The 60948-nt window shown below is 43.7% G+C and overlaps 1 protein-coding gene across 3 annotated transcripts; it reads left to right on the forward strand.

Annotated features, from left to right (window-relative positions):
* The first annotated feature begins 8255 nt into the window (after positions 1–8255).
* On the forward strand, positions 8256–47475 carry WDR35 (WD repeat domain 35). 3 transcript variants are annotated; one of them, XM_028722299.2, is made up of 28 exons: positions 8257–8601; positions 10523–10640; positions 11575–11646; positions 13276–13368; positions 14646–14774; positions 15703–15833; positions 16773–16938; positions 17097–17242; positions 17743–17868; positions 19340–19525; positions 20890–20922; positions 22077–22137; positions 25809–25953; positions 26750–26819; positions 27067–27120; positions 29184–29293; positions 31717–31927; positions 34748–34828; positions 34950–35086; positions 36135–36338; positions 37762–37908; positions 38154–38286; positions 39927–40037; positions 40946–41110; positions 42117–42257; positions 43026–43182; positions 44690–44930; positions 45719–47475. In XM_028722299.2, exons 1-28 carry the CDS (start codon positions 8578–8580, stop codon positions 45870–45872), a joined length of 3546 nt encoding a protein of 1181 aa, XP_028578132.2. In that variant the 5' UTR covers positions 8257–8577; the 3' UTR covers positions 45873–47475. The 3 variants fall into 3 exon arrangements, with proteins under 3 accessions (XP_077782548.1, XP_028578132.2, XP_028578129.2); XM_077926422.1 differs by lacking the exon at positions 27067–27120 and having other exon boundaries at positions 8256–8601; XM_028722296.2 differs by lacking the exon at positions 20890–20922 and having other exon boundaries at positions 8260–8601.
* The last annotated feature ends 13473 nt before the right edge of the window (positions 47476–60948 follow it).

Genomic DNA, 60948 nt, shown 5'->3' on the forward strand with positions numbered 1-60948 from the left:
TTGAAAAGGTGAAAGGAGGCTGTCTGTGCTGAACATTCACAATATATAGCTCCCCACAATCAAACAAACAAACAAACAAACAAACCGGCAATGCCAAAATATATTGTCAACTCCTGAGATAGGACCCATCTATGGCATGGGTAGGCAAACTAAGGCCTGGGGGCCGGATCCGGCCCAATCGCCTTCTAAATCCGGCCCGCGGACGGTCTGGGAATCAGTGTGTTTTTACATGAGTAGAATGTGTGCTTTTATTTAAAATGCATCTCTGGGTTATTTGTGGGGCATAGGAATTTGTTCATTTCCTGCCCCAAAAAATATATAGTCCGGCTGTTGGGATTTCAGTTCCCACCAAGTGCGAGGAAGCAGCAACAATGTTTACATCATGTTAAGGTCTGAGGGACAGTGGACCCAGCCCCCTGCTGAAAAAGTTTGGTGACCCCTGATCTATGGTGTATTTAAACTGGCTGTATCACAAGGCTGGCAACAAGAGCCTTACAGTTATGGCACCAGTTTGCACAACTCAAAAATGTCAAGAGACTAACTTTTGCAACAACAAAAATGATATCTGTCAAGCATTTGCTGATTATTATTCTGCAGATCATCCCAATCTGGATGTCATCAAGGTGTATTTAGATAAGACAGAGATTCCCCCCATTCAGCCCAGGGCATAATGACCATCTAAATTGGACTATAACAGCAGACAAGAATCTGAGATGGAACGCTTAAAGAATGGGAAATCCCAAGGTGTCAATGGTTTGAGTGGTGGATTTTATAAAAGCTTTTAATCTTTATTAATGCCACACTTGGAAATGTTCTTTAATGGTATACTTTGGGGTGGGAGGGGGTTGATCCTGGAGTGATGGACATTGCTTTTGAGTAAAATCCTCCCTTCTAAAGAAAAAGAAAAAGAAAAAGAAAAAGCTTCCAAATGCATAAAGTGCAAAAAACACACACCACAAGATCAATATTGTGACACCATTTACTACTCCCGTCACGTTGATCTGGGGCATCCTTGGCTAAAAAAGAACCAATACATTTTGTTCACTTGAACGAGATGGTTATATCTGTAAATTATCTGCCACTTCTCAGGACTTTTACAGCACACTTCTGCAAGGGAAAAGGAATACCAAGCTGTCAAGCATGTTCCTGTAGCAACCAAAGCTCAATAATGTCTATTGTCAGTAAATTGAAAATTAACAGATAAAGGACTAAATAATTCAGTGTTTTCCCCAGGGAAAGAAATAAATTAAAAGATACCACGTCTAATCAGGTGTGAATAACCTAGTTGTTGTTTCAATGGCATTTGACACTAGTCAAAATAAGTATAATTTTACCGGTAATTATAATACATGATGTTATGCATTGCATAGTTAATAGCTAGCAAAAGGCACATCAAGTATGAATTTCTCATAAATTAAATACCTAAGTAGGAGCTGCAAACCACCATGCCATGAGATCATTGTACACAGACTTAATTACACAGTTCTGTGCTCTTTCTCTCAGTCATTTCACACACAGATGGAAGGTTGAGGAATCTGCTACATTTCATTTCCAGATCACAACTCAATATGTATAACAAATCTCCGAGGGCTTTTGAGCATTGAGCTCAGCAGTCAGCAGTTGTGTATTTTTACTGGTGCATTACCTTGTACACACCAACTTTCCATCATAGTCAAATGGAATAAATTGATTTCCTACTTAAAAATGTTTTTTCTTCAGTCTTCATTACTGGGAAACACTGGCTATGTCCCAGAAAACAGATCCCGGCCTCCTATGCCAGGATATGCACAAGCTCTGTGTGCCCACATGCAGACCCTTTGCTACGGTTTTGTTCCTCGCTTTGCAAAACAAACCAAGAAAACACAGTTAATCATAACTTGCCATTATGCCCAAGCTAGGAGCTTTGGTTTCGTGGTAGGCACAAGGAAGATCCAGCCCAGCAAAGGTCCCAGTTTGGACTGCGAGTCCATTTACCCCCAAATCACGCCCACCTGCCCGACACCAGGTGTCACATGCCGTGTCAAGAGAGGGGCAAATGGAGATAAAACTGCCAATACACAACTGGGAGCATTAAAGGGAGCTGCTAATTGTGCACTGGCAATCAGCTGACTGGCAAATGGGCTGCACTGCAGAACACTCTATGGGAAACCCCGTGATGCAGGTGATCTCAACAGAAAGTGGAGCTTGAAGTTACTGCCTATCAACTGATAGGTTCTATCTTCAAGACCACTGGGATCAGCTGTGCTACTGAGAACCTAGCACTGCATCAAAAACTCAGCACAGACACGCCCCCCTGCCCCCCAAAAAGGGAACTTGAAGTAACAGAGAGAGCCAGTGTGGTGTAGTGGTTAAGAGCGGTAGACTTGTAATCTGGTGAACCGGGTTTGCATCTCCACTCCTCCACACGCAGTTGCTGGGTGATCTGGGGCTAGTCACACTTCTCTGAAGTCTCTCAGCCTCACTCACCTCACAGAGTGTTTGTTGTGGGGGAGGAAGGGAAATGAGATTGTGAGCCACTCTGAGAATCCTTTGGGTAGTGATAAAGCTATCAAATCCAAATTCCTCCTCCTCCAATAAGCAATAACTTCAAGCCCCTCTTGACTGGGCTTAGATTTTCCTTTGTAGCACAGTTTGGGCTCTACAGAGGGAAAACGGCACACCTGCCATTATAGTGTTGCTGCTTGTGTGAGTGTTGGGAAGACTGCTCCCTCCTTTGCCAACTCCATCCGGCCTAGGGGGCAGGACCTGCACTCACTGCCAGGGCCTCCATCAAGACCTCCGGGACACGGCTGCTGCTGCTGCTTGTGTGAGTGTTGGGAGGACCGCTCCCTTTTCTGCCAACTCCATCTGGCCTGGGGGCGGGGCCTGCACTCACTGCCACAGCATAAGAGGCCTGAGAGAGGCCCCCGGGACACGGCTGCTGTTGCTGCTTGTGTGAGTGTTGGGAAGACTGCTCCCTCCTTTGCCAACTCCATCCGGCCTAGGGGGCAGGACCTGCACTCACTGCCAGGGCCTCCATCAAGAACTCTGGGACACGGCTGCTGTTGCTGCTTGCGTGAGTGTTGGGAGGACCGCGCCCTTTTCTGCCAACTCCATCTGGCCTAGGGGCGGGGCCTGCACTCACCGCCACAGCATAAGAGGCCTGAACAGCTACCGGCAGCAATGGACAAAATGGTTTTAAATGTTTTAATTGTTTTTAATTTGCAGCACTTTAAATGGTGGTTGTTGTTTTTTATAATATTATATTATTTTATTATTTTATTTTTGCTTGGGGAGGGATAAGCATTTAGTCAGCGCTATTGTTTCTTGCTTTGTTTTGTTCTGTTTTGTTTTATTATTATCATTATTATTTTGTTAAATTATTATATAGTTTGTATTTTGCTTTTTAAGGGGTGGGGTCAGGGCTGCCTGGGAGTGGGTCCCAGCAAACAAATGGCTGGGGCATGTTCCACAGGGGGGGATGAACTGGGACAACCGATCTCAGTGATCATGGGTAGGAGGAGGAGTTACGCTAAGACCAGACCATGTCATTACAGAGGAGGCAGGTTTAGTCGTTGTCTGAGGACTATCCCTGCCTCCAGGTCTGGTCCTGACCGGAAGGATACTGGAATCAGCAAGGGAAACCCACATGACCTGAAAGTGTTGCTGTGCAATGCCAGGTCAATGATGTATAAAACCACTGCCATCCACGACCTGATTGTGGATGGAGGATTTGACCTGGCATGTGTGACAGAGACCTGGTTGGATGAAGCAGATGGGCCTGTCCTTGCCGCTGCTTGCCCACCAGGTTTCTCTTACGCACAGCAACCCAGGTCATGTGGGCGGGGAGGGGGGGTTGCAGTGATTTTTAGGAAGTCATTAGTCTGCACCAGGCGTCCTATTGGGAAGACCCAGTTCTCTGAGTGCATGTTCTGGAAGTTGGGCAATAGGGGCAGTACAGGATTCCTACTGGTGTACTGACCTCCCCGCTGCACCAAGGATTCCCTGCCCGAGCTGCTTCAGGTCGTGGCGGATATGCTCCTGGAGACACCTAGCTTGGTTGTCCTGGGGGATTTTAACATCCATGCCGACACGACCTTACAAGGGGCCGCTCGGGACTTCGTGGAAAGCATGGCCTCCATGGGGCTGTCCCTGAATAAGTTTGGCCCAACTCATAGCCATGGACATGCCTTAGACTTGGTGTTCACCTCTATGGATGCTGGTGACCTGACACTAAGTAAAAGTGAAACAAAAGAAGTGCCATGGTCAGATCACTTCCTGGTGCAACTGGACTTCTCCGCAACCCTTCCCCTCTGCAGGGAGGTGGGACCAATTCAGATGGTCCGCCCCCGCCACTTAATGGATCCAATTGGCTTCCAGAGAGTGGTAGGGGATGCTTTATCCCAAGTTGATGGCCTTTCAGCTGATTCCCTGGTGGCACGCTGGAATGCGGAGTTAACCAGGGCTATTGACTGTCTGGCTCCGAAGCGCCCTCTCCGATTGCATGGAGCCCGGACAGCCCCGTGGTTTTCCCCGGAGCTGAGGGTGATGAAACAATCGTTGAGACGGCTAGAGCGCCGGTGGCGGAAAACTCATTCTGAATCAGACCGGACACGGGCTAGAGCTCAACGTCGAGCCTACCAAGTGGCAATGGCGACGGCGAAGAGGGCCTTCTTCGCTGCCTCCATAGCATCTGCAGAAAACAGCAGCAGGAGACTTTTTCAGGTGGTTCGCAATCTATCGGAACCACCTGTACCACCGGGGCCTGGTAGGGACCCCAAGATCTCCTGCAATGCTTTTGCAAAGTTTTTTGCAGATAAAATCGCTCAGATTCAGAAGGAGGTAGACTCCACCGTGGGAGCAGGGCCAGGGCGGGAGAGTGCTAGAGTTCTGTCTGGTCCTGTTACATGGGATCAATTCCAGTCTGTTACCTCCGAGGATGTGGACAGGCTGCTTGGAAAAGTGAAACTGACCACCTGTCTCCTTGATCCTTGCCCATCCTGGCTGATAAAAGCGAGCCGGGAAGGGCTGGGCGATGGGCTCTGCGGGGTGGTGAATGCTTCCCTCTGTGAGGGAGCCTTCCCAGACCCGCTGAAAGAGGCGGTCATTAAACCGCTTCTTAAAAAAACATCTTTAGACCCGGCCAATTTGGCCAACTATCGCCCAGTCTCAAATCTACCATTCTTGGGCAAGGTGATTGAGCGGGTGGTTGCTGAACAACTCCAAGCACACCTGGAGGAAACGGACCATTTGGATCCCTTCCAATCGGGATTCAGGTCTCACCATGGGACTGAAACTGCCTTGGTCGCGCTGGTTGATGATCTCCGGCGGGCTAGGGACAAAGGTGAGAGCTGTTTCCTAGTTCTGCTGGATCTCTCAGCGGCCTTTGACACCATCGACCATAACATCCTTCTGGACCGTCTAGAGGGGCTGGGAGCTGGGGGCACTGTCATACAGTGGTTCCGCTCCTTCCTCCTGGGTCGTGTCCAGAAAGTGGTGGGGGGGGATGAGTGCTCAGACCCCTGGGCTCTCACTTGTGGGGTGCCTCAGGGTTCTGTCCTCTCCCCCATGCTTTTTAATATCTATATGAAGCCGCTGGGAGAGATCATCAGGGGGTTTGGACTGGGTGTTCATCAGTACGCAGATGACACCCAGCTCTACCTCTCCTTTAAATCAGAACCAGTGAGGGCGGTGAAGGTCCTGTGTGAGTGCCTGGAGGCGGTTGGAGGATGGATGGCGGCTAACAGACTGAGGTTGAATCCTGACAAGACAGAAGTACTGTTTTTGGGGGACAGGGAGCGGGTTGGTGTGGGGGATTCCCTGGTCTTGAATGGGGTAACTGTGCCCCTAAAGGACCAGGTGCGTAGCCTGGGAGTCATTTTGGACTCACAGCTGTCCATGGAGGCGCAGGTTAACTCTGTGTCCAGGGCAGCTGTCTACCAGCTCCACCTGGTACGCAGGCTAAGACCCTACCTGCCCGCGAACTGTCTCGCCAGAGTGGTGCATGCTCTAGTTATCTCACGCTTGGACTACTGCAACGCGCTCTACGTGGGGCTACCTTTGAAGGTGACCCGGAAACTGCAATTAATCCAGAATGCGGCAGCTAGACTGGTGACTGGGAGTGGCCGCCGGGACCATATAACACCGGTTCTGAGAGACCTGCATTGGCTCCCAGTACGTTTCCGAGCACGATTCAAAGTGTTGGTGCTGACCTTTAAAGCCCTAAACGGCCTCGGTCCTGTATACCTGAAGGAGCGTCTCCACCCCCATCATTCAGCCCGGACACTGAGATCCAGCGCCGAGGGCCTTCTGGCGGTTCCCTCATTGCGAGAAGTGAGGCTACAGGGAACCAGACAGAGGGCCTTCTCGGTAGTGGCGCCCACCCTGTGGAACGCCCTCCCATTAGATGTCAAAGAGATAAATAATTACCTGATATTCAGAAGACATCTTAAGGCAGCCCTGTTCAGGGAAGTTTTTAATATGTAATGCTGTACTGTTTTTAACACTGATTGGGAGCCGCCCAGAGTGGCTGGGGAAACTCAGCCAGATGGGCGGGGTATAAATAATAAATTATTATTATTATTATTATTAATAGTAGCATCAGGTAACTGACGTGGCAGATAATTTACAGATATAACAATCTCTTTCAAGTGAACAAAATATATTGGTTCTTTTTTAGCCAAGGATGCCCCAGATCAACGTGACGGGAGTAGTAAATGGTGTCACAATATTGATCATGTGGTTTTTTTTGCACTTTATGCATTTGGAAGCATTTTATGCATTTTGCATGCAAGGTTGGTGGTTTGGGATGTTACAGATGAGGAACTGATAAACGCGAGAAACAGAAGCAATACAATTTATTAGATGCTGTATAAATAAAATGGGACTTAGAGACTCTGAAAGTAAGTTTGGACAATTAGAAACATCTCCAAAGTTAAAAGGATACAAATTTAATAGGATAACAAAACAGAATACAATGTTAACAGGATATTTCATCTCTTGCTATGACCAAAAAAGTAGCATGATTAGATTTCTTGAAGCTGCAGTCAGTTATCTAATTCCTCTCAAGCCTACATGATAGAAATATGTAATAGACAGGCTTGTCCATTAATCTATTTAAATGAAGCTATCTGAAGTTATTATAGGGCATTATCTGTTAATTATAATTTGGTTTAATGGAAACGTTAGCCAGTAATTTTCCAAAAGGTTAGGTGGAGATATTAAGAACTGCAATTTAGAGGTAATGCTTTCTATAAAGTCAGCAAGCTGTTTTTCCTTTAATTAGAACAGAAATAAATTCTGGCTGACAACGTCCATCTTTTCTACAATGGAAGTGTAGCAGGAGTGGACTCATTTATTTACATAGCTAGGCCACTTCTAAATATCCAACCAGGACCAATGGTAATGCCAAACTAATAAGTAAAAATTCTCTTGCTATGACATCTGAATAGGTAAACTGTGGTTAGTATTAACCTGCATGTCGGAAGAAATTCAATGTACCGTACTGTAAATACGAAAAGGACTGGCTATGCCTGTTGAGAAATGCTGCAGTGTTATTCAGCACAGGCTCTTCTTTTGTGAACAAATAGAAGCCCAGAAAAAAATTAGTAAGACAGCTTGCTTCGCTGCTTTCATAAAAGCAAACATATCTCTGTGTTATAACTGGAAGTAGAGCTATTATAACTTTGGTAGAGCTATTAATAGACTCCGATTTCTGCATTTCATATTTGATTGTAGCAAGCAATCAGCGACGGAATAATTTAATATAAATAGGCTAAGAAAGCAAATTAACTATACCTTTCCATGGCATGTGCGCAAATGGAAAAGGGGTCAAACCATCGCAAGAAGTGTTGAAATTTTGGGAGGTTGGATAGTTACAATGGAATGGTCCCGGTGGTGGGGTGGACATTTTTATTAAAATGTGCACCCCACCACCGGGACCATTCCATTGTAACTATCCAACCGCTCAAAATTATTATTATATATATATATATATATATATATATATATAATTATAAAACATGTAATAAAATATGTAATAATATATATATGTAATAATATGTGTGTGTGTGTGAGTATATATACACACACACACACACACACACACACACACACACACACACCATAGCTTTAACTATATGGACTATATATATGTATATATGTATATATGTATGTATATATTAAAAAAAGTAGAGTTAACTCAGTCAGATGGGCGGCATATAAACAATGCATCATTGTTACTGTTATTATTATTATTAGGGAAACCAGGGAGCAAAAAAGTCGCGCGTTATGGAGGAGCAATGACTTTTTTTTGGTTGTTGTTTTGCAGCAGCGCGTACGAAGCCGCGGAACTGGCGAAGACGAAGCGTGGACAAGGCTTGAAATGCCGCGGGAGACTTGGCTTTCCTTTCCTTTTTGTCGCTGCTGTTCTTAAACTTTATTTCCTTCCATTTTTCTTCTGACCCGGAAGCTTTTCTTCCGAGGCGGCGACAACGACGACGGCGGGTTGCTAAGGCGAGCCGGAGGCGCTAGGCCTCTGTTGCCATGGAGACGGCGGTGGCGCGCGCGTGAATCGATAGGGGGGAAACTCTCGGCAGGATGTTTGTCTACCTGAGCAAGAAGGTAAAGGCTTTCGTGTGATTTTTTTTTTGGGGGGGGGGGGGTTAAAGCGGGGCTGCCTTGAAATCACACAAACACCTCCCGGATCTCCGGGGGGGGGCGCATGGCGCTTGCTCCAAAAGTTCACTTTCCTCCTAAAAAAGTGCTCCACCCCCCCGAGAGCGACCCTCCCCTTTGCCACCATCGCTGCTTTCCCTCGCCTGCGCGTGTTGTTGTTTTCGGATTGCAGCCAGAAGAGATGCTCGTTTGCTGCTGGTGGAGGACACGTGTCGGAGCGCCTCACACGTGACGTCCGCCGCGCGTTTTCGTCGCCCGAGGGTTTAGACACGAGTTCCGTGCAGGTCGCGGGCGACGCTCCCCAAACTTGTTTTCGGACTGCAGTCCCCATCCTAGACATGATGGGAGTTGTAGCCCGAAAACAGCTGGAGGACCCAGGTTTGGGAAACCCTGGTTGGGAACGTCTGAATGTGCACACCAGGAGCAGTGGTTCCTAACCCTTTTTGGACCATGCCCCACTTAAGCATCTTTAAAATCCTGATGCCTCCACTCTGTGACATGTAATTTTTATTATTCAAACAGTGAACTCCTACATTAACTGTTAATAACACATTCTCGAATTGCCCCCTCCCCAAATCAAATTGCCCCCCTGTGGGGCATGTGCCCCATATTGGGAACCACGGACCAGGAGGAAAGCGGGACACGACCGCAATAAGATCACTTATTTTTTTACAGTTAAGTTGTTTGTTCTTTTTATGAAAGGTGTTCAGTGCCATTGATCTACATGGTGAATATTGTTACCTCGCTGTCATACCCTCCAACATTTCTCGGATGAAAATAAAGACATCCTATTCAATAATAATAATAATATTTATACTCCACCCATCTGAGTGGCTTGCCCCAGCCACTCCAGGTGGTTCCCAACAAATAAAAATAAAAATAAAAAAACCTTCCCAATACCAGGCTGCTTTCTGATGTCTTCTAAAATAGAGTTACAGTACTTATCTCTTTGGGGGATGCATGAACGTATGCATAACTCTATACCCTCCAATATTTCTCCCATGAAAATAGGGATCACTTATGAAAAAGTGGGACATTCCAGGATCACATTAGGAACTGGGACAGCTTCTATAAATTCAGGGCTGTCCCTGGAAAATAAGGACACTTGGAGGGTCTGCTGTGTCAAACAACAACAACAACAAATCCCCACCTCATTTAATTCCTCCAGATTGTGCCAGCTATTCCCTCTGGTCCATTAACTAATACAGCAAACCTTTCTGATACTGGAGCAACTTTTGAAGCTTTCAATAGTTATTTTTTTACCGCTTTTGGTGTTCTTTTCTCCTCTGTTTGACCCCTATGTTGCCCCAGAAACCTTTTCATTTTAGTCTTATAGCTTGAAAAGAACTTATTTCAGTTTATAAAGCTCTTTGAGGCAGGGGGCCTGTCTTTTGCTTATACAGCCATACCTTGGAAATCGAATGGAATCCGTTCCAGAAGTCTGTTTGACTTCCAAAACATTCAGAAACCAAAGCGCGGCTTCCCATTGGCTGCGTTGGATGTTCAGCTTCCGAAAATCATTCAAAAACTGGAACACTCACTTCCAAGTTTTGATCATTCAGAAGCCGATTTATTCGGGAGCCAAGGTATTTGAGATCCAAGGTACGACTGTATTACCTTGTACACTAGAGAAGCGACGTGCGTCACACCATACATTTAAAGCACCCCACCCTCCAAGAATAGGAATTGTTGTTTGTTAAGGTTGCTGGAAATTGTGGCACTTCAAAAAGGTAACTACTGTCCCAGGATTCTTCCCAGGGGTGGGATGTATGCGCTTTGAAATTATGGTGCGCAACCGGTTCATATTTTGAGGTCAACAGTTTTGAACCTGGTTTCAATTTCCATTCCGAAACCATCCTCCTTTCAGATCACAATTCCTGGCAATGTTCGGCTAAGATCTATTTCTTGGAGCAAGGACCAGGGCTATATAGCATGTGGGGGAGAAGATGGTCTGCTGAAAGTTTTAAAATTGGAGACAAAAATAGGTAAGTGACACTTCTGTTGTCAGATATTTGAAAACAGTTACTAGCATTGCCTCTATGGAGGTGAGAGCTGGACCATAAAGAAGGCTGATCGCCGAAGAATTGATGCTTTTGAATTATGGTGCTGGAGGAGACTCTTGAGAGTCCCATGGACTGCAAGAAGATCAAAACTCTCCATTCTTAAGGAAATCAGCCCTGAGTGCTCACTGGAAGGACAGATCCTGAAGCTGAGGCTCCAATACTTTGGCCACCTCATGAGAAGAGATGACTCCCTGGAAAAGACCCTGATGTTGGGGAAGATGGAGGGGACAAGGAGAAGGGGATGACAGAGGATGAGATGGTTGGACAGTGTTCTCAAAGCTACCAGCATGAGTTTGACCAAACTGCGGGAGGCAGTGGAAGACAGGAGTGCCTGGCGTGCTCTGGTCCATGGGGTCACAAAGAGTCGGACACGACTAAATGACTAAACAACAACTAGCATTGCATCAGTACAATCTGGTTCCCTTTCTGTGATGGCATATGATGGTTTCTCTTTTGCTCTGTAGCTGGTCTGTCAACTTGCTCCCTCTATGGCCACATGACTGGTGCCAATGTAGTCACACTATCCTGAGTTATTGAGCCTCCATGCTCTAAGGGGACTATGGATAGGTTTGGTGAAGTGGAATTGTACGTATTGATGGGGTGGAGGGTGGGGAGAAGGGAAATGAGAGGGAGACGGCTGGGCAAACCAGGCAAGCCATGGAGGAGCTCTAAGGAATTAGACTTTAGTCCACCTTTCCCCACATTTTGCAGAGTTCTGCATCCCTGTTTCTGATGCTTGGGGACCCCTGAGTATATGTGGATATGTTGTTAAGAACTGTAGAGGCTTTCTGCTACAGGGAGAACAATTTAGGATTCCAGCCTTTGTTTTAAAATGATATTTAAACTTCTTTTTTAGATGAATCCAAAGCAAAGGGGCTTGCAGCACCTAGCAATCTCTCAATGAATCAGACACTGGAAGGTCACACTGGTGAGAGTCATTATGATCCTGTATTTAATATTCATTCATTATAGACTAGTTTAAAATTGCCTGCTGAATAAGATGTTCAGAAACTGATGCACTTTCCATTGATATTTTTTCTCTATTAATTCATTTATGCAAGAAAACAAACATTAGAGTTCATTGTTTGGCATCTGCTATTGCATGTGCAATTATTGCAAATGAAGTAAAAAATATGTGTGTGGTACATCTTTGACATCATGTTTTCAGTTTATTTTCTCCTTGCACCATCTAACAGCATATTAATGTTTCAGATGGGGTACATTGTTAGATAAGCAAAGGCAAATATCAGCCACAGTTCTTCAAAATTTAAAAGATGTAATTATCTACAGTGGTGCCTCGCAAGACGAAATTAATTCGTTCCGCAAGTTTTTTCTTCTTGCGAGTTTTTCGTCTTGCGAAGCACGGTTTCCCATAGGAATGCATTGAAAATCAATTAATGCATTCCTAGGGAAACTGCTTGCCAGGCTGGCGGTGCGGAGAAGGGCTTTTCTCCCCACCGCAAGCCTTCAGGACAGGTACGGGAACAGAGGGGAAGGCGCGCAGCGCTTTCCCTCTGTTCTCGGGGCTTGCGTGGGAGGAGGGTTTTTCCTCCCCACCGCCAACATTCAGAACAGCATTCTGAATGTTGGCGGTGGGAAGGAAAACCCTCCTCCCACCCCAAGTCTTCAGGAAAGCCATCCGAAGCCGGGCGGCGGGAGGAGGCGTTCCCGCCCCGCCGCCCGGCTTCGGAGCTTCGTTCCGAAGCCGGGCGGCGGGAGGAGGTCCGAGGACAGTGGGGAAGACGCGCTGCGCTTCCCCGCTGTCCCGGAGATTTCCCTATGGGCTTTCGTCTTGCGAAGCAAGCCCATAGGGAAATTCGTTTTGCGAAGCGCCTCCAAAACGGAAAACCCTTTCGTCTAGCGGGTTTTCCATCTTGCGAGGCGTTCGTCTTGCGGGGTACCACTGTACATTGATTTATTTTTATTAAAATATTACGTTAAATATATCATTAGGTTTGTATCCCTCCAATACACCCCTTTCCACCTGCAATTTCACATTTGTTAGGTGTATGTATAAATTGCTTATCATTTCAGCATGCTGAAGTGGTATAGAAGATTAATATGTTAAAATACAATTATGCAAAGAGAAAAATAAGTAAAAAGCATCATGTAAAGGTCTTGAATCTAACAAAGACTCTTGTGAGTGGACAAGGGAGAAGGTGAATTCCAGATTTCCCATACATCCCCCAAAATATGCTCAAAGACATGACATATCTCCTTGGACCAATATAGGCAGAGGTGCTTGGAGCTCTAGTGGGGAGGGGAAATTGGTAAATATTTTCTCTCTTCCATTTCTAGTAACCCCTATCGTATCAAAGGCCCTTACATTTAAAAAAAGCATTTTCAGTGAATGGAATAACTCCATTGGATCCAAGCTATACTTTATTTTTTCATTATGCCTTATATTGCTTTGTTATTTATGAGATCACAAATACTGTTATATTATTATGACTGATGTTTCTGGATAATGAATTTTTTTTGAATTAATAAGATTTTAATTGTATGTTATTAACAATTTTGTTGTGATCCAATAATATAATCATCCATAATTTTTTAGGTGCTGTGCAAGTAGTGACTTGGAATGAACAGTATCAGAAATTAACCAGCAGTGATGAGCATGGACTTATTATTGTGTGGATGCTGTATAAAGGTAGAGGATTTGTTGGAGATTGGCAATAATATCACTGTGGTATCTCAAGTCTTTATTGTGCCTTTGTGAAATCTCACATAATAGATGCCTTTGAGATTTGTACAATGCTTCTCCAGGTTTTTAATTGCTGGTTACAAAGCCGCGAGTAGCATTATTTAATGATTTTAAAAATTGTTCTAGATGCTTACCTTAATCAATTTATTCTTTTTAAAAAATAAATAAATATTGAGTTGTAAGTTTTTCCATAACAGCTCAAAGAAGGAAAGCAGGTCAATTCACAATACCATTTTGCAATGTCAGGCACATATGGAGAAAACTCTGTGTGTGGAGCCCATAACTCTAAAAACGGGTCCCAGATCTCAGAATAGTTGTGGCCTTTGCCCCTCCACAGAGAAAGTAGCTCTTCCGTAGGCTGCAAGAATGGAAGTTCCTCCAGCCTATGAGCTACTGGAGGGAGCTGTCCAGTCTTTCCAGTGCTGTAAAGCCAGGCACTTAGGCACCAATAAAGTGCACAGGGCTACTGGATTAATTCTTAAGTTTACTTCTTGCCTTTTTGCCCCTCTTCTCACCAACAGCATATCTGCCTTTGAGCCTACATGTATTCTGTTCTGACAGGTTGCCATGTGTAGTAGAGCTGTTTGCTGGCATTATGTATAACCACAGCAGCTGATTTGTTTAGATTTTATTGTTTCATGGATTTCTTAAATTCATTGGAAGCTTGTGATTTTTGATAAGTCAGTTTGAAATTTAGAGTTCTAAAGCCATCTTTTCTCTAGAAAATTCTTAGCTCTTTCCCCTCCAATTAAAAATAATCCACCAATCATTTATTATCTCCTTCCCTATAAATGGGGGGGGGGGGCTGGGGGGGATAATATAATAATAATAATAATAATAATAATAATAATAATAATAATGGTAATTTTATTATTTGTATGCCACCCATCTGCCCCAGCCACTCCGGGCGGCTCACAACAGAATATTAAAAACATGATAAAACACCAAACATTAAAAACTTCCCAATAAAGGGTTGCCTTCAGATGTCTTCTAAGAGTCAAATAAGCCATCAATCAAGAGATGACCACAGATTTAAGTCATCATTATTTTTTACTCATTAGTAAATTATTTTAAAATATTTCTTACTGTGATTTAACATGCTACCCAGATAATGTACAATGTTTTTGGCAGATAATTCCAACTGGTTTACTTCTAATAGAAATAGTTCAGATGAAGTACAGCAGTGTTGAAGGTGTGGCTAAACATTTATTCTTTGGCTTTAGGTTCTTGGTATGAGGAGATGATCAACAACAGAAATAAATCTGTTGTTCGAAGTATGAGATGGAATGCTGATGGACAAAAAATTTGCATTATATATGAAGACGGTGCTGTAATTGTTGGTTCTGTGGATGGTAAAGTATCTCCTGTACTAAATAAAAGACTCTTATAGCATTGTTTGCAGTGAAAATGATTCACAAACATTGCGGATGAATTTGCATTTGACTAAATTTGCTTTAATAGAATTGTGACTCTTAAAAATAATATTTTTGTTTGCCAAAATCTTATTGTCCTCTTTTTCAATTTGCAACTGCTGTGTTGATGATATCTGACCACAGAGATATGGGGGTGACAGCCAATGATATCTGCCCCCTTGTACATTGGTACTTTAGGTCTCTCTCCTCTTTCCTTCCCCCATGTGCCCCCCAAATCTGGAATTTGAAGCAGATTTTCAACAGACACAGGGGGAAGGAGGAGAAGCCCCACTGCAAGAGTGGATTCCTGTTTGTGCTACTTTAGAACTCACCCATGAGGTTTTTGTGCTCTGTATTTCTGCATTTTTACATATGAAAATGAAAGCTAATAAAAATTGACTTAAATTCCCTGAGATAAAAACATATTCTTTGTTTGGGGAATACTATATAAGCAGCAATTGAAATTAGGATATGCCTCTATGTCAGCTTATCCAGTAATTTTAATACATGAGTAATATTTTTAATATGTCAAGTAGATTTATTGGAACGATGGTATGCAATTAGACTTGTGTATATAGCCTGCTAATGGTTGAACACATATACTATCAAAAACATAGTAAAACCATAGTGTTTACAATGGTTTAAATTCTCATTTTGATTCCATGAATGGAACAGAACTGTGTTCATGGATTCTTTATATAACAATAGAAAAGAGAGAAGAATACATTTCTCTTTTATTTTGCTGTGTATGTGTGCATGAGTTAACATTCATCATTTGAACTTTTGCAGCAGCGATCCTTTAGTATTTTAAGTGGCATAATTTTTATTTTTAGTTGTAGGCTGTGTTGAACGTATTTTCTCTTAAAAGGGAATCGCATTTGGGGAAAGGATTTGAAAGTACAGCTCCATCATGTTGCATGGTCTCCAGATGGCAGGACTCTACTCTTTGGAATGGCAAATGGTGAAATACACATTTATGACAAGAATGGGACTTTTATGGTAAGTTCAGAAGTGTAAGAAGTATAATCGATTGGGTGCCTTCACTGTCTGGTTGATATTGCAGTTGGGAAGATTTTTTCTGCCTGATCTACACTGGTGCTGCATAAAGTCACTAGTGCTTATCCTTCTGTAATGACGTGCTTAAAAACTGTTCTGCGATCACCACAGGAATTGAAAACAGGAGCATGTAATGGTGTTTAATAGAGCACAAATACAGAGGCAGCTGGTTACAGCAACCAATGAAGGTGATTTAACTGAAGCCAGTGCCATTAACTTGGACAGAATGCCAACACTTTGACTTAATTGATATGTGGATTGCAGCCAGAGTTAGCTGCCTATTCATTCTTTCATTCGTTTATGTACTTCACTTTTGAAAAAAAATGTATTGGTTTGCATTGGTTTATATTTAAGCTAAGATTGGTTCCATTCAGCAAACTTAAAGGTAAAGGGACCATTAGGTCCAGTCGTGACCGACTCTGGGGTTACGGCGCTCATCTCGCTTTATTGGCTGAGGGAGCCGGCGTACAGCTTCCGGGTCATGTGGCCAGCATGACTAAGCCGCTTCTGGCAAACCAGAACAGCGCACGGAAACGCCGTTTACCTTCCCGCCAGAACGGTACCTATTTATCTACTTGCACTTTGACGTGCTTTCGAACTGCTAGGTTGGCAGGAGCAGGGACCGAGCAATGGGAGCTCACCCTGTCGCAGGGATTCAAACCGCCGACCTTCTGATCGGCAAGTCCTAGGCTCTGTGGTTTAACCCACAGCGCCACCTGCATCCCTTCTTCAGCAAACTTACTTGGGAGTAAAACTAATTCAATGCAGTGGGTCTTTCTTTCAAATAAACTTGCACAGCGTCAACCTGCACATCTGTTTAAGGCACTGGTGATAGTTTTGTCAAGTTCATTTTTACTTACATATGTTAAATGGTCACTTTAGATGAAAATGAAGATGAACTGTTTGGTGAATGTAACTGGAGCATTCAGTATTGCTGGAATCCACTGGTACCCTGGAACAGAGGGCTACGTTGAGCCAGATTGCCCTTGCCTTGCTATTTGTTTTGACAATGGACGATGCCAAATAATGAGACATGAGAATGATCAAAGTAAGCACAACTTCCTATTACTCATTGAAAGAAGCACTGTGAATTTAAGGCTTGGAGGTCTTGCTGGAGGGTGATGTAATTCAGATCCTTTTTTTCAGACAAGCTGTTTGTAAGAGCTCGCGTCTGTAACATTTCTTTTCCAAACTTATAACCACCAGATCCTGTCTTAATCGACGCTGCTCTGAATGTTGTGACTCTCCAGTGGAACCACTGTGGAAATGTCCTGGCTATTGCAGGCTTCCAGAAAATAGCTGGACAAGATAAAGATATAAACGTGGTACAGTTCTACTCTCCATTTGGTGAGGTAAAAGCATTTCTTTCATTTTCCTATTTGATCCAGTGTACTCTGGTTGGCTAAAATTAAATATTAGCCCTCTCCATAAATGTTGCTTGTTCCTGTTTTTTAAGAATTTAATTTCAGGAGATACAGTATCAGAAATTACCTCTCTCTTTACGCAATCAATTTTTTATTGAAAGTTTTCAACATAATATACAATAAAAGCCAAACTAAGCTAAGAGAGAGAGAGATAGAAGCCAAAAAAAGAAGAGGAAAAAAGAAAACAAAAAGGAAAGGGGGAGGGGAGGAATGCCAAGCTCTTTATCACAGTTATACCCATATTCCACACAAATTACCTCTCTCAAGTCATCCTATTAGATTGGCAAGAAGGCCCAAGCCTTCTTGAGTTCATGTACACCTTTCTTCCAGTCATACCTGCAAAATATATTGTGCAGTATATTCAGTTATGCTCCCATTGGAAGTCCTACACATAACATGTAACCAATGATTGGATGGTGTTGTTGCAGCATTTGCGTACCCTGAAGGTTCCAGGCAAACAAGTTTCAGCTCTGTCTTGGGAAGGAGGAGGCTTAAAAATATCGCTAGCCGTTGACCAATGTATTTATTTTGCAAATATCCGGCCAGACTATAAGGTAAGTAGCTGCAGAATGCCACTTTCACTGGAAGGCTTACAGCCCCATTTGCAATCACTGCAGAAAGAGAAGCCTGAAATTATGATATTAAAATGAATCATCTCTTTGGGATATCACAACACCTCAGAGACGCCTCTCCCTTCTTCTGAGAAGGTCTGAGGCCCTTCTTCATGTGCCTCTTCCATGAGAAGTCCAGAGTGTGGCAACATGAGGATGGGTCTTTTCTGAAGTGGCTCCACAATTATGGAATGATCTCCCCAGAGAGGCTCGCCTGGCACCCTCATTACATATCTTTAGTTGCCAGGCAAGAACATTCCTCTTTTCCCAGGCCTTTGGCTAATTAAGCAACCTATGGCTTTTTAAACTGAAGTGGTGTAGCCTTATTGGAGTTCACCGATTGGGTCTGCGTTGCTCCGGGACAGGAGGAAGGAAGTCAAATGACACTGAGGTTGGTTCAAAGAAAGAGTTTATTCTGCTCTCCGGACAGCAGAAGGCACTTGCGTGGTGAGTCCACAGCAAGTCCAAAGAAATTAGAAGTTTTATGCAGTATATATATCCTCCAGGCACCCTCTCCCTCCTTCCCCAGGAATCCAACTACGTCAGCCTATGTACGCAGGTTGACATCACATATGTTCTTGCTTTGGTAAAAGGGAATTCCTTCCTGTACTTCTGACCATAAAAGGATCTTCCTCTTCCTACACTTATCTTGGAGGAAGAGGTCATCATCTCTGAGAACACGCTTCTGGCGTTGTTCCCGGACTTAGGTCTGTGCGTCTTTTGTGGTCAGGACATAAGATAAGGCACTGATGTGTCTTCTCTGTTCTACTGGTGCAGTCAGGGTCATCCCTGCTGTCACAAACTGATAAAGGAGAGGGCTCTGAGCACAGCCGGGTTTTTATTTATACATTGACTCAGAGCTCAAGTTAATGGATTTTAGCTAAGGAAAAATAGGGATTTTGGTGCAGTTTCAAACTGCCTGCACAGTCAGTTTTGGGTTTGGGAACCCCATTCCTTCAGTGGGTGGGGTGTAATTGGTTGGGTTTTTTTTGTTATTGTGGTATGTATTTTTGTGGTTTTGTATTGTAAACCGCCAAGTGAACTTTGAATGAAGGGCAGTATAGAAATTGGTATAGAAAAATAATTATACTTATAATAGCATCTCTTCACCATGTCCATTAGAGTTAGTTATATTCTCTTGAGGAGAATAGTAATGATGAGTGGTAGGTCTGTACATTATATTTTCTATATGTTACTCTCTACCAGGGTTTCCCAAACCTGGGTCTCCAGCTGTTTTTGGACTACAACTCCCATAATCCCTAGCTAGCAGGACCAGTGGTGAGGGATGATGGGAACTGTAGTCCCCCAAAAACCTGGAGACCCAGGTTTGGGAAACCCTGCTCTACACAATGAATAATGTTTCTATATGTTACTCTCTACTATGAATAACAAATAAAGTTTTCTTTGTTGACAGTGGGGTTACTGCACTAATACAGTGGTTTATGCATATACCCGACCTGATCGTCCAGAGTACTGTGTGGTCTTCTGGGACATAAAAAACAATGAAAAGTATTTGAAATATGTCAAGAGTCTGATTTCCATTACAACCTGTGGAGACTTCTGCATTTTGGCAACCAAAGCCGATGAAAATCAACTTCAGGTATCCCTAGTTACCATATAACTCTTGCTGAATCACTTTGAATTAGAAAATGGAACAGTTAATTTGTTTGCAGTGCCCTGATAGAAGGTCCACTCGTTACCATTTCAGTTCCCTTCAAAGACAAAGGAGCTTAACATTACCCTTGTGGCAAGAAAATGTTAGAAGCTGTAGTTGAAAGCTCTTCTGCAAGTTGTAAATCTTCAAAGCACTGATTAATTGTTGTTGTTATTATTTCTAAAGTATCAACAACATCAGGAAATTCTGCCTAGAACATAAAATAAACAACAGTAAAACCTTGCCAGCAGGCTTATATTCAAAACAGGTGGGGAATGTTTTTGGCTCCCAATTCGTTGGCCAACCCAACCAGTCACAGTCCCTTGTACAGAGTTCTCAAGAACGAGGACCACAACGCAAGGCGTGTTGCCAGCCCTATGCTTTGCAAGCTTTCCTGCGCCGATCCTTTCAACTTCTGATGTTGGTGCAGGGAAGCTTACAGATCTCTTTCTTGTGCTTCTCCTTTCAGCCTGCAGTGTTAGACATTGAAATGGGGAGCATAGGAGGGCTTGCTAAGCCCTCCCCACTATGAGCCTTTCAACCTGCAGCATCAGAGGTTGGAACAAAGAGCACAGGAAAGGGCTTTGCAAGCCTTCCTTTCTCCTAGGTGGTTCCAAAGCTGTGCTGGGGGGCAGAAGCAATTTCCATTATATGAAATTTGCCTCCCCACTCCTTGAGCGAGCCATGATCCTGCAACCTCTCTGCTGATGGGCAGTTGGGAGTGTGCCTTGCTCCAGCAAAGGAACAATCAGGAGTTTGGGTGATGTTGTGCTGAATACTGTGCTTCTGGGGCACCTGCTTTTTAGCTTTCCATTGAGTCTGCTTGCTTATGTAAACCGACGCTCTCTAACGTTACTAAACCCAAGGAACAGTCCTCCTTCAATGTTGAGAACATGGCTTTGTATTTTGAAATGTGATGCAGTTAGGAAGGACCAGTGCTTTTTTCTAAAAATGTTTAGGATTACTCTCTTTTTGACTCAAGAAAATCACCATTTTTTAGTTCAAATTGGGGGAAATAAATACAGCAAATGGACAAAAGTCAAAGATTCACAAAATGTTTAGGGGTAAGCGTGCCCCTGCGTCTCTCCAGAAAAAAAGCAATGGGAAGGACATAGAGCAAAATGCTAAGGTGCAAGTAAATTTTTCTACATCACTGTTAATAATTTGGAAGCCTATCTATATGGAAGAAATCCAGCAGCCTTGCTTTTTCTTTTTGCTATTACATACAATATCCTTTAGTTTAATTGGTATTCTTTTATTTGCCAAAGGAATTAATTATTTCCCATATCTCTTGTACAATGCTTACAAAGGAGGAGCATGAAACTGACTCTCTCGGTGCAATGGTAAAACAATTCTTTTATATGCTGCTTTAATGTGTAGCTTGTATGGGTATGATATGATTTACCATTTAGGTATATGTAATCAGCACCCATTTCATTGAATTATAATTTCTGGAACTGCCCTGTTACACCCATTGGTGTGGTTGCTCGAGAGTGATCAGGCAAGAGCCCTCACTGGTCTTTTCAAAGGCTTTATTATTGGTGCAAAAACATTTACAATGCAGAACGCCTCTATTCCATGTCTTGGTCAATCACTAGCAGAATCTGAGAGTGGGCGGTCCTTAAACTTTCCCCAGCAGAGTAGTTTCTTGACCCCCAGCCGACGCCTCCTCTCTCTGCACGAAAGCCTACTGCGCAAGGCAGGCTTGGGTAACGGGGGACCTCCCTCCTCCCCGCTTTGCTCAGGCAAGGTGTCCTGGCACTGCCTTGCATCTTCCAAGCCCTGCAGCTCTTCCCCACTAGAGGTGTGGCTTCCTTCCTCTGCTGAGGAAGTGCTGCTTCCCACGATTTTTGGAGGCTCTCTGTAATCCATCTGCCCTTCCCCCTCTCACCTCTGAGCCAATGGCAGTTCCATGACATCCCCCTTTAGATCTGTGCTGTTTTACAGAGAGTGATAGTATATTTGACCTTCTTTGAATGACGTATAAACCCCCAAAATACTATATTGGCTTCAGAAACCTCACTGAACAGGTGACATGAATCTTACTAAGTTGTGACTAACTTTTCATGTTGATTTCAATGGGATCCAAGTTCAAGTAATCTAGACTCAACTCACTGATTAGTCAAAGGGATTCAGTAGTGCTTTCTAACATAATATTTTGTGCTTTGCCCTTTCATAAGCAGTGGCATTCTGTTGCAAAGGGATGGGTTCCTTGTTGTGGTGGTGGTTTTAGTTGAAAGGAATTTAGCTTGATACTAATGAAACATGAGTTCTTGTTCCTTTCTTCTCCCCTTAAAAATGATTTAAAAATATTATATTAACTTGTTATGCGATCATAAATATTGGATGCATTTCCTTACCTAATCTATATGGGCTCCTTTGGGAGGATACAGATTTAAATAATAATATATAAGCTAGGTTCAATATAATTTGAGTCGCCGAACATAGTGGATTCCGTGTTTTGCTTTGACAGTTATGTGTTTTTATTTTTCCATAGTATGTACTTGTTCTCTGCAATTCCATTGGTACTCCTCTGGATCCAAAATATATTGACATTGGTAAGCAGATGTTCAGAGTTTTATTGTATTCATTATGCTTCTTGAGCCTTTGCCCCAAATCATTTTGGGGCAATCCAATGCAATGGCAATCCAAAATGGCTAACTACTACTACTTATGTGACAGAGCTGGCAAACTCTTTGCTGTTTAGTGTCTTGAAATGTTAGCAAACTGTAACAGAAGTAAGTCTACCTACTACTGCCATTTTAGTATGGCTTACTAGGTCCACGTCTTTTGAAACTAATTGCAAAAGTGACTGTGGGCTGGATACAGACATATGTTGTTCCCTTTGATTGCAGAAGGGATTCTGATTCAGCGGAAGGGAGGGAGGTGATTTTCACACACAAAAATTCCCCAGGAAGCCCCCCCCCCACTACCTCCCACACTGTTATAGGGCATCCTTCAGCCTTTATGGGGGGTTTCGGGGGGGGGGTCCCACCTTCTGCCCATGGGAGCATCCCATAAGTGGAACTGTGCTCGTGTTTAGTCTAGATCCAGTTGCTTGTTAATTGATATTTCTGTTCAGAATGCCAGCTGCATCGGGTAGGAATGGGATTTTAAGCTGATATTATTTTATGGACAAAGCATAGTGTTTTGTAGCCAGTGCTGTCCAATGCAGACAAAGGCAATTTGATCCAGAAGGGCTTCTGTTACCAGAACATGGAGAGAGGTGATTTTGTTATTCCCACCTCCACCAGCACCAGCTTCCATGCTGTTCCAAAAGGTTGGCCAATTGGCCGGTTCATAAAAAATATTTATTTTTTTTTTTTTAAAAAAAGGCTGCTCTAAAGGTCTTAACTTACTACACTAGATATTATATAGCTATATCTGAAATTTCATGCACATCAGTTAATACATGGGTAGGCAAACTAAGGCCTGGGGGCCGGATCCGGCCCAATCGCCTTCTAAATCCGGCCCGCAGACGGTCCGGGAATCAGTGTGTTTCTACATGAGTAGAATGTGTGCTTTTATTTAAAATTCATCATTGGGTTATTTGTGGGACATAGGAATTTGTTCATTTCCCCCAAAAAATAAAGTCTGGCCCCCCACAAGGTCTGAGGGACAGTGAACCGGCCCCCTGCTGAAAAAGTTTGCTGACCCCTGAGTTAATATCTTGACCCTGCTCCATTGAAAAGCATTGGGTGTTCAGTAGGGCGGTTTATAAAAAACTTTTTTTTGAAAATGCCTGCTCCAAAAGTTTTACTACACTAGGGATTTATATAGCTATATCTGAAATTTCATGCATATCTGTCAGGGAACTGCCATCAGTACTGGAGGGGAAGAGCAAAAGCCAGAGGGATTCCAGAGAGCGTCCAGGGATCGGGAGGAGCAGCCCATCTTCTGGGGAAGAGAATCAGCATAGCACCAGTGGAGAAGGGGGGGCAGCTGGGGGAAGTGGCGAGGCGGACCCATGACTCCTTGCCTGGGACCAGCGGGGAGAGTAGGGGTCCTCCGTTGCCCACGCCCTCCCTGCGCAGAAGGCTTCCACGCAGAGAGGGTAGGCGGAGACTAGGCATCAAAGAACTTCTTTGCTGGAAAAAGTTTAAGAAACGCCCACTGACGGATACTGCCAGCGATTGAGTCAGCCACGGGTGAGTGGCTGTCCTGACAGAAAAAGGTTCACTTTGGCAACCCAGCCAGGTGTTTGCAGCCAGCCGGGGAGATAGGTACCTGCTTACGCACGAGCAACCCCTAGAACCATTACAATATCAGTTAATATCTTGACCCTCCTCCACGAAAATAGCTGTTTACTTGGCCGTTTTCCTATGTCGTGAATGCTGAAATTTCAATTCAGTGGAGCAGGATCAAGATATTAACTGATATGCATGAAACTTCATAGTCATGCTGTCTGAGGCTGATGTGAGTTGGAGTCCAACAACATCTGCAAGGCCACAGGTTGCCCATTCCCACACCACATCGGAACATCTGTGCATGTGATGTAAACATATTTGCTCTTTTCAAAAGTGCCGATCACGCTCACTTTTCAAAGGACCCACACATCTGCTGTTTTATTAGGCATATTGTGAATCGTTCTGGCTTTTGCAAATGTCACTAAAGCAGGCACACTTTATTCATGCAATTCCAATCTTCAAAAACTGTTTAATTTCCAGGTTTCAGTCAAGTACTTGAGCCCAATTTGCAACTGCCTTTCCTTATCAAGTTCCAATTATTTTTAATTATGCATTTGCGTGCAGGTTCATCAAAGGCTAATATTTGGCAGTTTTCAATGGGAGGCTTTTAAAATGTATTTACCATGCTAGCTGCTTCTAACAACAGAGCTTGGTAGGCAGAGTAGAAGCATAGTTCCCACTTAAAAAAAAGGTAAAGGTACCCCTGCCCGTACGGGCCAGTCTTGACAGACTCTGGGGTTGTGCGCCCATCTCACTCAAGAGGCCAGGGGCCAGCGCTGTCCGGAGACACTTCCGGGTCACGTGGCCAGCGTGACAAAGCTGCATCTGGTGAGCCAGCGCAGCACACGGAACGCCGTTTACCTTCCCGCTGGTAAGCGGTCCCTATTTATCTACTTGCACCCGAGGGTGCTTTCGAACTGCTAGGTTGGCAGGCGCTGGGACCGAGCAGCGGGAGCGCACCTCGCCGCGGGGATTCGAACCGCCGACGTTTCGTTCGGCAAGCCCTAGACGCTGAGGCTTTTACCCATAGCGCCACCCGCGTTCCCACTTAACGTTTCTCAATTTCAGTGTTCTCTTGCTCATTGGTTATTTCTGCCATAGATATTAAACTATCAAAATGACTGATAGATAAAGCTCAATAGAGATTGTTGATTGCACTGTTTATAGTTGGTGGTAGATGTTAGAGCAGCACAATAGAAAGAATCACACTTCAGGGTACCTTGCTACTTACTGTAGTATTATTGATCTTACCTTTCATTTGTTTTTGTTGCTGTCATTTATTATTATTAGATAATTTAGAGCCCACTGTTCCTCCCAAAAAGCATACACGCTGTAATGGAATGGGGGATATGTGGCCCTCCAGATGCCATTTGACTACAACTCCCATCAGTCCCAGCTAGCATGGCCAGGGATCAGGGATTCTGGGAATTGCAGTCCAACAACATCTAGGAAGACCATAGACTCTCCATTTGTGCCCCAAATCCAATGAAGTGGGGTGGAGACTTCCACTGCTACCATTTTCTGCAGAAAACTTTCCATTATTAGGAATGCATTGTTTTGTAAAATTAATAGCATAATGAATACAAATCAAGTAGGGGAATGGAAATGGATCTAATGATAACTCTAAAATCAAAGTTTTTAAAGACAATTAACTATAGGAAGCACATGTATTATGAAATAAATAAGAAATGTATACTTGAGTGTGCCAGCACCTATTCTCTGGAAATTCCCTGCACATTTTGTGTTCAGCACATATAGATCTTTGAACCAGGCCATGAGATTTGTGTTGTTTTTCTTATACCTGGCAATGACACCCAAGGGTAGCCAGTTTCAATTGTTTCTGGACTACAGCTCCCATCATCCCTGACCATTGGCAATGCTCGCTGAGGCTGATGGGAGTCTTACTACAACAACACCTTCAGGTTGACTACCTGCATGTTGGCTACTCATGTACACAACCTGCTTCTTATCTAGGTCTAAATAAGATTGCACCATTCAACGGACCTATTCAATTTGTGCTTCTTGTTTGGATTTTATAATAGCACCACTGTTCGTTATCATGACCAAAACCCAGGTGATTGCAGCTTCAAAAGAAGCGTTTTATATCTGGCAGTATCGCGTGGACAAGAAGCTCACTGCAATGGAAATTAATCAGGTGGCACGAACTAGAAAGGAGGGCAAAGAGAGGTTTGTTCTTTGATTTTGCAGCTTCTTTTCCTGTGCTATGTTGTTTAACTCTTCGCATGATCTCTGTGACATTTGATTTGCAAGCAAATTCATAAAATAGTTGCTTTGTGAATAATTAATTTGTAAATAATATCTGCCTATATTCCAGGCAGGAAAGGACTAACATCTCTTATTCAGCATGCCAATTATTCTTCATAGCTCATTCACTGTAACTGCTTCTGGGACCCTTATTTAACAACAATGGATTCTCTTCTTTGATGTCATTCAGATCTTTCATGGCCCAGCTTTTTAATCTGTTTCTACAATGCTGTGTATTGGATCCTAAGATAAGTTAGCTTAATGAAGTTCATAGAAGGAAAGTTTCCCATCTAGTTGTCTTAGGACCCAAGCCTAAATTTTTGTGTCATACCTGGAATAATAATGGGAAGTTTGGATTATTTTGCTTTGAGAATTTCTCCCAATCAAATTGCCATATTTCATTTCAGTCTGGCACCCCACTACCTCCAAAATCCAACCTTCCTCCTGTGTAGTATTTTCCTGCTTGCAAGATTGCACTGGAGGACGTGCTCTAGACAGAATGACTCCCTACTCTGGGTTTTATTCTTACAGACAGGTTCTTCAGAACCTTTTGCCTTCCTCAACCCTACAACCACACTTTTAAAACCCTCCTGCATTAAGAACAACCACAGGAAACACACACACACATTTGGGAAACGAAACATCATGTGCAGTATGTAAAGTGAAAGCCCTAAAAAATATTCCTGTACCAATTTCCTTTTTCCATTTTTCCTTTCAGGATTTATCATGTAGATGATACCCCTTCTGGAGCAGGTGATGGAGTACTTGATTATGCGAAAGCTTTACAAGTAAGTTCTTACCAGAATCTTGTTTTGCCAGTCTGTGAGGAAAGCCGTTTTGAGTTGTTGTTTATAATCTGAAAGTGCATTAGATTTCTTCTGATTATTATTTTTTATTGCTCTATCATGCAAATAAAAAAAACTACTTTCCCTTCCAAATGTTACCATATTCTTGCTAGCAATTTCGCTCTACAGCTCTGTTTCAAATAATAAAACTGCTTTTGGTGATTAAACTTGACATCTGATACGGTTTCAGGGAACGAGGGATCCGATTTGTGCAATAACAGCATCTGATAAGACACTTATTATTGTAAGTAGCAAATGTGCTGTTTATTTTAATTCATTTATTTATTTATTTAACAATATTTGCATATTCTTTTCCAAGCACACATGGTTCTCTTAACACTGCTCAAGAATAACCTTAGATTTATAGCTGGACGATATTGCCCTTGCCCTGCTGAATCTAAAAGGCTATACCCACTAGTACACCCCTGGCCAGTCTTGCTGCTGCTGTTCACTGGGAGGTAGAGAGGGAGCAGGGAGGCCATTGTGGTACAAGTGCGCTAGCAGAGCCAATCTGGTGCTCGCACCAATGTGTTTCCAATACAGTAGTACCTCGGGTTACATACGCTTCAGGTTACAGGCTCTGCTAACCCAGCAATAGTACCTCAGGTTAAGAACTTTGCTTCAGGATAAGAACAAAAATCGTGCTCTGGCAGTGCGGCGGCAGCAGGAGGCCCCATTAGCTAAAGTGGTGCTTCAGGTTAAGAACAGTTTCAGGTTAAGAACGGACCTCTGGAACGAATTAAGTACTTAACCCGAGGTACCACTGTACAGTCGTACCTTGGAAACCAAATGCCTTGGCTCTCAAACAAATCGGCTCCCAAACGATCCAAACCTGTAAGTGTGTGTTCCGGTTTTCGAACAATTCTCAGAACGTCCAGTGTGGCTTTCGCAGCCACTTGGAAGCCAAGCTTTGGATTTCGAATGGTTCCGGGAGTCGAACAGGCTCCCGGAATGCATTCTGTTCGAAAACCAAGGTACCACTGTATGCATCCCTCTCTGCTACCTGGTGGTAAACAGCAGTGATATGACCTACTGGAGGTCAGGTAGTGTCGCTGCCCCACTACGCTGTCCACTACTGACTATGCCTCAGGGCATACAGGAGAAGGTGCCAAACAGGAGATAAGCTGATTCGTGTCTCAGGCACAAAAGATTATATACAAACAGCAGCCACAGCAATCCCTAGTATTGTAGTAAGGTTAAAGCTTACTGGGAAATGATATATAATGAATTGAAAAGGATGTTTAAAATAAGCTTTGTAAAAAAAATAAAAATCCAGAAGCTGTTCTTTGGGGAATTATAGGGACAGAACTACCTAAATTGTATAGAAATTTATTTATGTATGCGACTACAGCAACAAGAATGCTCCTCACCCAAAAATGGAAAGAAGCAGAAGTCCCAGCAAAGGAAGAATGAATGGATACAAAAACTTATGGAATATGCAGAAATGGCAAAACTTACCAGAAGAATAAGAAATCAAGATAACAAACTTTTTATAAAAGAATGGAGTTTATCGAATATTTGCAGATAAATTGCAAACATTAAAACATTGGCAGGATTATTGTAATAACCTGCAGTTTCATAGGAGTATATATTTAAAGTAGATAATTAAATGAGCAAATTAAATGAATTTGGATATGCAGAAGATATTACAAAATAAATTTAAGGAACCGCAGAAAGGGGGAAGGAAGTCAACCTTTGAAATTTTAAAGTCATTGTAAAGATAATGAAATGTATAAATTTGAAAAGTATAAATATTTTTTTTAAAAAAAAAATGAAGCCAAGGTCTTCAAGCATGAAAGCAAAGGTTTGGTTGTTGATATGCGGGCACGAAACCTCATGCAACACTGGGGAAGTGAGTACCCGCAAATAATTTCTTTTGCTGTTTTTTGAAAAGGCAAAGCTCAACAATAACCTGCGAGAGGGAGGCAGATCGCTCTATTCCTCCTCCACCCGCTTCTCTCATGCACCCCAATCTATAGGAACAGCTGAGCAGCGAGGAAAAGGGGGTGGGGCTGCCAATAAAGGGGGTGTGCCCAAGTCCCCTTTCTCTGCACTGCTCAGCAATTCCTGCTCAGCCACAGCAATTTCAAATGGACTGAGGGGAAGAAGAAGTAGCAGCAATTGGGGTTGGACTAGAGAACCCTCATGGTCCCTTCCAACTCTACAGTTTTATTGCTCTCCCAAGCCTTTGGCTCATCCATTTGATAAGACTACATACAGGTTGCTTACCTGTGGCTTAGTCCAGCACATAAAGAAAGGTGTGTTATGCTCATATTTCCTCGCTTCTCAAAAGTTGTTTTTCTCTAGGGACGAGAATCCGGCACCATTCAGAGTTACAGGCTCCCCAACGTTGGTTTGATTCGGAAGTATCTCCTCAACTGCCGGCCTTATCAAATGTCTCTGAATTGCACCTCCAGGTAAGACAGAAGTTTGGTTGTAAAATATATTCTCAACTTTTGAGATGCAATCTTTACGAATTCTGACACATTCTGTTAGTTGAAATATTAAACATTATTCTAGGAGGCTGAATTTTACATGTTATATTGGAGACAATGGGACGCGGGTGGCGCTGTGGGTTAAACCACAGAGCCTAGGACTTGCTGATCAGAAGGTTGGCAGTTCGAATCCCCGCAACAGGGTGAGCTCCCATTGCTCAGTCCCTGCTCCTGCCAACCTAGCAGTTCAAAAGCACGTCAAAATGCAAGTAGATAAATAGGTACCGCTCCGGCGGGAAGGTAAACGGGGTTTCCGTGCGCTGCTCTGGTTCGCCAGAAGCAGCTTAGTCATGCTAGCCACATGACCCAGAAGCTGTACGCCGGCTCCCTCGGCCAGTAAATCGAGATGAGCGCCGCAACCCCAGAGTCAGCCACAACTGGACCTAATGGTCAGGGGTCCCTTTACCTTTACCTTATTGGAGACAATGAGTAGTATTTAACCATCCCATCCCATCAATGCCACCCCACTCCACCCATGCCTTCCCAAATCTGCTCCAAAGGGTTGGGGGGAAACCCTTAGAATAGATTTGGGGGTGAACAGGGAGAGGAAGGAGGAGAACATTCCTTTGCACAAGCAGAAATTCTTGCACTGATGGAATGTTCACAGAGCACTATGTTGGATACAACCCAAGGCTTTTAATAGACAGGGGGGAAAGGGTGAAAAATTAACTGAAGGTGGGGCAGGTTCAGGCAGAAAATGATGTTGAGAGAAGTGGAACCATACAGTGGAACCTTGGTTTTTGAGTGTCTCGGAAGCCAAACATTTCGGAAGCCAAACACTGAAAACTTGGAAGTAATTGCTTCTATTTTCGAACACACCTTGGAGGCTGAACAGCTTCCTCTGCAGGTTTCTCAATTTTCTCAATGGATTTTGCTGACTACCCATTGCTTCTCGGTTTTGGAACGTTTCCAAAGTCGAACGGTCTTCCGGAACGGATTACATTCGGAAACCGAGATTCCACCGTATTAGCATTCTGCTCTAGTAACTTCCAGAATTAATTATTACAGTGTCTTCTACGCCATGTTGCCTTTGAAGATGGTTTGGAAACTTCAAAGTGATCCAAAACGCAGCAGCCAGATTAATAATAATAATAATAATAATTTATTATTTATACCCCGCCCATCTGGCTGGGTTTCCCCAGCCACTCTGGGCGGCTTCCAACTGAATATTAAAAACAATATAGCATTAGACATTAAAAACTTCCATAAAGAGGGCTGCCTTCAGTTGTCTTTTAAAAGTAAAATAGTTGTTTATTGCCTTGACATCTGCTGGGAGGGCATTCCACAGGGCAGGCGCCACTACCGAGAAGGCCCTCTGCCTGGTTCCCTGTAGCTTCACTTCTTAGAGTGAGGGAACCGCCAGAAGGCCCTCGGTGCTGGATCTCAGTGTCCGGGCTGAACGATGGGGGTGGAGATGCTCCTTCAGGTATACAGGACCGAGGCCGTTTAGGGCTTTAAAGGTCAGCACCAACACTTTGAATTGTGCTCGGAAACGTACTGGGAGCCAATGCAGATCTCTCAGAACCGGTGTTATGTGGTCCCGGTGGCCACTCGGCTGGGATTGCTTTTTGAACTCGTATCAGCCCATTCTGAAACAGATGCCTGAGCTGCCAGTTTGTTTCCTTGTCCAATTCACAGTGCTCATCTTAGCATTCAAAGCCCTAAAGACTTAGGACGCAAAGATCTGAAAGACCACCTCATTCCAGACAGATCCTCCCAGGTGTTAAGGGTAGTTCTACCCCCCTCAAAATGTGGGGTGGGGTGAGAGAGGGCATTTTCTGTGGCAGCCCCTCAATTGTGGAATTGTCTGACTTCTTTATTCTACAGCTTTTTGAAAATATAATAGCTGATAACTGGTTTGTAATTCTGAATTTTAAATTGCTCTGACCTTTCCTGGGACCTGATGCAGAAGGGTGTATTATAAATTTTAATTATCATTATTACTATGATGTTGAAAGAAACGCCAATTTGGGAATTCAGTGTTTACCTGTTAATATGTTTTTCTACCTATGCTATTTTTGGTTGAGATTCTGGTTTAAGAAATACAGTGGACCCTCTGGATATGAATTTAATTCAGGGGTCAGTGCACCCCTCGAAAAATCTGTATCCAGAGGTGCCGCTTCTGCGCATGGCCACGGCTTGATAAAGCGCTTCTGCGCATGCACGAGCGGTGAAACCCAGAAAAATACTTCCGGAATTGCCGCTTTCGCAACCCGAAGTTTACGTTACTCGAAAGTGACATAACCCGAGGGTCTACTGTACCTTCACGGTAAACCATTTTAAATCTGAGACAGAACGTTGATAAAGGACTATTTTGTTTTCATTCATTCTCCCTTCATTTTCAGCCGTCTTGCTATCATAGACATGTTAGGAATGCTGATTTTCTTTGACTTGGACACCCGAATAACAGACAGTTCAGGAAGCCAAGCAGTAGGTGAACAACTCAAACTGGAACGCAAAGACGTTTGGGATATGAAATGGGCCAGAGATAATCCAGAGTTATTTGCCATGATGGAGAAAACAAGAATGTATGTGTTCAGAAACTTGGATCCTGAGGTACAGCAATAAGCAATAATTAAATACAAATATTTTAATTTGGAGTCCACGATCTCCCATTGCATCTTTTGGGGCTGGAATAGGAGGAAGGCAGTTGGCGAGGTTCTCTGCAGATCCACCTGGAGATCATATGTTCTTCTAGCACATTGTTTGTCATATATATTCCTTGGTTGATTGACTAGGAGTTTTTGTCAAGCTGGAAGCAAAGTGAAAATAGGTGGAAGTTCAACAGGGATTAAGGGAACAAAGTGATTTTGGGGTGGGATGCCTCTCCCTTTTCCCTCCACATCACCTTGCTCCTTGTGGAGCTATCGGATCAATGTGGTGAAACAACTACATAAGTAATAGTAAAAATACTGGGTCACACCAAAGTTTCATCTAGTCCAACAATCTGTCTCTAGGAGTGGCTAGACGGGATCCTCTGGAAGCTTTCAAGCAGAGTATTATATATTTATTTATTATTTAATTATCATCATCATCATTTATACAAAATTATCCCACTTCTCACCACCCTGGTCTCAAATCAGCTTAAAAGGATAAAAAAAGAAACGCAACTGTCAGGGGCTCAGGAGCAGAGGCGCAGGGGAGAGAGGAAATGGAGAGCGAAGGGGAAGAATCTGAGGGCAGCGGAGGGCAGAATGACAGTGACCCGAGAGATTCCATAAGCCTCTCCAGTGAATCAGAAGATTCCCAGAAGGGGGTGCCGATGGCCAGGGCAAGGGGGGTCCCAGGGGGGACACACCAGAAGCAGGGGGCCAGCGGAGACTCCCAAAGCAGTAGCTGGAAATCAGGACCAGCTTCTCCACCAGAGCGTAGTGGGGGGGAAGAGCCCCATAGGTCAGAGTCAGCGTCTCCTCCGGCAAGCAGGGAGGAGGAGTCAAACCCAGCTAGCGTCCCCGAAGAGGGAAGCAGCGACAGGAGCAGTATAACGGTCAGAAGGAAGGTGGCAGGCTGGGCGCGCGCGCCAAGTTCAAATGTACAGGCGCGCGGGACAGCAGAAAACCCGGATTGGGAACCAGGTCCTAAAGCTCGCCGGAGGGAGGGGGAAGACTCAGGGGACTCAGCGTCAGAAGACCTCGGCGGACAAGCGGACCCAGAGGAGGAGGGAGCAGAGGAAGAGGTGGAGCAAGGCTAGGGTCTTAAACTGGTGTCGGGGGGGGGGAGACTCAGACGGAGCTTCGGCGGTCTAGGGTTTAAGACGTAGAGCTGCGCGCCGTGGCTGTAAAAGAGAAACTGAACTTCAATAAAGACTATTTTTTATAACAACGGACTGGCGTTGGTCCTCTGTGAGCTGGGACCTGAGGCAGCTCTGACAGCAACATACAAAATTTGAAACGTCAATTAAACCTCAGAAATGGAAACGAAAGAAAATCAGAAAATTTTAAAACCACAAAGAAGCATTCATGATGTGAAGACTTCCTTAAATAAATTGGTTTTTAGCCAGGCATCTGAAACTCATCACGGACTGTGAATATCCGACTTCCTTACTAGTGGGAGGGAGTTCAGCAGAGTTGGGCCCAAAACACTGAAGGCATGACTTCTCATTGACCCATGTTACGCTTCTGGTCCCTGGGGAAACCACTCATAATGAAGGTGATGGGCATCCCTATTGCTGATCCCAAACACCTAGTATTTCAAAGTGGTTGTTATTATTATTTTATTTGAACCCTACTCATCTGACTGATTTTCCCCAGCCATTCTGGGCAGCCTCCAGCAGATATAAGAACACAATGAAACATTCAAAATTAAAAATTTCCCTATACATGACTGCCTTCAGATGTCTTCTGAAAGTTGTATAGTTGTTTATCTCCTTGTCATCCAGTGGGAGGGTGTTCCACAGGGCGGGTGCCACTACTGAGAAGACCCTCTGCCTGGTTCCCTGTAGCTTCACTTCTCGCAGGGAGGGAACTGGCAAAAGGCCCTCAGCGCTGGACCTCAGTGTCCAGGCTAGACAAGTGAGGTGGAGACGCTCCTTCAGGTTTACAAGGCCGAGGCCATTTAGAGCTTTAAAGATCAGCACCAGCACTTTGAATTGTGCTTGGAAACATACTGGGAGCCAATGTAGATCCTTTAGGACCAGTGTTATATGGTCACCAGTCTAGCTGCCACCAGATGAACTGCCTTTGTACTTGCAGTTCTCTGAAAATTGAGATATCTTCCATGAATTTGTCTGATAGTTGCTTAACCTTAAAAGATGTCACCACATCTTGGTTAATTAGAGTTTACCAGTGGTTCTCAACCTGTGGGTCCCCAGATGTTGTTGGACTACAACTCCCATCATCCCTGAGCTCTGGCCTTGCTAGCTAGGGATGATGGGAGTTGTAGTTCAACATCTGGTGACCCACAGGTTGAGAAAGGCTGGTTTAGAGAATGTTATAAGCCTCTCTGTAGTCCCTGCACTTAAGACTAAAAGCTTAAATTGATATAGCTGCTCTCTGTTGGAATTGTGCTCCAGCCCCTTGAGGATTTTAACCTCAAATGCAAAAACGACAGCAATAATAGGTTGACGCTTTCTGAAAGCTGCAAGGAGCTCCACAGGCTTCCTTCTGCATTTCACAAATACAGAGGAAGCACAGATAAGAGGTTGCGTGAATAAGATAAATTGAGTAGGCAGAAAAACTGGTGATAATATTGCCAAAGCCTGCAATCCTGTGCACACTTAAATGTGAGTAACAGCAGAATTAAGTCTCTCTGATTTCAGTGGGATTTGTTTCCTAGGAAGTGTAGATACGATTGCATCCTAAATGGCATTGAAATTGTTGTCTGAAATGCTGCAGGATAATTTGGATTTGCTGATTATATGGTAACTTGTATTTTAAGGAACCCCTTCAAACGTCCGGATACATTTGCAACTTCGAAGATTTAGAAATTAAATCTGTTTTACTGGATGAAATATTAAAGGTAAATTTTAGATTTCTTCCCACCCCCCCTTCTAAAAACATTCCATTTATACAATTTACAAAACAGTGGTTTTCAATGGAAATGAGCAGCCACTAAACTTATTTTTGTGTGTATTTTACAGAATCCTGAACATCCTAATAAGGATTGCATACTTAATTTTGAGATTAGATCACTACGAGATGCACAAGCGATTGTAAATAATGCAGGCATTGCAGAGTCTGCCCAGTTCATTGAAGAAAATTCACATCCAAGGCTTTGGTAAAATTCCATTTTTTTCCTAGGTTTTCTTTCCTATTTAGAGGGATTATATTCTTGTGGCTTTTCAGGGTTAAATCTAGGTTAATAAAACAGGTTTTATTAGCTGCGGATTTGGACTGGTATCGGTTATATAGGAAAATAATCTCAGTTTGATGTGAAAACATCCAATAGTAATAAGAGCCGCTAGCTTAATTTGACCCCCTGTGAAGGTCAAATTTGAACATTTGCTGCTCATGATATGTCAAAAGTGTAAATAGGTCATGTAAGAATTGGTGCATGCAAAAGGACACTGAGGACCATGTGATACATTTTCTGTCTCAATCCTCAGGCGGCTTTTGGCCTGTATCGTGGGTAGGTAAGCTGTTTCAGCAAGCCCAGGTAACCTATTTTAAGGGAGAGAGAGAAAAGAACCAGAGAGCAGTGCAGAGGTCAGATGGGGAACCTTCAGAAAGGAATAACGCATGTAGGTGATACCTGAAGCAACCTTTTCCTGAATGTCCTTCTCAAATAAGCTTAGATTTTTCCATCAGGGATGATGCGAAACCTTTGGAGGTTTCTGAATGTTGTGGAGACCCTTCATCTGGCCTTTGGTTTGGACTCAGTCTGTACCTTATGTTTCCTTTCCCTCCCCTTATGATTTTGATCTATGGGCTACTTTTAAAATGAGGCTGCATTTTAAATTGCATTTTAACTTGTATTTTAAATTGGTTTTTTTCCCTATTATGTTTTTACTGTAATTTTACTGGTGTTAGCTGCCCTATGCCCGGCTCTGGCCGGGGAGGGTGGGTTATAAATAAAAATTTTTATTATTATTATTATTATTATTATTATTATTATTATCATCATCATCATCATTATTAATTATCTGCACACCCAAAGCTTTTCCCACCCCCCCAAACCACGAGATCTTTGGGCACTGCATCCACCTTCTCCGCTTCTCTTCCATATGCTGCTTTGGCTCCTCCTGCAATTCGGCCAAGAGTATTTGTTAAGTCTGTTCCTTATGAAGCTGTTTTTTCCAGGCAAGACATCTGTGTTCTTTATACAGGCGACTGTTGGCTGAAACGGCTCTCCAGAGATTGGATCTTAACACTGCTGAGCAAGCATTTGTGCGCTACAAAAACTACCAAGGTATCAAGTTTGTCAAGCGTCTTCTCAACCTCCAGAGTGAATTACTGAGGCAAGCCGAAGTGGCAGTTTACTTCGGCAAATTTGAAGAAGCTGAAAGGTTGTATTTGGACATGGACAGAAGGTAATTTTCTAGGATAAATCTGAATTGACAAGAGAATCCCCTGAGTGCACAACAGCCCAATTGATCGTGGGAGAGCTGTTTATCTTGAGTGAGTGAATTTAGGAATTGTGAGCGCCTCACAAACCATACTTGCCTTTCTAAATTTCAAGCCCGCATAACTCAAATGGGGGAAGACCAATGAAAAAGAAAAAATACCAGGCATAGGGACAGAACTGGGAAAGATCAGGCAAACCAACTGAAAATAGATTAAAACATCTGTTTGAGGCCTAGTAAGCTGCCTTGGTGATGTTACTGTGCATTTATGTAAAGCTATACAATGTTCAGGGACGCAGGTGGCGCTGTGGGTCAAACCACAGAGCCTAGGACTTGCCGATCAGAAGGTCGGCAGTTCGAATCCCCACGACGGGGTGAGTTCCCGTTGCTCAGTCCCAGCTCCTGCCAACCTAGCAGTTTGAAAGCACATCAAAGTGCAAGTAGATAAATAGGTACCACTCCAGCGGGAAGGTAAACGGGGTTTCCGTGCGCTGCTCTGGTTCGCCAGAACGGCTTAGTCATGCTGGCCACATGACCCAGAAGTTGTACGCCGACTCCCTTGGCCAATAAAGCGAGATGAGCGCTGCAACCCCAGAGTCGGTCACGACTGGACCTAATGGTCAGGGGTCCCTTTACCTTTTTAAGCTGCCTTGGTGATGCATTTATGTAAAGCTTTACAGTGTCCAGAGCATTTCCAAACATGCTCTTCATCATCCTTATAGCAACCCGATATGAGGCAGGCCAGTTATTGTTACAGGTACGGACTGAGGTTTAGCAAGAATAACTTGCCAAAAGCCACCCAGTCACTTCATGGTTGAGATACGTTTTGAACATTTTGGTCCACAGCTCTGTACTTTAAGAAACCTGCAGGGCTGTAGGGAGAAAGAATGTGAGGGGAATGAGTATAATGGAGTGAACGTGGAGTGAGAGAATGTGAGGGGAGTGAGTTCTTTTTTTCTTTTTGGAGGCAGTGGGATGGAATTAATTATGCCAACTCTCAGGCTGACATAGTTTCTGGCTCTGTTTGAGAGGGTGCAGATCCTTGGCTATCCTTGACACACACCTAACTCACCTCATCTTTGGCCCTGCCGCCAAAGGAGGACCGCCAGCAGGACAACCATGGCAGTGGAAATCTTCGTCACCATCCCGCCACGGTGGCAGAAAGTGCTGTCCCCTGTGGAGAAGGAGTTCTCTGATACCTTTCGGCCCACAGAACGTCCTGTCAGGGACCATAGGCTTGTGTTCTGTTGAATATTTTTGTCCATAAGCCACCTTGAGAGGCTTCTGCCTTTTAAAGGTGATCTAAACGTACTTTTAAATGAATAAAGCATTTTAGAATTGGCTCTCTTTGTATTTCGTGAAGCTGCATTTTTGGGTTTTATATTTGCAGAGACCTTGCCGTTGATTTGCGAATGAAACTAGGGAACGGATTCCGAGTAGTGCAGCTTTTGCAGACAGGCTCGGGACACGGAGATGACAGTCTCCTTGAAATGGCACACAATGAAATTGGGGACTACTTTGCCGATAGACAGAAATGGTATGTTCATAACTTGACACTATAAGTGACTATTGCTGCCTCCTGTCCAACTGGAGACTTAATTAGTTGTTGATTTTTTAATTGCCTTATGCAGGGTTATTCTGTTTCCCTACTTTGTTGCTGGTGCAATTATCAATCCTTTTGTAGCACTGACCCTAGGAAATTAAACACATTGACAATTTGACAATAGGAAGCAGATCATCAGAGATCTGGTTTCTCTCCCACCCATGCCCAACTTCTTATAGGACAAATGCCGTGCCATATTATGTACAAGGCAGAAACCACGAACGTTTGGCTGAATGTTACTATATGCTGGAAGACTATCAAGCGCTAGAAGATTTGGCTAACTCGCTTCCAGAAAACAACAAATTGCTTCCTGTAAGTATGGAAAGCTACTTATTGCGAATTCTCACCCTCAGGCTGTAATCCTGTACATGGCTACCTTGGACTTAAGAACATACGAATGTTAGTTTCTGTTTGCCACCATGCAGTGCTTTAGAGTCACAAGACTCTGTTTACATTTCAGAGACAATCCAGGCTGTTGGAAGTCTCATGGGAGATGGATGTGACGTTACTGGTTTCCTGTTCTTTTGTTTGTTTTCGGTTGCTCTCTGCTCTCACAGAGAGAGGATGTATATTTCTTTTCTGTCTGCGTAGCCTAGAAAAGAAAGCATAGCGATGTAGCCATAAATCTCATCACTTCCGCGTGCTGCTTTGATTCTCTGCTGAATGGGAATGTGCCTGGAGCCTCATCAAAGGCTCAGGTCATTAATCACGTCGGAGGGCGATTCCGGAAGATGAGCTTTATCAGCTCGGTCTAACGGAGATTCCGACAACGAAGAGCCTGCTGGATCAGGCCAGTGGCCCATCTAGTGGCCCATCTAGTCCAGTATCCTGTTCTCACAGTTGACAGCCAGACACCTGCCCGAAACCCACAAGCAGAATTTGAACACAAGAGCCATCTCCCCTCCTGTGGCTTCCAGCAACAGGTGTTCAGAAGCACTGCTTCCTCCAGCTGTGGAAGCAAAGCATAGCCATATTGAGTAAACATGCAAAAGATGACGTTTTGTGGGAGGGCTGCAGCATCGCACTTCTCTGCTTGTTCCAGCAGCACAAGCATTTTTGCTAGCCAGATGGAACAACCCCATCTCTCCTCTCCCCCCCCCCCCTTCATACTGTTCTGGGGGTTCTCCCCAACCCTCCAAGGTGGATTTTGGGGGAAGAGAGAGGGGCAGAAAGCCGTGTTGCACCAGCAGGAATTTTTCTGCTGGTTCCTGCTAGCATGCCAGGTTAGTTCAATCTGGGTCTGTGGTTCTGCTTGTCAGAACAACCTGACTTCATCCAGCAACTAACCACTGGTTTACACAAATCTGATCCTTTATGTTATTCATCCTAAACCACATTTTGCGTTTTGGAAGATGGTAACAACACAGACATATTTGATAGAGTATCCTTGTGTGTGTGTGTGTATGAATGAGATATTTAACACAAAAATATCCTTGGGCATGTTCTTTCTCAACACTCTTCAGAGCTCTAAATTTTCTAATACCAAACCCCGGTAGAAAGAATGTCAGCTGTAAAAAATTTTTTTAAAGGGGACACAGGAAGAAAAGTGGTACATTGCTTATCATAAAGCGGGGGGGGGGGGATTTTATCGCAGCTGATCACTACATTAAATTTTATTGATGTGCCTAAAATATGGAGAAGATGGTAAGGACGTTAGAGTTTCTGCTAGTTACTACATATGGTAACGATATTGTGCTTCTACATCCATCAAATGAACAGATGCATCTGACAAAGTAGTCTCCTTGTTAGCATATGTCATGGTGAATTTATTAGTATTGAAGTATCTGCAGTTGGTATCTGCAGTTTAGACAATACAGACATAGGGCCAATTTAGTCCTACTCAGAGCAGATCCAATAAAGTCAGGCTATACTCTTGAGTACAGCTGAATTGGCAATCACCCTAATAACGCTCTCCTTCTGCAGTTTAATTATGCTTTTGGTGTCTCCTGCAGGACATAGCCCACAAGTTTGTTACTGTGGGTATGTGCGAACAAGCTGTAGCAGCCTTTCTCAAGTGTAACAGACCCAAGGATGCAGTAGATATCTGTGTAAATCTCAACCAGGTAACAATATAAGTCCAACACAGGAGATGCTGAACTGGAAAGTTGTTTGCACATTAATTTCATTCTAATACCTAATAGTGGTTCATTCTAATATCATTTCCCCCTCAATAGCCAGGATTGCTTTTACATAATAACCTCTAATAATCAACTGATTCGTACTGACCAGCTGCTTACATCCTCCTGTGCTCTGTGTCCGAGGGCCAAGCCACAAATTGCATAAGAGACCTGAAATCAGAACTCCCAGCAGCCTTTTAATTTTCCTAAAAGCAGCTGGCAGAGTGGAGAAACACAATTCAGATCAGGACAACAATGGAGATGTTGCGATGGAAGGTGTTTCTACATTCCCTTGTGCCAGTTCCAATTCCCTTATGCACAGACTTCCCATGCTGCTATTATCTGCCTTGGAATCCAGGCTGGTATTTTGGGAATTAACACAGGCGAAAGGATTAGACCAGCCAATGCCTCTACGTAGCTCCATTTTGATTTCAGACATCGTGATATATTGGTATATCCTGATGTTTAGCTGGTGATATACCACAATGTTAAAAACCAGATATCGCCCAGCGCTAGATGTGGCTCTCTGCCCAAAAGCGGTTCCTCACCCTGAAGCATAGAGTCTTTCAAAAACGTTGGCAGTGCAACACCAGTACTGTTTTGCCATTGAGAGTACCAGCAGAAGCTACATTGATTCTGTCCCTGAGTTGCGTCCCAATATTCCACCACAATAGGATTTACCAGTAGCTTCAAAGCCTTAAGGCCTGAACCAATTTTCTCCAGCAGCAGAGCTCTTCTGCTTGAAAGAATGGACCTTTGAGATAGATAGATAGATAGATAGATAGATAGATAGATAGATAGATAGATAGATAATTGTATTTAATTGACTTAATGTTTGTTACCTTTGCTTCTAGTGGAGTAAAGCTGTTGAACTGGCTAAACAACACAATATGAAAGAGATTGGTTCTCTACTAGCTAGATACGCATCTCAATTATTAGAAAAGAACAAGCCCCTTGATGCTGTTGAGTTGTATCGTAAAGCCAACTATTTCTTTGACGCTGCTAAGCTCATGTTCAAGGTACGGTTATTGTGGATGAACTGTCCAATATATGTGTGCATTTTTTGATAATATGCAATGCTTATTAATTAAGACGATTTACTTTTTGTATTGGAGCTTTTGGTTTAACTTTGCACAACGATGCTGCTTCTGTTTCTGGGAACAAATGTATGCATTTCTAATCATATGCTGTAGTTTTTATCCAGTGAAGCCTTTTACCTAGGCTTTCAAGCACACAGGTGTGCATGGCATGTATTTTCTGAACAGCAGCTCCTCACTGTGTGTGTGACTTTAGCCACACACTTCTATAGGTGAGAACTTACAAACACATAATCAGTATACTAAGGCTGCAATATTTTCAGCAATACATCAGTAGCTCAATACATTTAAGTTTCAAGTGAAGATTAATACTTTGGCCTCTTACTGAAGGAAGGCTGCACAGAACTATCAGCTTGTATCTAAATGTTTGTTACTTTTTTGTTTCAGGTTTTGTTGTTGTTGCTGCTGTTGTAAAAAATGGAGTTTATTTCCTGTTCATATTTAAAAGGGGGTGGTGTTTTGCATTTGGGGTGAAAACATGGGTTGCCTCCAACCAAGTGTGAATGTCAGGGTTAGGTAGTTCTTTACCCTATTCCTTCCTATTGAATGCCAGCAGACCCACAACTAGAGAGTGGGATGGGGCATTCAGGGCTGCTGGATTGCTCAAAATTAGCAGCAAGGCACCTTCCAGAATTAAACTTGGACCAAAGCTCATCACTTTGAAAATGAGTAGAATGTGTGCTTTTATTTAAAATGCATCTCTGGGTTATTTGTGGGGCATAGGAATTTGTTCATTCCCCCCCCCTAAATATAGTCCGGCCCCCCACAAGGTTTGAGGGACAGTGGACCGGCCCCCTGCTGAAAAACTTTGCTGACCCCTGCCTTAGGCTTTCACTCTCAAGCTGTAGACAGAAAACAAAAATAAACTTCATCTTTTTTGTTCTTGTTTTTTAATGGTGCATTTCTTTTGAAATTTCTCTTTAAAAAGATTGCAGACGAAGAGGCTAAAAAGAGGACCAAGCCTTTGCGTGTAAAAAAGCTCTACGTGATGTCAGCTTTACTGGTGGAACAATATCACGAACAAATGAAAAACGCGCAGAGGGGAAAAGTCAAGGGGAAAATTTCAGAGGTACGGTGATGCCTGATCACCCACCAAACATGAAAGCAGGCATTTTGAAAAATGTCTCTAGAACAGATGGCAACAAATCGATTTTCCTAACATTTATATTTTTGAAAAATTGCTGTTTAGAACAGTATGTAGAGAATAGTTTCACAAAGGTAAAAGATTCAGAAAAGGGTTTAAAGGGTTACAGGCAGGATTGCTGCAGAAACCTCATGCCGTTATTTCCTCTGCTAATAACTCCTGTGTAGAAGATCTCGCCAAAAATAATCCCAGCGACACATCTCACTTAGCAAACAGGAGAAAGGGCAACCTTGTGAGTAAAAACAGCTTCTTGACCCCTTTGCTGTTATTTCATTGAGCACAGTGCCTCTTCCTCCTGTTGAACAGGCCCCTCTCACCTATCAGAGTTGGCCCACTGGGGGTCAGAGGGGATTAAAGGATCCACCCACTGGCCAGATCCAGTTTCTCACCTGTGGAATATGGGAAAGCCCATCTCTGCATCAGAGCTCCACATCCAAACAAATGTGTCTAGTTTTAGGATATACATACCTCATTCGGTGAGCGTGAATTTGGAGGAGGTAACTTAATTGTTACTTAAGAGCACTGTGTGCGTTGCTGCTATATTCAAAAGACATTGACAATGGTATTGCGTACAGTGTTTGAAATTCGTTTTGAAGCAGCCGTCTTCACTAGTGAAAACTGAAAATGGGCATTATAAATTGATAGCACAGACAACTATTTTCCCTTCATGCTTTCTTCTCTCTTTGCTTCCAGGCTACTTCAGCATTAGCTGGTCTGCTTGAGGAAGATGTTCTCTCTTCAGACAGTCGCCTGATCGATAACGCTTGGCGAGGAGCTGAGGCCTACCATTTTTTTATACTTGCCCAAAGGCAGCTTTATGAGGGTTATGTAGATACAGCAATGAAGACGGGTAGGATTCCTTGTTGTTATGAACCGCTGGGTAGTTTGTGGGATTCCAAATGCTCAGGTTGCAGCTTTTGAATGGATTAGACATGCGTTCCTTAACCAAATGTATTCAATTGCCATTATTATTATTATTATTATTATTATTATTATTATTTTATTGAATACAAAAAAAATCAAATAGGAAAAGAAATACAGAACAAATTTCATACATATACACATAAACATAATTATTTATACATCTATAAAGCAATATTCAGAAAGAAAGAGGGGGAGGGGGAAAGAATAAACAAAGGGGGGAAATGGAGTAAAAGAAGAAAGAAGGATTTAAAATAGAAATTTAGAAAATAGAAAAATGTTTGCTATAAACAACAGTTCTAGATCTATGCTTGCATATGGCTATATATTTCCGTCTTGCAAGATATCAACCTTAATTAAAATGTTTTAAAAAGACTTCCACCGTTTACGCCACACGTCTTTTATACTTCAGTCGCCATAACCTCTGTTCTTCATATCCTTCCTATAGGTTTTCCTTAATTTTTCACTTTGCATTCTTTATATTTTTCACAAGATTGGTCTAAGCGCAACCAAATTTTGGTAACTGAGCCCTGGTTTTGTAAATATTCATTTAGACAATCCCACTCTTTCTTGACCATAATTTTAGGTTTTCTCCTTATTAAATCCGTCAATTTGGGTAACTCCAGGTACTCACAGAGTTTTCCCAACCATTCTCAATTGCCCTTTTATCGTCTGTAAATCAGGAGATAATTCTCTTGCACAGTGGGAAGCCCATTGAAGCCCCTACATGCCTCCCAGGTTCTTTGGCATGAAGATCTGAGCAGATCTGATTAAACCTTGTCACTTTTACAGTTAAGGCACTTGCTCTGGTCTTGCAATTCAGTGCCAGTATGAGAGCTGTAGGGATGTGGGTGGCGCTGTGGGTTAAACCACAGAGCCTAGGACTTTCCAATCAGAAGGTCGGCGGTTCTAATCCCCGCGACGGGGTGAGCTCCCGCTGCTCGGTTCCTGCTCCTGCCAACCTAGCAGTTCGAAAGCACATCAAAGTGCAAGTAGATAAATAGGTACCGCTCCAGCGGGAAGGTAAACGGCGTTTCCGTGCACTGCTCTGGTTCGCCAGAAGCGGCTTAGTCATGCTGGCCACATGAACCGGAAGCTGTACACTGGCTCCCTCGGCCAAAAAAGCAAGATAAGTGCCGCAACCCCAGAGTCGGCCACGACTGGACCTAATGGTCAGGGGTCCCTTTACCTTTACCTAATGTTCACAGAAGCTCCCTCCTACTAAAGGATTTTCCCGTTTAACTGGAGGAGCCAATCCATGCATGCAGTTCCATTTTGTTTGCACCAAACCATTCCCATTAGCACAAAGGGAACTTTCTGTACGAAGAGTGTGGACCAGGGTGAATGAATGACAATAATAGGATTCATGTACTACTACTACTGCCAATTTTAGTGTAGCAAGCAAGTATGCTGAGATCTCGTTCTCTTGTTTGCAGCCCTTCATCTGAGGGATTACGAAGACATCATTCCTGCAGTAGAGATCTATTCCCTGTTGGCTCTTTGCGCATGTGCCAACAGAGCCTTTTCTATCTGCTCAAAAGCTTTTGTTAAACTGGAATCTTTGGAAAACTCTCTCCCAGACCAGAAGCACCAGTATGAAGAGCTTGCCCTGCAGATATTCACAAAACACTTCCCTAAAGATAACAAGAAGTCAGAGTTGGAGGGTCTTCTTGAAGAGTAAGCTTACTGCTTTTATTCCCATTATGGCTAAAATAGAATACATGTTGTCTCTATGATCCAAATGTTGCTTAAAGTAGCTACCCTGTATGTTGCAATTCATGTTAAAGTTTTGATAGAGGCTGAAACTCGAACTCACTACCTTTTCATTAGTAGCACCCGGACATGTTGCTATTAATCAGAAATGTGCTAAATCACCTGACAAAATGCAATAGTACAGCTGGTTTGGGAATCTCTCTTTTTAGCTTAGTTTGCTTACTATAAAAGTAACAAGGCATGGGCTTCAAGGATGTTCAAATTTGACCGCTGAGCATTGGAGTTGATTCATAAATCACTGGAAATTTCAAGACAATGCTCAGCCCTTTGTGTTGTTCTCACTAATAAGATTTTTCTGACATATTATGACTAAAGCTGCTAATAGTTGCCATATGATTTATGATTTACCAGCTATGCACCAGGATGTAGATGTAGATAGAAACTTTCTTTTTCTTTCATTCCCTTATATTTTTTCTTTATCTATTTCCCTTCTGTTTTCATCTTCTTTCATTCCTTATCATTGCTTGCTTAAGATATTTACAATGTTTTACAAATCAAGTACGTTTTATACTGTAATTTTTCTAAATTAAAAAATAAATAGCTGTACACTGGTGCTGTGAACAAACATAGCTTTGAATAGCACTGATCATATTTTCACTAGCAATAACACTGTTCAATATGAGGGATGCTGTAGATGGTCTTCTTTCCAAAAAACATAATAATTAAATCCCATTTTGTGTTTCTTTTAACAGGGGAGAAGGGAAGCTCCCAACATGTGTTGCTACAGGAAGGGCCATCACAGAGTATCAGTTTTGGATGTGCAATATTTGCAAGCACTGTGTACAAGCCCAAGAAATCAGCAATTACAACTTCTGCCCTCTCTGCCACAGCTCAGTGGCCTATTAATCATAGAAAAATGTCTGCGCTGTTATTGGTATGCACAACAAGTGCAAATGTATGTGGTGTGAAATGCTTAGAAACCCTGTTGAGATTGTTACGGGGGGGAATAAACAGAGAAAGACAAGCTATCTAATATTTCGCCCATCCTATGCAGAGTTGAACTATTCCAAATCCTTTCTTTAAAACAGCCTCAGCCTGGGAAAACAGTGGATTTTTAAATTATTATTTTAGTGTATCTGAATAGTTTCCCAAAAGATTTGTAGGGGGGTCAGTGGAGGTGAAGTCTTAAAGGAAAGGATTTTGTGATGGGAACCAATGTAAAAATTGCATTGATTTTATGACAAGGTCAATAACAACAAAAATCTGGCATGACTTTCACACTTTGGTAAAAATGTCCTGGTCCAATTACATTTCACATAAAATAATCCCACAGATGTCCCTTTCTAAGCACAATACTGAAAAGATTACTGAGATTTAAATATGGGTATCATGTTTATCCAAAGGAGCATACATGGATCAATTATTGCTGTGGCCTACACCATGAACTTACGAAAGTTTGTTATCTAAACCAGGCGTAGGCAAACTCCGGCCCTCCAGATGTTTGGGACTACAATTACCATCATCCGTGACCACTGGTCCTGTTAGCTAGGGATGATGGGAATTGTAGTCCCAAACGTCTGGAGGGCTGGCGTTTGCCTATGATGGATCTAAACAGTTAAAGAACAACTGGTAGGCTGCGTCCATCTAAAAAAAACTATTCAGTGATCCAGTCTGTGCCAAGAGACAACATATGCTACTGCAGCCTTGGCACAGCTTAGTCAAATCATATGCTCTCTCAGCACCTTAAAACTCAGTCAGATATGCCAGGACCACAATTGCTGGAGAGAGGACCTTAGTTCTGTGGAAAAGCTCAGGTTGTACGTGCAACCCTTTGCCGTTGCAAACAGCGTGTGATCTCCCACACACCCAGGCAGGCTTGCGAGAGCCAATCAGAGAATGCTGCATAGACCCTTCTCCCTGCCAGCCTATAGCGACCATCCCACCCCTTTCGCCTGACAGGTTATCATTCATCAGACCTCATTGTCTATTCCTTCCCTACAAACTGACGGCCCCATCCACCACTGCACCCAACCCAAATGTGCATGAAATTGCACCTCCTCCTTTGCAGAGTTACATGGGCCATACCTCAAGTTTCAGCGCTGCTTATAATGAATCCTGCAGTCCTCCAGCAAGTGTATCTTTGAGTGTAGGAATGCAATCTCAATTCCTCCCGGACCAATTCCTTCTGCAGCACCAGCGGCGGCAGTTGCAAAGAGCTATGGACAATACAGAAGTGGCAAAACATGTAGCGAGAAGAAACCATATGCGCCGACCGACTTTATCACTTTAGAGTTCAATAAAAAACATATTTACCTGTACATTTAATTATCTATATGCAGGTGTAGCAGTTAGTTTTGGCGTTCTGCTTCTTATGTTTTTTGTATGGAAAAACGTCTATTATTTTGTAACAACATTTAGCGAACCACTTTCTTTGTGGACGAAAATGGTTATGGATAACGCCAATATAGTTATTTGTTTCGTAAGGAAATAAATTATTATATTTCTTTAATATTCCTGCAGCATGTTGCCTTTTTTGCCAGCATGTGGTCAAGTTTTGTTGTTGTTTAGTCGTGTCCGACTCTTCGTGACCCCATGGACCAGACCAGAGCACGCCAGGCACTCCTGTCTTCCACTGCCTCCCGCAGTTTGGTGAAACTCATGTTGGTAGCTTCGAGAACACTGTCCAACCATCTCATCCTCTGTCATCCCCTTCTCCTTGTGCCCTCCATCTTTCCCAACATCAGGGTCTTTTCCAGGGAGTCTTCTCTTCTCATGAGGTGGCCAAAGTATTGGAGCCTCAGCTTCACGATCTGTCCTTCCAGTGAGCACTCAGGGCTGATTTCCCTCAGAATGGAGAGGTTTGATCTTCTTGCAGTCCATGGGACTCTCAAGAGTCTCCTCCAGCACCATAATTCAAAAGCATCAATTCTTCGGCGATCAGCCTTCTTTATGGTCCAGCTCTCACCTCCATACATCACTACTGGGAAAACCATAGCTTCAGGCAAAGGTTGTCTCTCCAAACTCCTCTCCAAACTCCTCTGCAAGTCTCTCTGGCCACCTCCAAGCACCCTCTCTGGCCTCCTCCTCCACCTTCTAAGCTCCTCCATCTCTTCTGCTCCCAAACACTCTCAATAGCTGCTGGGATTGATGGCTGTTTTATCCTGTGCATGTCTTTTTCGTGCCATTTTCTTATCCCCCCCCCCATGCATGCCACCAGCAGTAGCCATTTTGCTAGTGGGGGTGCCCCTGCGAGTAGCTTCTGCCCACCCAACCTTTGAGTGTATTGGGACACTCCTTGCAGGCATGATTTCTCTGCCAGCAGCAAATCTTCCCCACTGTCAGAGTCAGGCAGGGCTGAGCAGGGTGGTGCTGTGGTCTAAACCACTGAGCCTCTTGGGCTTGCCGATCAGAAGGTTAGCAATTTGAATCCCCACAATGGGGTGAGTTCCCATTGCTCTGTCCCAGCTCCTGCCAACCTAGCAGTTCGAAAGCACACCAGTGCAAGTAGATAAATAGGTACCGCTGTGGCGGGAAGGTAAATGGCACTTCCGTGTGCTCTGGTTTCCGTCACGGTGTCCCATTGCACCAGAAGCAGTTTAGTCATGACCCGGAAGGCTGTCTGTGGACAAACGCCGGCTCCCTCGGCCTGAAAGCAAGATGAGCGCCGCAACCCCATAGTCGCGGATCAGGGATTTGTATTGCTCTACCTCTGTTTGCTGTTTCGCTATCACCATCATCCTCTTTGGTAACATGTTGTAGTTCTGTAATAATGGTGAATTTCTTTACTTTTAAAATGTTATTGGAGACTATTCAAGGACTAAAGGAGGGGCATCATGCAGAATTCAAGGGTCGGTCACTCTTCCTCGATAGACAATTCCCTGGCCACGCAGTCGTGGCAGTTTGTTTGCTCTTGCTCTTGCCGAGTAATAGCTGAAGCATATTTATGTATCCCTAATTACAGTCCCCACCACCAAAGCCGTACGCATTTGGTTTACAGTCTGTCAGCATTTCCATTACACCCCCCCACCTCCCAGAGGTCAATAACTTAAGCCATTAAAAAGCTGCATCAGCAGGAAATGTGATATACAGGCTACCTAAGCCGCAATTCCTTTCCCCCCTACTCCATGAAAGAGGGGAAATATTTTTTGCTTTCCGTAATTTATGGCAAAACTCTTCTCATCTGCTATCTTCAAATTGGCCCGCGTCCTGAAATTAAGCTGTCGGAGGCCGCCTGTCAGTAGCTAAACACTCACCCACAATAAATAAGGAGCCAAAATATAACCATCAGCTTGTTGAACGGGCAGCCATTAATTGCATAGGTTATTCATCCTTTAATAGAAAGAGTTGAATTAAGCTTTAGTTTAAAAGCACCAATTAAATTCTGAGATAGTAAAGGAGTCATTACTCTTCCTTCCTGGCCTCAGGAAGAGTGAATAGATTTTCTACTTGTTAAACTTGACGGTCTCCACCAAAATAAAACCGGCTCAGAGCCACTAAATCACAAAACCCTATCGTTTGTTGTGCCAACTTTCAGCTCACAGTTGATATACCTCTTCCAGGAGGCTTATGAAAGAAACACAATGGCAAATAATCAACACTGACTCTTAGCTCTATATACCAAGTGTGTCCAATTAAACAAGGCTATGGGCATGCATCTGAAATAGCTCACCGCGATGGGGTGAGCTCCCGTTGCTCGGTCCCAGCTCCTGCCAACCTAGCAGTTCGAAAGCATGCCAAAAAGTGCAAGTAGATAAATAGGTACCACTCCGACGGGAAGGTAAACAGCAATTCCGTGCACTGCTCTGGTTCACCAGAAGCGGCTTAGTCATGCTGGCCACATGACCCAGAAGCTGTACGCCGGCTCCCTCGTCCAATAAAGCGAGATGAGCACCGCAACCCCAGAGTCGGCCACGACTGGACCTAATGGTCAGGGGTCCATTTACCTTTATCTATGGGCATGCATCTGAAATAGGGCAGGGGGTTGGGTCCTGCCAGCAAATTAAATCCTTATCTTCTCTCACTTCTGTGGGCCAAGTTTGAAAGATTTGGAGGGATACTCGCCTGTCAATCACTTGGCATCACTTTTGAGTTCAGGAGACCCATTTTCACCCTGAGTTTGAAATTAGACTATGCACGGTGCTTTGAAGGCCCGACAATCAGCTTGGCTATTGGGGCTTCAAAGCGCCGCAAGCGGCTCTTCTCAAGCACCGCAAATCAGCAGTCAGAGTTTGCAAAGAGCCACACAGGGCATTTTGCATATATGATGTTGGGTGTAGGTCAGGTGGGCCTTGCAGACCCTATTATGGTCCTTGCCCCCCTACAACAGTTTTATGGTGTATCCCACCTGGTATCAGTACAGATTAAAATTGCTCTCTTAGTGGAGTGGAGATTAAATGAATAATTTCAGGGGGAAGCTGATGGCATGGGAGCTACCTCAGAGGCAGAAAAAAAAATAAAATGCTGGAATGGGAAATTCTTCCACATTCCAGATTTTTTTTAGCTTTTCACCTCCAGGGAAGGAGGTAGTGCCTTTTTAGAAGTACAGCTCGTTAAACTCAGTGTCACTTATTTCCAGGCAAGTGGTACAGGTTTGCAGTCTTAAGATTCATTATTACCTAAGTTTCATTTTTATGATTCTTAATGACTTATTCATGAACTACCCTCCAAGCACCAATTTCAATAAGAGATTGAACATTGTGGCCATTAATGCGTATGCACATGTTTGATCCATTTTGTTTTAGTTAGCTGAACTGTAAATTGAGAGAGAAACAATATTTTGTGGTAACACAGCTAAATTTAAGGCAAACGTTTTTGAGAAAGTGGAACAATCCTTGCCTAGGGATGGCCCAATAAATGTCTGGGCATTAGGAAGAATATCTGAAGAGCAGCCCCACCATGGAGATATATATAAAACCATAAATCGCATCCAACGGACCATTTGCTGCTTGCGATGGCATTCAAAATCTGCTGCCAAGTCAGCTAGCTCATCCTGCCTAATGAGAGGGTCACCTTTAGCCTTTCCCGCAACCCCCAGCCAGTGACTAAAAATGTTAGAAGGAATCATAACTGAATTATAAAGTCTGCTACAGGCTTTGCCTGCATACACACCACATATTTAAAACATGTTTGAAGCACCACCACCACCCAAAAAAGAATCCAGTAACTTGTCAGGGGTGCTGGGAATTCTAGCTCTGCGAAGAATAAACTACAATTTCCAGGATTCTGTGGTTGGGGAGTGCTTTAAATGGATGCTTTGTTATGCAATCTTTGTGGGTATAAACATCCTAATTTCAATCCCTTTCCCCGCGGTGATATAATATTCTTACTATTAATGAACAATCATATCTTAGAACCCGTCTTATTGTTTAATCAGGAGAGTCGTCATGTATTAAATAATCCATTTCTAATGGTGTCTTGGCAGACAACTACAGTGGTACCTCAGGTTAAGTACTTAATTTGTTCTGGAGGTCCGTTCTTAACCTGAAACTGTTCTTAACCTGAAGCACCACTTTAGCTAATGGGGTCTCCTGCTGCTGCTGCTGCCATGCCGCCAGAGCCTGATTTCTGTTCTTATCCTGAAGCAAAGTTCTTAACCTGGAGCACTATTTCTGGGTTAGCAGAGTGTGTAACCTGAAGCGTATGTAACCTGAAGCATATGTAACCTGAGGTACCACTGTATTTGCAATTTTGCTCCATTGGTTTTTCATCTTGCCTTCGTCCCGAAGTCTTCCAGTTTTGTGCATATTTCTGAAGTAAACCAAGATTAAAATTCCCAACGGATGCCCAGGCTAAAGCCTATGCTTTAAACTTTCCCTCACCTTGCCACAAGGACACCTCCTTGCGTTCCAACTTTCATGCTGTCACCTTTTGACTGCTCCTTTTATTTTATTTTTTTAAAAAAACTTTCATAGGTGTCTACATGCATTCGGCTCACGTCTCTGCAGAGACTCTTCATATCACCTCTGCAGTATCACCGGCTGAATGAATACTGTATGCTAGACAACTGTCAATGCAGCAGAGCTGAAACCTCCTTTTTGTGCGCACTCCCTGAACGCCCTTCTCATTAGGTTTCTCCTGCACTCCCATCTCCAGGGTTCTGTTAGCCTGTGCATGCCCTGGTTATCTCCCGCTTGGACTACTGCAATGCGTTCTATGTGGGGCTGCCTTTGAAGGTGACTTGGAAACTACAACTAATCCAGAATGCGGCTGCCAGATTGGTGACTGGGAGCGGCTGTTGGGACCATATAACACCAGTCCTGAAAGACCTACGTTGACTCCCAGTACGTTTCTGAACACAATTCAAAGTGTTGGCGCTGACCTTGAAAGCCCTAAGGCAGCCCTGTTTAGGGAAGCTTTTAATGTTTAATAGGTTATTGTATTTTAATATTCTGTTGGAATCCTCCCAGAGTGGCTGGGGAAACCCAGCCAGATGGGTGGGGTATAAATAAATAATAATAATAATAATTATTATTATTATTATTATTATTATTATTATTATTACTACTACTACTACTAGGGACGCGGGTGGCGCTGTGGGTAAAAGCCTCAGCACCTAGGGCTTGCCGATCGCAAGGTCGGCGGTTCGAATCCCCGCGGTGGGGTGCGCTCCCGTTGTTCGGTCCCAGCGTCTGCCAACCTAGCAGTTCGAAAGCACTCCCGGGTGCAAGTAGATAAATAGGGACCGCTTACTAGCGGGAAGGTAAACGGCGTTTCCGTGTGTGGCTCTGGCTCGCCAGAGCAGCGATGTCACGCTGGCCACGTGACCTGGAAGTGTCTGCGGACAGCGCTGGCCCCCGGCCTCTTGAGTGAGATGGGCGCACAACCCCAGAGTCTGTCAAGACTGGCCCATACGGGCAGGGGTACCTTTACCTTTACTACTACTACTACTAAACGGCCTCGGCCCAGAGTACCTGAAGGAGCGTCTCCACTCCCATCATTTAGCCTGGACACTGAGGTCCAGCGCATTGCTTTCAACGTTTCCCTTTTTTTTAAGGGAAATTCCCTTATTCCGAATAGGATTCCTCACAAGAAAAGGGAAAAGTTGACAGCTATGGTCCAGCGCTGAAAGCCTTCTGGTGGTTCCCTCCCTGCGAGAAGTGAGGTTGCAGGGAAACAGGCAGAGGGCCTTCTTGGTAGTGGCGCCCGCCCTGTGGAATGCTCTCCCGTCAGATGTTAAGGAAATAAACAACTGGGGAAACGGGTGGCTCGATTCCTGCTTGACCTTTGAAAAACAACTTAGGCTTTTGGAAAGACTGGGTCATATAGTTGCACAAGATGTTTGTGGAAACAAGGTACTAGGCACAGTACGCATTTACATGTAATTTGGCTGCCAAAGTTTCAGAGGTCTTGCCAAATGGTAACCAAGTTCCAAATTATTATTATTATTGTTGTTGTTGTTGTTGTTGTTGTATTTATACCCTGCCCATCTGGCTGGGTTTCCCCTGCCACTCTGGGCAGCTCACAGCATTTATCAGAACATACTAAAACATCCAACATTGAAAACTTCCCGATACAGAGCTGCCTTCAGATGTTTTCTATAAGTCGGATAGTTGTTTATTTCCTTGACATCTAAAGTGGGGGTTCCACAGGGAGGGCACCACTACCAAGAAGGCCCTCTGCCTGGTTCTCTGTAACCTCGCTTCTCACAGTAATAATAATAATATTTATTATTATTTATACCTTCATTTATATATAAATGTATAAATGAACGAAATTGGGCAAGTTTAAATTGGACCTCAGTCAGAATCCATTTCCTCAGGAACAGAAGTAATTGCAGATTATAACCTCTATGGAAATCAATTATTGAATAAGGAAAACAGCATAAAGAGTAAATTGCCTCCATAAAAGTGTGTGTGTGTGTGAAAACAGATAACTGGCACTGCATTGCAGGCAAAGACTACAAGCACCATAACACACATCAATCCCTAATGCTTCAGCGAAATAAATCCTGTTAAAAGAATGAACAGTGCTACAGTCATTCATCATTGGCTGCAAAATGCTGTTGCTGAACCACTTAACCCGCAGATTCAACCTGCTGTAGCAACTGCAATGCAACTGGGTGTCTGCAAGTAATGTATATTTGATTGCATAACTCATCTTCATTGGAAATGATGGTTGCGAAAGCAGTTAAGAGAAGTATTTCCAAACGGAAAAATAAATAAATGACAGCTTTATGATCATTCCTGGCCGGGAGGCGTTTAAAAAGATTAGCAAGAAATTGGTATTCTTAGAATCCGTGAGGGCTCAATCCAATATAACAAGTCAGGATCTATTTGTGTCAAGAAAGCCAGTGCCTTCTAAACATATCAGTGCAGCTGGGATAGAAGGGAAACGGCCGGCAGCTGAATATTCGCTATAAAATGTGAATCTCTCCTGTGAGCAAGTAACTGGAGCATTAGCAGAGCTCAATTCAAGCCAGACCAAAACAAGGATAATATGTTTCCAGTGACAGAGTGTGGATCTTCAGCACCTGGCACCACAATGATTCATAGTCCATTTGAACATGCGCCAGGTACGTTCCATTGAGAACGCGAGGAAGCCCATTTGCGTGTAAGAATCTTGTTCTCCCAACGAAATATTTAAATTGGAGGTTTTTAAGCAGAGCTTGGGTGGCCACCTGTCAGCTGTGATTCCTGCATTGTAGGAGGTTGGACTAGATGATCCTTGGCGTCCCCCATCCAACTCTACAACTCTGTGAGAAGAGTCCTGCTGGATCAGACCCAAGGCCTCTCTGGTCCAGCATCCTTACAATGGCCAACCAATTCACTATCAACCAACAACGATCATCTAGAATTTTGTAGTATGGATGGGCTTCCAAACTGACTTGAACCCCAGTATCAGAAAGCTAGGGCCACAGTTCTTTATATACCCTTGCCTGGGAGCAAGTCCTGCTAGCTTGGTGGGCTTATGTCAGGGACCGTGCTGAGGAAGGCTACACTGAAGAAGAATGGTAGCAGCCTCCCCCTCCTCCTATACTGTCTTGAGGAGGACAGTATAGATTCGAAACAGTGGTTTGCAGAGGGGCACAGTTCAGAAGGCAGAAGTTGGGAAATACTGGATGGGGAACAGCTAGAAGAAAAAACACTGGAACAAAGATGATTAACAGATTCACTGTCTCTGGACAGCATTCCTCTGCTCTCCCCAAGGTCAAGAAAGGCTCAGAAAGTGTCAGAACAGAAAGCACAGAGGGTTTCAAGATGTAGGAGTGATGTAGATTAATAGGGATGGAAGGGGGTGTAATCCTTAATTGGGAGCACCGCCATTTCCAAGAGAGGTGTTCTTTGTTCTCTATCTGTGATTATTAAAGTAAGGAGGCTCCTTTTCCTTTGTTCTGCTTATCTACTGCCACGAGGGAGGAAGCCTATTCCCTGAAGCCTGACAGCTCACCTCTGCCTGAACCTGCATAAAATTGCTGTGCAAGTCAAGCTGATATCTATTGCAGTTCAGAGAACCCAACGAGTATGTGGGCCTCCTTCACCTGCAGCTCTTTCCCTCTTGATTTTAATTGTGGTAGCAATCAGGACTGCTATCGCCACCCAGCATCCTCATGGAACTGTTGGGATGGCCCCAGCAGAGCCCACCACAGCCTCCTCTCCTAGCTCCCCCGCCTGCTTTTTTCTGGTCTGGCACTCTGAGCGATGACAAGGGACTGGATCGAGTCACCCTCAGGGGTGCCAAGTTGCATAAAATATTGAGGCGGCCCTTGTAGTCCCCGCCCCACAAAATCGATCACATGCACACTATTTGAATGGCAATGCCCATCAACTTTGGGGGAGCCCAACCCCCTTAAATATTTTATTGGTGGGCCGAAGGGACCTTGTCCTCTAGGAGATGACCACCATTTTAATTTCTCAGGCATTGTGGATCATTTAAAGGACAGCTGAACCCAGATGTTCCTCACTACTAAGTAAGCCCTCCAGGGCCCATTGATGGAGGAGGGAGGCTACCAGAAGCTACTCTTCCCAGCTCTCACTCAGATCACCCATGCAGCTCTTATGGAAGTTTTAAGCAAGCTCCCCCTTCATTGAAATAGAGAAAGCAGCCTATTTGCATTTAGAGTTGTGTGTGCACAGGATGCTCATATATGTAGCTCTGGATCAAGTCGATGCTTTCAGTAGTTTTACTGCTTTCTTTTTTTTTAAGGCATTCAGCAGTCCTTTCCCAAGTACATAACTTTGATATATACTTCCAGTAAGCACTGAGGGTTTTACTGGTGTCTTTAGAGAAAGTAGAATTACAACAAGGCAGAGAGGGAGAATATATATTTATATGGAGTGTCCTTCAGATTCTCTTCTCTCTTTTCAAAATCTCCAATAAATCTTCCTTCTGGAATAGCCAGTCCTTTCCCTGGTCCTCTTTCCTCTTATGAAGTGATTGGACAGAGGTTTACCGGATTAAAATTCTGTCCGTTAATTAATGTGATTGATGAGCAGAACAATCCCAATCTACTAAGAGCATTCTGGTAAACAATAAAATAACCCCAGTGCTGATTCACAAACACAAATCACGCATCCCCGCACATGTTCATTCTCAAAAGTAGTTATGATCATCATTTTACACTTTTCACAAGCTTGCCATGACAAGTATTCCAAGACCCTCAGGCCACCATAAGAAATCCAAGGGTCTCCAACACCTCACCACTGTTTCTTGCCCCCTTAGTAACTATTACCTCACTTTGCCTAATGGTTGAGTTAGCCGTGGGGAGAAGACCCCATCACTCGGGCAGAAGGGAGGACAGGGGCTTAGTGTACAAATTTGTGGTTGTCCCCCATGACCAACATTTGTGGTCGATGATTTCATCTTTGCTTGCAGAACCCATCACAGCAAATGCCATCACGATTTTCTAGTTCTTTGCTTAATTTTCTTCAGCTTGTCTTACAGAGGACGACTGTTCTTTGTCGTGATCAGTTTAATCACATGTATATAGATCATTTTAGTTTGCGGTGTGGATGTGACCCATTTCCATTACAGTTTGGCTACAATAAAATCTCTGAGATCATCACGTTGAGCTGTTTCATTGCTCAAATGCATGTGCCTGCAATATTCCTTTTACTGAAACAATCCTTTTGTAGGAATATCTCTAAAGGGTGCGTGGAATGCATGCACTTGGTTTTGTTTTTATGGGGTATTACTCCAGTACTGAAAAATGGTCTCCTTTTTATGGTCTGATGAAAGCTGATCAATGCACACTTTCCAAATTATTATTGGAGTATTATAGTGAATAACTTGGCCAATTTGTAAACTTTGATTTTCTCTCTCTGTTGAGTTATAATCCTCTAACAGAGAGAAATGCTTGTAAAAATCAGCAATGTACCTAGAGTGAAAGGAACCTCCTCATACGTCCGAGAGACTGTAGCTTTTGGTACAGCATTAAACCTACAATGTGTTTTTAATATTTTGAGCAGTGAAATGTGGCTTATACAGTGGCTGCTTCTTCTAGTATAACTCTGCAAATTGTTTCCCTGCACCAGAAACAAATGTGAGTTAAATCTGGTTACAATGTACTGAGGATGTGTAGGAACATCCTTTTTTTAAAATTAATTTTTTATTATTATTATAATTATTATTATTAACAACTGTATACCATCCTTCATCCAAAGATAAGAGGGTGACTCACTACATAAAAATACAAAATGAAAACACAAGAATACATAATGAAACTAAAGCAAGAATAAAAACAAATCAATAACCCCTTCCCATAAATACATTTAAAAGGTCACAGAATGTTAACCAGCCAAAGGCCTGGTTGAAGAGAACGGTTTTGGCAGACGACCGCAGTGCCTGGAAACAGGGGCGGAGGAAGGGGGCGGTGAGGACAGGTCACCCCGGGTGTCACCACTGAGGGGGGGTGACAAAATGCCAGGCGGCACTCACCACGGGGCCTGGGAGTGACGCAGTGGCTTGGGCACCCACAGGCTCTACCCTGCCCCAAACGGTCTGCCCGCTGCCTCCCCCTCAGCTGTAGGGTGGCTGAGTGGGAGGAGCCAGGGAGACTCCTTGGAGGCCCCATGGAGCGTCCTGCCCCAGCTTGCCCCACCCCACAGGCCGCTGGCCCCACCCCTGGGCACAGGGCACACGCGCCGCCCCAGGCACCCAATCAGCTTGCTCCGCCGCTGCCTAGAAACAGGCCGTCAAGTTGTGTATCCATGTTGTTGTTGTTTAGTCGTTTAGTCGTGTCCAACTCTTCGTGACCCCATGGACCAGAGCACGCCAGGCACTCCTGTCTTCCACTGCCTCCCGCAGTTTGGTCAAACTCATGCTGGTAGCTTTGAGAACACTGTCCAACCATCTCGTCCTCTGTCGTCCCCTTCTCCTTGTGCCCTCCATCTTTCCCAACATCAGAGTCTTTGCCAGGGCGTCTTCTCTTCTCATGAGGTGGCCAAAGTATTGGAGCCTCAGCTTCAGGATCTGTCCTTCCAGTGAGCACTCAGGGCTGATTTCCTTCAGAATGGAGAGGTTTGATCTTCTTGCAGTCCATGGGACTCTCAAGAGTATCCATAGCAGTGACCAAAGAAGAAATGCCATGGCGCATCTGCTGCTGTACAGCCACACACCTTCATCTGCCCGAGCTGCAACAAAACTTGTCTCTCCCACATTGGTTTCTACAGTCACAACTGGCGCTGCAACCTTCAACACATGGGTAGGCAAACTAAGGCCCGGGGGACGGATCCGACCCAATCGCCTTCTAAATCCGGCCTGCGGAAAGTCCGTGAATCAGCGTGTTTTTACATGAGTAGAATGTGTGCTTTTATTTAAAATGTATCTCTGAGTTATTTGTGGGGCCTGCCTGGTGTTTTTACATGAGTAGAATGTGTGCTTTTATTTAAAATGCATCTCTGGGTTATTTGTGGGGCATAGGAATTCATTCATTATTTTTTTTCAAAATATAGTCTGGCCCCTCACAAGGTCTGAGGGAGAGTGGACTGGCCCACGGCTGAAAAAGTTTGCTGACCCTTATTCCAACAGCTTGACCTCACCTCCGAAGGCATACTCATCCATCATCTCCCAAGACAGACAAATGCCAACCAACTATATTAGCAGACCATTCATACTGAAGATCATAGAATTCTTCCTGATTATGTGACTGTGACATAATCAGGAAGAATTCTATTATCTTCAGTATGAATGGATGAATTAATATATATATTATTATTATATATATATATATATATATATGAGAGAAATGATTTTTAAAATTATTGATGGGAAATCATAGCAGCTTGGAAGGGAGATGTTTAGGCTGTTCCTTATCTTGCCACATTGGTAGGTCTTCTTATTTCAATAAAACTCCCATGCTAGTTCCGCCCAGTGTCTGTCTCTCAACTTCACTGGAGAACAATATCAGAAACTGGAGGGCATGTTGCCTGGGGTTGTGGGGGGGCACTGTCTGGGATCTACCTCATGCTACTGCCCAATGAATGGGCTATATGAAGAACATGACGTTTTAATTGATGTGTGGATTCCTAGAGCTCTCCAGACAATCTGTTGTTCCATGCAGTTGTGCAACCCCTCTCGCTCTGAGTTATAATTCCATCCGAGCTTTTATTGCGGTCCCAGAGTTTTGTTTAGCTGTTGCTGATTCAGTATATAAATTATGTAACTGAATCAATGGCTCCCATTACTTGTAAAGCATCGATTTCCTCCTTCCCCGGCACCCCACCCCTCCTCCCTCAGATAATTTGAAGGGAAGGAATTCCTCAGAGTAGCAGGTGAGAAATGAAGCCGAGCGAAAATTATGCTGCCCTCAGCTTCTAGCACGCCACACTTCAATAACACATTGTCTACGTTCACGGAGATGTTGAAAAGGGATCAGCACGGGGCAAGCAATCACTTTGCTCTGTCAGGAAGTTCTGATTTGGGAAGAACTCCACAATGTGGCATTGATCCCATTTTTGTCAAACCTTGTCAAATGCTCCGCCATCATAGAGGTTGTGTAAGGGAACGTCCTGAGGAGGGATGGTGGGAGCCTCCCTCTCCCCCTCCCTCTGCTCTGGATCCTGAATCTTCCCAGCAGCAGGAGGACAGTATAGATTTGGAATAGTGGTTTGCAGAGGGTCATAGTTTAGAAGGCAGAAGCTGGGAAATACTGGATGGGGAACAGCTAGAAACACTGGGAGAGAGAGGGTTAACAGAGTCACAGTCTCTGGATAGCACCCCCCCCCCTTCTCCAAAGTCATGGAGAGCTCAGAAAGTGGCAGAACAGAAAGTGCAGAGGGTACAAGCTCAGATTACAAGACGTAGAAGTGATGTATATTAATTGGGACGTAAGGGGGTTGTTGTGATTAAGATTTATATCCCGCCCTTCGTCATACGATCTCAGGGTTGTTCACAGTGTAAGAGTGTTTTAACTGTATGGTACGGCTGTGACCTTAGTGGTTTCCCCATCTATTGTTGAAGTTTTGCCTCAGCTTCTTTCCATTTATTGATTTCTCCTTTTATTTTATAGTTTTCATTTCAATTTTTTGTTACTTAACGGGACGTTCTTTGGTTTCGTTCTGTTGCGCAAACTGTTTCGCGGGTCCTCGTTGGGGCTGGAAAAAGCCATTTAAAAAGTTTTTCTTAAATAAATATATTACAAAATACCGTTCACTGAACGAGAGACTCCGTGGGCTCTGTTGCCACCTGTCCTTTCCAAGTTCCCTCGACCTCGATGTTTTTGCATGACACAGAAGGAAAGACTGTTACATAACCTGCAAGTCATCTTGGGGCTCTGGGAGAAGCAGGGCAAAGAAACACAAATGAATAATGGAGTGCCTTTCTATTCTGGTGGCATATTATGTGCCTGGCTCAGAAACATTTGCATAGAATGTCGTGGTGGGCAGCTGTTGTTTTTCTAAAAAGTACTTTCTGGGGTGACCAGATGCATAGGAAGGGGGGGCCTCCTGCCCCTTTAATAGTAGTGTACCAGAGGAAATTGTCTGCTACATCTGATGAAATGCCTTGTTCTACACAACTAACAAAGGTGCAGGAGCACCTGCTCAGC

Source organism: Podarcis muralis, chromosome 3, assembly GCF_964188315.1.
Source record: "Podarcis muralis chromosome 3, rPodMur119.hap1.1, whole genome shotgun sequence".
Taxonomy (NCBI): domain Eukaryota; kingdom Metazoa; phylum Chordata; class Lepidosauria; order Squamata; family Lacertidae; genus Podarcis; species Podarcis muralis.

What these genes read in the sequence shown, in the direction of transcription:
- WDR35 (XM_028722299.2), top strand. Translation starts at nt 8,578, where the DNA reads ATGTTTGTCTACCTGAGCAAGAAG. An exon ending in TTTGCCGATAGACAGAAATG is followed by an intron (nt 37,909 to 38,153) that starts GTATGTTCATAA and finishes AACTTCTTATAG; the next exon opens with GACAAATGCCGTGCCATATT. An exon ending in TCTGTGTAAATCTCAACCAG is followed by an intron (nt 40,038 to 40,945) that starts GTAACAATATAA and finishes CTTTGCTTCTAG; the next exon opens with TGGAGTAAAGCTGTTGAACT.